The following is a 59,183-nucleotide window of genomic DNA, read 5'->3' on the forward strand; positions in this document are numbered from 1 at the left end:
TTATTGCTTCATTTGGAGAGCTTACTGAACTGAGTTCGCATCATTTTTCATAATTTTTTTCTGAAATAGGAAATTGTAGAAAAATAGATATTAAACTGAGAAAAGCCACCGCGCCGGGAGACGTCATCTGGTGATATTTCCCATTTAAACACTTGTATTTCAGCCGAATTGGTAATTCGGTCGTATCTCTTCCAATAATTGTTCAATTAAAACCAGGGATATCCCAATGCTTAGAACTCTTAGTACTTTTGTTTTAAACATGAAATGTACAAAATTTCAGACCCCTGCAAATTCTCCATTGCAGACTCCCCTCTCCCCCAAAAAATTTCACCTTTATCTCTTTTGCAACTGTGACTGTAGGCTTCACAAAAATTAACGGCTTAATGGGACATTATTGAAATCATTGGTCCTGTATACTGTTCTATATTCGAAATATTCTTTGCGCAGAGCTGATATATTAGTTTGATGAATTTAAATGTTTTTACGCCTTGAATTCTACTGACGACGCACTGTAAGATTTTATTACGCTAAAATTGTTAAAGGAGATCTCGAAATGTTACTATGTACGTTACTTGGGTATTGGAATGTAGAGGTTTTGAAGTTTACGAATGTATTCCTTTGAATCGGCACTTGTGTTCAACTATTTGACAATTTCCACAATAATTGGTTTACATGTACCTCCTGCCTATTATTTTAGATTGAGATGAGTCATACTCTTTTTTTACGTGTTTTCTCTTCAGTTTTTTTATAACATTTGTTCTTTTTTTCATGAGATGAGCAAACTGGAAGTTACTCCCCCTTACCTCCGCAGTGACAGCGCTATAGACTTGTCAAATCCTATCAATCGGTAACAGGTTGAAAGCTGAAGGGTGAAAGTAGTTGGAGTGTGATAAAAAAAAAACCTTTTTTAACTCAGTCTTGCAAAGAAACGAAAATGTCAGCAAGTCTCGGGTGAAGAAGTTGGACGTTTTTGATCACTGAGTCAACACGGTGTCAAGCATAGGTTAATTCTGCCGAGCTAAGAAAAAATTCCGTATGAGCCTCTATACCTTGCCGAATTTCCTCTGACAAATCATTATTTTTCAGAATATTTTTTGAATGTTTTTCTGCCAATTTCTCAGATAATTGTGTCTGTAATTTGATCTTAGGTGTCCGAAGATTTCAAGGGAAAATGTTCATAATGTCCCTCAAAAATAAACATTTTATCGAAGGGAATTTGGCAACTTTCGAATGTTCATACGCCGTTCTTCTTTAGCACGGGAGAATAGGGGTCTATGAAATCTAGTCACTTTGTTAGTTACGCCGAGCTAACTAAATTGTTGTGGTTATAATGACAAATATCCGGTAATAGCATGCGAGAGGATGAAAGGTTTCCGTCAATGGATGGCAGATCAAATTCACACGGCTTAGAGCACACTGCGGTTACTCCCTTGATCGTCCCAATTGGACTGCATTTTGCAATTTGGACCTATAAATTCTGGCTCATCTGAAAAAACACTTATGTGCATAGGGAAACTAATGGCACATACGTTGTTTTTAAACCGGGCCGGAATTTATAGGTCCAAATTGCAAAATGCAGTCCAATTAGTCGTCGTCCCTCTGGCGCAAGAGCGTATCTCAATTCTTAATTTCCACGTGAGCTCCGTTCTCCAAATAACTCTATGCTTTCTAGGGCTCATGTGCAGATAGTGATACGCCCTTACGTCGGAGTACCGACGAGTTGTCTTATCTCATTTGAACTACATTTTGCAATCAGGAACTATTAATTTTTGGCTCATTACAAAAATACCTAAGTGCATATTGAAACCAATGCCACATACATCGTTTGTAGAGTTAGCCCAAAATTGTACTTCCCTATTGCAATATGCAGTCCATTTCACAGAGACTCGATATCCGAGGCCAATGAAAATTTTACCCATCAAATTACGGTACACGGAAAAAAAAGAATTGCTGATTCAGCAATTCAATTGCTAAAAACAGTGAGTGCAATGTTTCAACGCAGATTTTACAACAAAAAAAGTGCTACTTTAACCACCCCTGTGGTTAAATTAGTTTACAATGCGGTTAAAGTATAGCATTAAAAATGCTACTTTAACCACCCTCGTGGTTAAATTAGTTTACAATGTGGTTAAAGTAGCATTTTTTTGTTGTAAAATCTGCGTTGAAACATTGCTCTCACTGTTTTTAGCAATTGAATTGCTGAATCAGCAATTCTTTTTTTTTCCGTGCACATTATTCCGCACATGATGGATCACATGGCTCAATTATCTTATTTTCGGTCGATTTCATGGGCACTCTTTATCCCGCTAACGCAGTGGTGATCAATCGGGGGGCGTGAACGATCAATTATCGATATCTTCCCATTTTTACCATGGTAAAGAATCGATTATTTAAGTGTTCGTTGCGAACACTCAGTTTATCGATCCTCTCTATAGGTTTAAATGGCAGTTGATTCATAAATCGCAAAGCCCGCCACGCATCTGGTGGTGATTCTCGCAAGTTGGCAACACTGTTCTTTATCGATTTGAACCCAATCGATTCTCGAAGATCGAGTTTTTACATACGTTTAAATGGAAAAAGAACAGAGTTACTAACTCGCGAAGATCGCCATCGTTGCCAGCAGGAGGAACCAGCAGAGCATTGGCGGATCCAGCATATTGTCTTTTCTCCATTTAAACTTATGGAAATGTATCGAATCTTGGAGGGACCGGGTGCTTCGATAAAAATCGATTATTTAGCATAGGTTTAAATGGAGGGTTCTTATGTTGAGAAATTACTGGATCCACCTCTGTAGCAGAGCTGAACGACAATGATGGCTAGATCACGAACGTACATTTGGACGTATTTATGCTGAAAGGAACTATGCAGTGGCGTGGCGTGAATAATCGATTATCGATATCTCGCCATTTGAAACTATGGTAAAGAATCGATTACTAAGGTGTTCGCTGCGAACACCCTGATAATCGATATTTTTCATAGGTTTAAATGGCATAACAATCGATATATCGCAATTCACGCCACGCCACTGGAACTATGCGTATGAGATTTGCGTGCGATATAGTTCCTTTTAGCATAAATACGTACATTTATATTAGAAATTGATTGAGCATCGGTTTTGCGCCTTGAATCTAGAATTCTTGACATCTTAAATCGGCCAGAGATTAAGCCAGTGGCGATCGTCGCAAGTTGGCAACGCTGCTCGTCAGTGGCGTGGCGTGCTTTGCGATGTATCGACTGATCTACCATTTAAACCTGTGGTAAAGAATCGATTGTTAGGGTGTTCGCAGCGAACACCCTAATAATCGATTCTTTACCACAGCTCAAATGGGGAAATATCGATAATCGATCATTCACGCCACGCCACTGCTGCTCGTTATGCATTCAAATGCATTATAAAAAATCGAAGACAAGCAAATGTGTCTGCTTCCATCTATATCGATTTTCCAGGCGCGTTGAAATGGGCAAGTGTTGCCAACTCATCAAGATCGCGATTGGGTTCATCATTAAAACCAAAATGAAAATCCAAGTTTGGGAGAATGTCACAGAGTGGAGTGTAACCGATCAATGATTAATGTTGTGAACTGTTCATGGCATTACAATTATTTGTGTATAGTAATTTTAATTTATTTGTCTATTCGTTTGTAAGTGAAAATATTACAACATTTGTAATATTGTTTAATGCACTGTTTTAAGTGCTGTAGATTCGAACGTGGGAATAAATGTAAAGGAAAATGTTATTTTTATTTGGACACATTTCACTTATTTTTATTTTCTCCTGAAATTTTACGGAATTGTTATCTTAGTTAGTTATCGTACAATATCAGCGGCACACGTGTGCACCCACTTTTCCCGCCTTTGTTTAATTATTTTTTTTGCGGAGTGCGCGCAAACCATCCCTTTGTGCACTATTTATCAGGCCCATCGCGAGGGGTGCAATAGTTATGAACTCACTTTGGGGTGCGTAGAGAAAACAGTATACTTTCTTTTCATTTTATTTATTCAATTCTGAAAAGAGTTTTTCTATTTTAAAAAAAAGAAAAAGAAAAAAAAATAAACAAAAAACTAATCACGGCCTCAATCTTAACCATGGTCGTAACTTTTGAATTTCAAAAATTCCCACCCTGGATTCCAAAAGAAATTAGTCTTTAAAGAGAGTACTTTCACACCCACTAGAATCGTCAATCCCCCTCCCTCCCTCCACCCATTGTCTGGAGGAGGGGAAGAAGCTCAAAATTCGCTCTTTGCGACAAAAGCGGATCTAGCAATTTGGCAACACTGGATTTCCTTCACTTAAAACTATAGGTTCAATAATCGATTCTTGTTGGAGTACCTGAACCCCTCAAGAATCGATACATTTCCATAGATTTAGATGGAGAAACAACAATGTTGCCAATTTTGTGGATCCGGCAATGCTTGCAAAGACGATAATTTCCCTTCGCGACGGCCCTGCTTTTTATTTTCGTTCTATGTTTTCTTTACTTCTAAGTTTTTCTTTTTTCAATTGTTAATGAAATGAATGTTACCAATCAGTTTTAAAATAATGAGGGAACTGTTCCGTATGTAACTCACACTCAAGTGTATTATTTTGTTTCCCTTCAGGAAAAATTGCTCAGGCATATTGAACGTCACAAAATTTCATAGATGACATTTGACATAATAATTTTATAGAATAATTTTAATGTTACACGATTATCAAGCTGTGTTCCTTATCGTTCTATTCTGTGTGAAATGTCCAGTTTTGAAAGATGTTCAATCGCAGCTAACTTTCAGACAGATGTCAGTAAAATAAGAATGTCCGAATAAGTATGTCAACAATTTGTGACCGTTTAGAGGTGAAAGGACCTTATTAGTTCGCAACAGCTTGAAATGAATCATTTTTACCACAGCGCGGATGAGGGTTTTACAAATTACTTTTTATATAGTTAATCGTATTAAATATTTGATCAAAACCGTCAAAAAAATTCAAACGAAAACAGAGTTAAAGCAGTGTGATGAAGCAAGCAGTTCCGAGCAAGTACCTCATAGAAAAAGCCCCGTTACTTTTCAATTTTCCATGTTCATGATGCGTTATTTCCGGGTTGTCCCTCATATTGCCAATATAACAGACTAAATCTCTCCTTTATGATTATCTTTTTCCGTTGAAATCTCAAATTTCGGTTCATGGCCCATCTCAACAAAAATCGTTCTACTGGCATGTCCACCTCCTTGGACTAAGATCAGCGGCAAGGCTTGAATGATCGATTATCGATTTTTCCCCATTTGAAGCTACGGTAAAGAATCGATTTTTAAAGTTTACCCTGTTTATCGATCCTTTTCCATTGGTTCAAATAGCAGATCAATCGAGTTATCGCAAAGCACGAGGGTCCTTTTTCTTGTGAACGGTCAAAAATTATAAGCCTACAGCATAAAAAACTGACATCTTTTTACGTCATTTGCAGCGATGTGATGTCAATCTTATTGAGTAGAAATTAAGGAGGAAAGAAGCGATGGTCGAATGTGATGTATAGCGCGTTTAAACATTGACTGACGAATTGAGGTGTTTCTGTTCCGAGACCAAAGTGATATTGTGTAATCAAGCTGGAAAATACTGCTCGAACGTAGTTTGCTTCTGAAGCATCGATGCACCTCCTAAAAATATTCCCATCTATTGCAGACGAGAATCTCATTGAATTTTCCTCTTTGTACGCAGCAACACAAGTATTGCAATGCATAGGCGTTTGGAAAGAATCACCCTCTGCAGCGAAAAACTATTTGAAGCTCTATATACCCTGTACGTGTCGTAGGCAGTCAGCAAGCGCCGGCAATTTGTGAGCGGCACGCGAGTTAACTCATTGGCACAGAACTTCAGATGCACAACCGCGGCTTAGAGCGCCTTCAAATCCGGTTGATACTCTCCGCCTCGCAGGGGAGTTAGTTTAGTTGCCTATCCGAATCAAACTCAACACTAAGGTCACTGATGTCGATCCAAGCACTCCAAATCGTGCTAGCTGGCACCACGCATTCTAGAAGTAATACAAATCTGTTTGAACTCCAGCCATAATAATCAGTCTTCAATCTTGTCTCTTTACTTTTGAATTTTTCAATTTTTTACTCATCGCAAATTGATTGCAATTTGCCGGTGAATGCTAATTGCCTGCGATGTATGATTTCATCGACAGTTTGTAACACCCAACGGAAGAGTGCCCTTAGTCGATCTGAGCAAAAAAAATCTGCAAAGTGATGCCATAGATACTGACAAGTGACGTCTTTAAAATTTGATCGATGCAAGCGATCAATGGGTCCCTCGGTGTCCTGATTTAACTCACTTGAACCATTTGAGTAACCGCACAGTAAAGTCTCATGGTTGGAATTGTTTGCTGAGAATCGATGCACTTATAGAGGGTGCATGGTCCCTCATTTTTCTGAAAAATCCTCGGGTTCGCCACGACCCCTCCACATCTCAGCCTGATGATGAGGTGATCGCATATCCAGTATTTTCTGCCTGCTCAAAGTTGAACTTATTTTTGTTAACATTGTGTTTCATGTGCTTAGTCATCGCCTCACGGCGCACGGTGGATCGAGTCAATAGGAGAGGCCGGACAAAGTGTGCGAACTTTAAGCGTTTATAACTCCGTTTTTTACAAAACTTAGAGGCTCCAAAGCTGGTTGCATTGGTTTTCTCGTGAAATTTTGTCTCAAATGTTTTGAAAACTTTTGTTGGTGAAATTCACCCCTTGAAATTGAAAACGAGACGAAATTAACTCAAAATGTGCGGTTGTAGTGGAAAATTTCATGTCCGACCTCTCTAGTTACCTCGATCCAGTGTGTGGCGCTCGAGTGCTATGTAAATGTTCTCACATACACTCGTCGATAGTGAGGCTGAAAGTACGTGCAAATCGAGTCACGGTGTCGTAAACACCCTGCCTCGTTTCATCTCAATGCAATGCAAGCAACCCACCAAAAATTCAATTTCATATGATATTGTGTACCTCTGATGTGAAATAGTTGCTTGTGAGCGGCGCGGCGGCCGTCCAGCGCATTGGCGCCTACAAACCTAACAGGGATACTTCACGCATTGCGCCATGCGTGAAGTATCCACTTAGGTTTGTAGGTGCCAGTGAGCCCTTCCCGCCGACAGCAATACAGCATGCCGCTCCGCAGTGTGTTCGGCTCAGATATTTTAACTCGCCGAGTCAGCAATTTTCAACTCATGAGTTTGAAATGTTTGCACTCTCTGTATGGATTATTTTCATTTAAATTGATGAGACGTAGCAGGATTCTCTTATGCAAAAACGTTCTCCAAGAAATACGGCGAAAGAATTGGTGGTTTTCTCTCTCGAAAACGAAGGGAAAAAAATTCAAGGCACGACGTCATTGAGAAGCATGTACTTTTGGGCTCGCCATCGAGAAGTCTTAACCCACAATGTGCAGTTTATACCCATATATTATTTGAATTCTCGAGTTTTGTTTCTTTTTTATGCTGGGTTTTCTGAAAAGAAATGGGCACTCCATCACCCCTGCATGTATCTTCTCCGTTCAGGGTGAACCAGAGCCGCAACGAGGGATGAAAGAGGGTCACAACCATCCCCGTCCTGTCACTTAGGAGCAAAGAACCGTGAGGTTGTTTTTAAAATTGTTGTTAGTATGGATGATACTGACACAAGCCAATACCTTAGCAAAAGGAGTACCACTGGAGAAGGTGAGAAATGAAATGGAAAAGGGTATGCTTCCTTATCAAAATTTTACGTGGAACGCGGTGCACACGCTTAAAATTTACAAAATCAACTTGCGATTGAGGATTTTTTGTTTTTTTTTTTGTTTTTTGGGCGAGGATTGAATGAAACTCTGCTCGCTTTAAATCCGAATTCTAACATAATCTAATCGCTCCTTCGACTAAATTCACCGTACTTCACGATGAAATCATTCTCTCAGAGTGTTGGATTTCTCTTTAAGATCGAGATAAGTGCCGTGCATCCTGAGAGGCCGGAGATATTTGCGAGATAATCTCTGTTCATTGTCAAGCATGGAAGTAGGCTCTGTTTGGTTCAGTTGATCTAAGGAAAGTAGTCATTTTCTATGCGGAAAGTTTGACTTTACTGATTCTAATGTAAACTGTTGAGTCAATTTTTCACTCGCCTGGACCTTCGTTGTGAACACTGTTAAAACGTTTGTTATGTTTTACGTGGAATTTGATGAAGAAACATGTTTTAAATTATTCAATTTTTACCTGGGCTATGTGTTTCATTCTACCTTCCTAAGGAATCACGCCATTCATAGTAGTCAAATTACTTCTGATCAAATAGGAATTGCCTAGAAAATTGGTGAATTTTTGCATTACAATTCTCAACGAATTTTCTCCGCAATTTAATTTGAAGATAAAAATATGTATAACTTTCCTGGGAAAAAAAAAATAATTTATTGGAATAAATTTGACTACTTTTAAATCCACGAATGGCGTTCCTCCTTAATGCAGCAGGAGGGTACTCTCTCTTCTCTTACTGTCCTTGTTACGACTCTGGTGCCAACAGAACTGAGAATCGTCCCCTATCACAATCTTCATGTTTCGCCCACTAATTGTTGTTGTTTTTTGTTTCGTTTTTCTTTGGATTTATTCATCGAATTGTTTGTATTCTTTTTGTATTGACGAAAACATTCCTAGGCTGTTATTGTAAATAATCAAATTTACTGTTAGGTACAATTTCCCCGTCCTCAGCCGTCAACCTCCCCCCTAAACCCCCCCAATCATAATTAAATTCCCCTTTGTTTCTCATTTATTTTTGCAACTCCCTACCCCTCATCTCTATGATTTGTTCCGCGCTGAAACCTCGATGTAAATAGTGGCGTGGCGTGCTTTGCGATTTATAGATTGATCTATCATTTAAACCTATGGAAAAGGATCGATAACCACTGTGTTCGCAAGGAACACCTCAATAATCGATTCTTTACCACAGTTTCAAATGGGGAAATATCGATACTCGATCATTGACGCCTCGCCACTGGATGTAAATGCAAATGTAAATGTACTTTAGCCCCGCCCTCTGTGAGCAGCAGTGGCGTGGCGTGCTTTGCGATAAATCGATTGCTCTGCCATTGAAACCTACGGTGAAGGATCGATAAACAGGGTGTTCGCAACGAACACCTTAATAATCGATTCTTTACCATAGCTTCAAATGGGGAAATATCGATAATCCATCATTCACGCCACGCCACTGGTTAGCAGACTCATTTGGAAATATTGTTGAATAGTTTCATTCTGTTTCCTTTGTTTATCGTTTCGTATTACACTTTCAGAAATGAATTTTAATATGGAATAAATATAAGATTTTTTTAAATTACCCTCTTCTTTTTCTCTTCGCATTCCGTTCCCGCTTCGTTCCAAACTGAAAAAGTGCGCTTCGTTCGAAAATAATAAAAACTATAGCACTACCTAAATATATAAAATGGACCGCGTCAGCTGAAAGGAACTAAGCCTCATCAGCTATTGCCATATTCAACTGGGCAATTTAATATTTTACATGAGGACGTTTGTGCGGATTCCCCGGGCAAAATTGAGGGATTCGCTTCGTACTATGCAGAAAATTACCCGAAATTTGCACAAAAACAAGAACAACCGTTTTCTTGTAAAAAATTAATTTACCCAATGAAAGGCAATGGCTAATGTGGCTTGATTCCTTTCTGCTCAACGCGATCCAAATGCAATACATTGAATCGTGGAAAAGAGATTTCAAGCGCATCCCTCCGATTTTTTTTTTTCATTATGCATCAAGGTGACGGGCATAGAGGCGGATCCAGCAATTTGGCAACACCGGATTCCCTCCATTTAAACCTATGCTAAATGATGAATTCTTTTCGGAGGACCTGGCCCCTCCAAGAATCGATATATTTCCATAGGTTTAAATGGAGAAAAGACAATGTCGCCAATTTGTTGGATCCGCCAATGGACAGGCATGAGCCATCCCTTGTTTCAAAAAGCGGAGGAGCGACGTTGAAGAAAATTTTAAGTATCGAGGAAAAAATAAAATCAATCAAAAGAGTGCATTTTGTTATACCACTGCTCTGATTTCGAAAACCTACAGCTTTTCAGTAATCACTGCAAAATTTCAGTTAGCTGACGCATAATCAGCCGCAACAAAATTTTCGTCGATGTATACATCGTTTCTGAGGTGGTCGATTACTTTTTTTGCACTTGGATGCTTATCGAAATACGATACCTAACTGCGATGGGACTTTTTAAGAAGTGTCCCGAAAGAAATTCAGAAGATTATATAGTACAAATTGAAAAATAATCTGAAATAATTGAAATGACATTTTTTAGATCGACGGAGAGACCAGATATCTTATTCGATTATTTTTTAAATGGATCACATCACAAGCCTGACGTCTGTAGTTTTTCTTTACAGCGCGAAGAAAATTCTGTGAAAACTTCAAGGAATGATACTGATTTGCTCTCCATCGAAAAAATTAAATGATAGCTGAGATTTTTTAACACCGCAAACGAGATACGTGGTCTGGCAGTTTCACCGTCGAAATTCTTCAATTGTTCACATGAGAGAAATCAATTTTATTCATCGTTTTTTAGCATTTTCGGCCTCTCTCTGTTTTTTCCAAGTTCTTAACAGCGCAACACACATCATTTAATGTTAACAGTGGCACGGCGTGCTTTGCTATATATCGATTGATCTGCCATTTAAACCCACGGAAAAGGATCGATAAACAGGTTGTTCGCAATGAACACCTTAATAATCGATTCTTTACCACGGATTCAAATGGGGAAATATCGATAACCGATCATTCACGCCACGTTACTGAATGTTAATTACTCAAAAATACTCATTCTAAGCTTGAATTGGAAACAACGAGAGAGTAACATTCTCCATATCGATGGCGAAAGTGCAGAAGTGCGTATCTTGATTTTTGACACTTTTGAGTTGGCTGCATAAACGTGTTGTCGAAAATGTCATCCATCTGCCAGCGAGAGATTATAATTGAAAACATCGGGAAGTCACCTAAAACCGTAGATCATTTTTCGCGTATCTCGAGCTAAAGTGAAGAAATGCGTATCTCGTTTTGGCCCCTTCATTAAATTTGATCCGGCGCGCCCTACACACAACGCGCACTCCTCAGCGTTTTCCGCCAACAACATTTACACCGAAAAAAAGAGGTGCTGTAGTAACATCCTGGATGTTGAAAAATGTGCGACAACTCTTAGATGTTGTCATTACCACTCTGGCTGTTAACGTAACATCCTAGGATGTTACTTTTACATCCTATCATGCTACGTTAACTGCCAGAGAATGGATAAAAATGTCAAAGGTGTAAATAACGGGTAAGATAAAGAGTAAAATATACTTTGGAAGTTAAAACAAAACTTTAAAAGTCGTTAACAATCTTAGAGTCCCTAATGTATTTAACACTGACATTAAAGGTTGATTTGTGTACATTATACATGGGTTCAGACATCCTGGTTTAGATAGCCCCAAAAATTGGGTTTTCTGAAAATCTGACTTTTTTAGGAAAACAATTCTTCAGCCCACGGAAATGCTGTTGCCTCAATTCTGGAAGTAAACAATTGTAGCTGAGGTTATTCTCTACTAAAAAAAATAACAATACATTTGGTATGATTTTATTGGTTGTTGCTGGCTTAGAAAAAAAGTGGCCCACTTAGCCCCTAACTCCCCAACTTTAAGACTAACGCGGATAAAAATGGGAGATTTACCTTGGAATTTTTGAAAAACCACAATTTGTTTCCCCGAAGTAAGGAAACGGTATAATCACATTACATCAGCAAAAAAGAATTGAACGAAAAGAAAATAAAAAAAAGTTTCGATTACAAATCATTTCAATGATTTAGAGGGATTCAATTAATACATGTTAATATTTTTTTTACATTTTTGAACACCTCAAGTTAATAATATTGTTGAAATGAAAATAAAAATAATCTCATCTTCATATATTTCGGGCGCAGAGAAAAGAGAGAAAACGCAAAGATTTAGAACGTAGCACGCTATGCCAAGAGCTGATAAAATCTGTATCTATTCTAGAAACTTTTACAAGTAAAGATAACCCCTACTTTCAACAAACATACTAGTTGGAATCGGGTGAGATAGCGCCCAGGCTCAAAGAGCGACCTATATACACGAAGCTAAAAATAGAAAAGATAAGTAGAAGAATAAGATATAGAGAGCGATTTCAATATTGCATTAATAAACATTGTTTTGCAAAAATCAGTTCTATTTTCGCTTTTCTTAAATCAAACATACATTCAAAATTAAATAACAAATAACAATAAATAATAATTAATAATTAATTAATTAATTTATAATTAATTGTATATTTAATATACAAGATAAACAAGTGATTGATTGATTGATGTAAATGAGCGAACGTATACGAACAAACGAATGAACGATTGATTGATCGATCGAACGAACGAACGAACGAACGAATTAATTAAGTAGATGTTCTAAAACCATAATGTCCATAATGGAGAGGACGCCATTTGTAATAAATTAGCGTCAACTAATTTTTGGGAAATAGGATTTCTTGTCCATTGTTAGGTCCTCCCTTCTTTTCTTTTTTTCTTGGATCATTTCGATTCAGAAATCCATGTATTATGCCTTTTACGTTGGATTGTAACTCATTTTTAATATTTCCTAAAAAAATACACATACCTCTAATATCTGTTGTGAGGGCTTTGGCAAAATTTAGTTCATTTCCAGTAGAAGGTCCAATCTGTGTAAGGAATTCAATAATTTTGTCAGTTGGAAGGGTAAAATTTGAGTATTCCTTTCTGAAATCAGCCAATTTACTCTCTATTTTCTTTTTTTCTTCAGGGCTCAATGGATTTGTTAGCAATATTTTTCCACTCTCGCCAGTGAGCTTCCCTTCTTGTGAAAATGTGGCCACGCCCCAAGACCCAACGTCTCCGCTCTGATTAAATTTCAAACCAATACACACAACTTCTTCCATCGTACCAAAGAAATGTTTCTGCGGGTACTTCACTTTGCACTCGTAAACTGCGTTTTCAGGATTTGCCATCATTTTTGGTTCGAAAATGTACATTTTATTGTTCATGTGAAGTGTGATATCTGCTCGGCCTTTATTTGTTGCATCTTCCATTAAAGGGTTACCCACATTTTTATAGGTGCTAAATTGAGATGCAAGGTACATGGTGAATTGGAACCATGCTTCAAGACCTTTTCTCTGATTCACATTGAGATAGTATGGAATGCTACTATGGAATGAATCCAGTTTGGAAATGAAAGATTCCCAGCGAGATAAATCAAGGTCTTTTACCAACGAGTTTATCCTTTTTTCCATTTTTGTCGGACTATCCCCTGTGCAAGAGTGATAAAAACGCTTAGCATAATCTCGTCTCAGCTCTAGATTAGAGAATTTTAAAGTGAAACTTTGAGTCTCGTTGTTATAGTCACCGACGCTCAGGTAACCGCTGTGAAAAAGCAGAGCTTTTAAGGCTTCAGGCTCTGTCGAATCATCATAATTGATTTTCCCTGTGAGTTCTTCGTGTTTAGCAGTTATTTTCTGTTCTTCATCACATTCATCAGATTCTTCGCTGACCGAGGAACCTAAAAATAACCTTAGAGCCTCCTGTTTGAATGTTTTCAGTCTTTGGATAAGGAATCGACTTGCTCCTCCTGTATCACTGTAACAATGTACATCACCTCCGGAACGCAAATAACCGATGACAGAGATCGGACTAAACAAAGACTCGTTTTTCGCGGTGAATCGAAATCCATAATGCCATATAGACATTTCCTTCAGGATGTTTTGTTTGCTACTCTCTCTTCCTGCGGCAACTTTCTCAATAAAGCCCCCAAAATATTGCGTCAATTCGTCTCTGGTAAAACCCACGATGCCAGAATATTCGGGGTCCATCGTGAGATCAACTGCCGAGTTCGCCCCTGAAAAAAAGTCCGAGAGAGAAAGCCGCGTTATGCCTGTTGTAAAACAGAAGCGTATTTTCGCAACTTCAGTTTTCAGGGTCTTGAAGAAACTCCGTAGTAGTCCTAAAACCTGGTTGGCTAATTCCTCATTCACTGTAAAACTTTCTGTGTAGGGTGAATCATACTCGTCTATTAAAATGACGACCGTTTTATTATCAGACTTTTTGTATAGTGACGTGATCAATCGCGAAAGGGCTGTTACGACGTTCGGCGTACCTAGTTCAATCTCATGCACCATTGCTGCATTTTCCAATGCTCCCAACAGGGTACTATATACTTTATCGAAAGTATGAGTTTCCAAAGCGGAAAAATCAAGTTTAATCACCGGATGTTTAGGCCAATTAGGACCAAGATTTTGTGAATAGATATAGGTACCTTGGAATAGTTGTGCTTCACCTGTAAAGAGTTCCGCCGCAGTGTTAATCAGGAGAGTTTTCCCGAACCGCCGGGGGCGCGCCAGGAACCAAAACACCTGTGTTTCATTTTCGTTGACCATTTTGTGCAAGTACTCCGTCTTGTCGATGTAGCAATTTTTTTTCGACTTCAATACCTGAAGGGTTGCATCGGATGCCGCTGGCAAGGCTCGACATTGATTTTGAATTATCTGTGGTTTGAGTGTCACTGAAGGAGGAGAATCTTTCGAATTCTCTGCTTCACTTGGGGACAAAGTAAACGGCGCGGCAGAATACACAACGCTGATGAACGCCACAAAAACAAATGTAAAACGTTCAAAATCCATTTTAGACCGAAAAGTTGTAGGTACTTTAAAATTTAATAGCTTTGTATTTCGAAAAGGTGTTCGAGCGATATAATGGCTGCACTGCACAGAATATGACTGAATAAATCTGAAGTAACTAAAGCTACGTGCTGGTGACGAGCCCCGGCTTGGCGTGATCTAATTTTAAGTGATGACTCAGAACTGTTCGCGGCGTGGACGCCCACACACGCGCATACACACCCTCGTACAAATACACAGCCTCGCATTGATTCGTCTGTAACGATAAACAATATGGGACGCGATTGCTACGGCGCCTTGATACAACTATACAACCTCGACGGATGTCCGTATTGCGTTCAAAAAATTGAAGGCGTTTTGACTTCCTACGCTTACCATACTACCTGTAGTTGGTTCGATCGACAAACGCGTTGGTCGGCGGTGACGGGGACTTGATGCAACTATTTAAGCTTGTTGGATGTCCGTATCGCACCGACTGAAGTGCGAAACCACGTATCTCCATTGCGGTGTTTCAAAATTTCCGTTCTTAATTCATCTCTTCCATGAGAAACAATCCAAATTTACGACTTTAATTTTTGAACCAAATCTTCTGCCGTCGATTACGAAAAATATTGGAGAATTTAAGTTTTATGTTGACCAGCTTCTCGAAAGAAAAATAAAATTTCTAAGGAAGTCTGCAACGTCGCAAATGGAGAAACGTCGTCTCTCATTTTGCCCAAAAATATGTATGTATAAAATTGAATGCATAATGACTGGCCTCTCTCAACTCATATTTGTCTGTAATGATAAACAATATGGGACGTGATTGCTGCGGCGCCTTGATACAACTATACATAACCTCGACGGATGTCCGTATTGCGTTCAAAAAATTGAAGGCGTTTTGACTTCCTACGCTTACCATACTACCTGTAGTTGATTCGATCGACAAACGCGTTGGTCGGCGGTGACGGGGACTTGATGCAACTATTTAAGCTTGTTGGATGTCCGTATCGCACCGACTGAAGTGCGAAACCACGTATCTCCATTGCGGTGTTTCAAAATTTCCGTTCCTAATTCATCTCTTCCATGAGAAACAATCCAAATTTACGACTTTAAGTTTTGAACCAAATCTTCTGCTATCGAATACGAAAAATCATGGAGAATGTATAATACAATATCTAACTGCAATGGGACTTTTTAAGAAGTGTCCCGAAAGAGATTCAGACTTTAAAGTTTAAGTCGAAAGATAATCGAAAATTGAAATGACTTTATTTAGATAGACGGAGAAACCACGTATCTCGGTTTGCAGCGTCGCAGACTTCCTCTCATACTTTACTTTTTAAATAGATCACATCTTAACGTTGATTCTCAAAGACGTCCGTGATTTTTCCTCTCAGTGCGAAGAAAATTCTGTGAAAACTTCAAGGAATGATACTGATTTGCTCTCTATAAAAAAAAATAAGATGATAGCTTGTTGAGCTTTTTAAACACCGCAAACGAGATACGTGGTCTAGTAAATTTTATTAAAATAACTTTCTAGGATGAGAGAATAGTTTTCTCTCCCGAGATTGAAATTTTCTCTCCTGAGAAAGAAATTTCCTTTCCCGAGAGAATAGTTTTCTCTCCACAGCGAAAAATTTTCCCTCTCTAGTGAAAAATTTTCCGTTCCGAGTGGATAGTTTTCTCTCCCGAAAGGATAGTTTTCCCTCCCGAGAGGATGGTTTTCTCTCCCGAGAGAAAAATTTTCCTTCCCGAGAGAAAGATTTTCCCTCCCGAGAGAAAACTATCCTCTCGGGAGAGCAAACCATCCTCTCGGGAGGGAAAATTTTTCGCTGGGGAGAGAAAACAATTCTCTCGGGAAAGGAAATTTCTTTCTCAGGAGAAATTTCATTCTCTGGAGAGAAAACTATTCTCTCACCCTAGAAAGTTACTTCAATGTCAACATCACATACACACACGACACGCCGCACATTTTTCAAACTTTTTTCAATACTTTTTCTTTCGGCGTGTCTACTTTTTTACCCTGCGTTTAAGTCGTCACATATGCACGTTCAAGTTATTGTACACAGGGAAACTAGCAGTACATCTGTTGTTTCTAAACTGAGTCAGAAAATGTAGTTCCGAATAGCAAAATATTGATGTTCAAATGTAGTATGATAAAGTACATTTATACTTGGAGTCGTGTAGGCGTCGCAGGTCCCAACTTTTACTTCACCCCCTCACTAACTCAGAGGCCTTGTAACACAGGTGACAAGAGATTCCCGGCAAATCATTACTTTCCAGCTAGTTTATCAAAAACAAAGTATAAGGGGGAAATAAGTTCTGCGCAATGACAAAGTTAAAGAGCTGCAGTAAATTAACTGTACTAAGGTAGCATAATAAATTGCTTTGTATTTAAAGCTTGAATAAAGGAAAAAACGAGAAACCAACTTTTTTTTATCTAAAATAGTAAAAATTAATATTTAAGTGAAAAATCTTACCCTAAATCAACGGACGAGAAGACCCTTTCGAATTTTACAAACCAAGCCAACTCAATTGATTTTGAGGCGATGATCTGTCATCGCCTCAACTTTGAGAGCTTTTCCTGGAGGTTAACCTCCGTTTCAAATAAGAAAATCCTTGTAGCTCCAACGCGGTCCTTGCAAAATTTTATGTAGTATAATATATGTATACTACAGATCACAAATCCCCATGATTGCTGAGCTATAAGCTTACAGTTGAGATTTTACACCTGCATGAGTCATCGACAAGTGAATCAGAGAATGGAGATGTTGCATGTGTGAGGGATTTGCGATTTGACCATTCATTCTTATGTAGAAGTTCGCGAAAAACACGATGGTGCCACTGGTTTTCTCTGAAATCATCTCCCAAGCTCAAAAAAAGCTCTCAAAGTGAGGCCAAAATGAAGGGGATATCCCACCCTACCCTGAGAGTCCACGTCTACATCAAGACAAACTTTCCATGCAAAGATAGGGATCAAATACATTGACAGGCTGCCACCTTATTTGGGGACTCTTGAACTGAAATCACGGCAACCTTGTCAATGTATTTGCTCCCTATCTTTGCATGGAGAGTTTGTTTTGATGTAGAGGAGGACTCTCAGGGTAGGGTGGGATATCCCCTCCATTTTAGCCTCAACTTGAGAGCTTTTTTTGAGCTTGGGAGTTGATTTCAGAGAAAACCAGTGGCGCCATCGTGTTTCTCGCGAACTTTTACATAAGAAACAACAGTCAAATCGCAAATCCCTCACACATGCAACATCTCCATTGGCTTCCTCGAGTAACTTTCACACCATAGATAAGAAGGCAGTGTAGAATCTCTAGAATATACCGTCTCTGCTTGAACCCTCAAAAAAATAAATGTGTGATACTTGTTTTCCATTTTTCCGCCCACACTTTGGCACACGGAAGAAAATTGAATGTTGCTTTAGCATTTATAATGTCAAAATATATGTAACAAGTATAAATGCTGATTTTACAATAGAAAACATGCTAGGTTATCACCTACGGTTAAATGAACAAATTCAATGTTGAGTTATAGCATTTTTTTTAAAGTAAAATCAGCTTTTGATACTTTTCGCATATTTTTTTAACAGTATAATTGCCGAATCAACATTCAATTTTTTTCCGTGCACATATACCGTTAGAAACTTAGAGCCATCTGTATACCAGGGGCGGACTGGCCATGAGGGTGGGGAGGCGATCGCCCCCTAACAATTTGCCGCGGAGGTCCCGAAGGGGCCCCCGCGGGTCATCGTTTTTTCCCCGAATGTTGCAATTTTCTTATCCTTTTCAATCACTAAAAGGCCATAATTTCCTTGAAAATTTGTATTTAATAAGAGACATGGAAGGTCGCCACAAGCATTTGTGATGAAGGGACCCCCGATGAATCCTGAGAATGGGTTATTTTGAAGTTCAAGTACTGTAGAATCCAACTCCAATAATGCCTACGTGTTCAAAAAGTGTGAAATTTTCAAAATTTACCAGGGGAGGGCCCCCGGACCTTCTTAGAGGGGCCCCTGAACGACAGGGGGGGCCCTTACATTTAGGTCTCTTCCTAACTTTTCGACTACCAGTCCGCCTCTGTGTGCCGCTACTGCAGTTTTGACCGTTGAGGCGTAGTTTAAGGGCGCTGAAGCCAGGATTGTATTTCGCAAAAAGATAATTGTTGCAGAATAATTAAAAATTAAAGAGCAGGAGTAATTTAACTAAATAATAAAGGGAACTCAAATCTACAATATGATGCAAAAAAATTTGGAAAATCTCGTCTTGAAAATACAGAAGATTCGAAAACGCCTTCGATTGAAGCGTGATACCTCACGCATTCCGGAGAGTTCAAATAGTTGTATCCCTGCGCCTTAGCAAGGCGATGGAAGTTTTATATTGAAGTAGCGTCCGCGCGTTGTTTTTCGGTTTTCCTGTGCCGCTACTGTAGTTTAAACGGTTGAGGCCGTGTATAAGGGCGCTAAAGCCAGGATTGTATTTCGCAAAAAGAAAATGTTGCCAGAACAATAGATCGTATTCGATACATCAAACGGGTGAGATTGTATCGATATCGATTGGTTCAAAACATAAACATAGCCTCAAAAATAAATTCAGAAATCTGAAAGAACGGGTCTTTTGTAACAGATTTTTTATTCTTTAGAGTACCAAATGCCAATTTTAAGGGAAATGGTCGGGAAATTTCTCATTTTCAGCTTTTCCAACTTAAATCCTTACAGTTTGGTTTGAGGTTATGTTCAATTGTTTTGAACCAAACGATACATCGAACCCGTATCGAATACGGTCTATTAAAAATTAAAGAGCAGCAGTAGTTTAACTAAATAATAAAAGGAACTCAAATCTACAATATGATGCAAAACAATTTGGAAAATCTCGTCTTGAAAATACAGAAGATTCGAAAACGCCTTCAATTGAAGCGTGATACCTCATGCGTTCCGGAGAGTTCAAATAGTTGTATCCCTGCGCCTTAGCGCAAGGCGATGGAAGCTAAATATTGAATTAGCGTCCACGCGTTGTTTTTAGGTTTTCCTGTGCCGCTTCTGTAGTTTAAACCGTTAAGGACGGAGTTTAAGGGCGCTAAAGCCGGGATTGCACTTCGCAAAAAGGTAATTTTTGCAGAATATTTAAAAATTAAGAAGCAGGAAGAATTGGATTACATTTTGCAACGAGGAACCACTATTTCCGGCTCATTTTAGAAACAACATATATGCCATTGGTTTCCTCATTCAGATGAGTGCTTTTACGGACCCAACTGACCACCAACCTGCCTACCCTGAGGGGTGGCGCCCTTGGAATCTAAGGAGTCCAACCCCCAGGTTATGCCCCCCTTAGCGTTCAAGGAACCCGGCCCCCAGGGGCTGCTCCCCTTAGCATCCAAGGAGTCCAACCCCCGGTTGTTATCCCCCTTTGCAACCAAGGAGCCCAACCTAACGGGGAGTCTTGGGTGGGGGTGTAGAATGTATGTCTCTGCTCAATATTTTTCATCAGGTAAAGAGCATGGACCATGGAATCAACAGGTAATCATTATATAAGTGAGGAAAAATGTCTGAATGTGAGGATTTAAACCCGTGTTAATGTTTTAATAATCGTTGGTGACTTAATGATCGGGTAATTCCCCCCCCCCCCCCCCCAATTCAATCCTACGATACGAATGCCTCATGAGCGAACATTTAAAAATACCGCCTGTAGTAGAGGGATAATTGTTGCCACCCGTAAGTAGCCGCATGCGAAAATTCCCACGCAGGTAGCAGTGTTGCTAGTGTTCGGGGTAGCACTGTACCTAGATGTAACCTCAATTTGTGAAGTCTGATATTTACATCAAGAATTTCACGAATTATCAATTTATTTTGCACTACTTTAAGTTAATCGTGCTATTATTACACATATTTTAAGTGTACAAGTCACTATAGTGCTCTAAGAGTCGAAACCGAATTCGATTCTCTATAACTTAATAGTAAGTGTCATGTGTGTGTCTCAGAGTCCATCTCATGTGCTGAAGTTTTAGTCGATCAATTTTTCCTCAGCCCTTAAAGTTATGTATTTTACCTTCGGTATTGATCATCTTTAATCTACCCTGTGCTCATGGAGTAAATTAGTTCGTAATTAGGTAAGTAAACATATGCCCTCATTACAACTGCAGGCTGAAGTTCAGGTTTCATATTTCGCCGCAGTCAGCGATCTAGCAAAATAGTTTAGAGAATATGTACCTCCTGAAGTAGCACGGATTGATTCAATGTAGTGAAGATTTGGTAATCTCACCGATTACACTACCCCATCATTAAATATGCCTCTTGCTTAAGACCTTGTCTTTGACAGCCATCTAAGTGTCGTTTTCCCAGGATCTTGCTGGTAAAACCCGTTGATAGAGAGCACATGGCTATCTCTTAAGGTAATGGTAAAGATAAGTCTGTATTGAAACTTTAAGTATCTTTACAGGTAGGATTGTCGTTTCAAGCACAGGTTTGAAGAACCAAACTTATTTATATTGTTCATTGTTTGTTACCTCTAGAGACGTGCAGTACTCAATTTAGTTATTTTCTCTTGATCATCAATGTTTTTCAAATTAAATTGCAACTTTCATAGACAGCATTAGTTGTGCGCACATGTTAGGTGAACACTCATTATTTAAAATTAGTCAAGTTGCAAAAGATTGATTTTGCGTTACTTCTGGAAACTGCTGCGGAACGTACAACGAATGCCATTATACGAATGTCATACATACTGCTCTATTTTTCTTGGTATATAGCCTACTCTGTAAGATGAGTTTGATGCTTGGATCAAAGTTCACTCTTGATTAATCTATGGGCAATTAAAGGATATCTGCCCTTCCTTTCGATTGAAATTCTCCTTTACCTTACTCTCATTTCCTAATGTTTATCAGCGTTTGTGGTGTGGTGTTTGGTATACACACCACTCCACATATTCAGTGGTGGTGGGTGGTTATTTCTCTACCATTCAATATGTGGCTCCCGTTTGAATCCTCCGGTTTGACATAAATAGGTGAGGTAAGTGGCAGCTTGAGCCACTCAAGGGATCAGAGAGCATTCTGCGGTTTGATTAGTGAAATTGATAGACAAGTCTGTAGGCAAAGAGGGCAAAAAGAGAATAAAGCAATGCTATTGCTGGAAGCGGGTAATTGTAATGAATAAATTAGGAAAGTAATAGACTAACTAATGGCAATTGAAGAGGGACCCTACAGTTCGTCAATCATTTTCCTCCTTAGTATGTAACAAATACCCACTTCAGCCAGTAGTATTGCTCTATTTGCCTTTTATCTTCTTTGTCAATCATGCTGTCTGTAAATTTCAATAATCCTTCCGCAGGTAACATGCGAATGAGATTCAAGAAATTAGCCCCCCCTACTTACCATTGCACGTATGCATTTATTGATTTTTATGTCCAGGATGCAGAATGTTTGTCATAGATAATGATGGAATGACAAATTAGGGATGGACGAATATCGAATTCGAATGCGATTATTCAAATCTTTGAAACTTTTCGAATGCAATTATTGCAATTATTTGAGAATTCGAATCTTGCGATGGCGAATACTTCGGAAGCGAATATTCAAATATTTTCAATTATTGCTTCGATGTATTAATTAATAACGAGATTGACGATAGGGATGGACGGCTATCAAATTCGAATGCGATTATTCGAATGTGATTATTCGAATTTGTGATTTTGAATACTTCGGAAGCGAATATTCGAATGTGATGCGATTATCTCGGTGCCGATAATTCGAATATGGAATATTTGATTATCTAAATATTTGACCATCCCTATGACAAATTTTTTCTTCGCTCCCTCTAGTGTATGAATGATGTGTCGTATTTATTTATGCTCTTCTTTATTTTAGATTGAAGCTATTATGAGCTATCCAAGCAGAGGGTCGAGCCATGGGAACTCCTCTCACAGGGGAAGGGGCCGAGGTCTGATGTTCCAAAGGGTCCAAACAACACCTCATTATGACCTGCCAAATCCGAATGCTGTTCGCACTCCTGCCTCACCCTTACTGGCTGAGTATGATAATCCACAGCATTTAGCGTGGGTGTCTATGCTCGAAGAAGCGTGGAACTTGTGTAAGTTTGCCATCATCAAAACATTTACATTCTGGAAAGAGTAATTCAATGGCCAAAGTGCAAAACCACATAACGACGGTGTAAGTCGGCAATCACTCGGTTTGCGACGTCGTAGACTTCCTGTCATACTTTATTTTTGAACAAAAAACTACCGAACCGCAATGCTTTAAAACTGCCATGATTTTTCTTCTCTGTGTGAAGAAAATTCTGCAAAACCTTCAAGGAATGATGTCAATTTGTTCTCCTTTAAAAAGATAACATAGAGGCGGAGATTTGCAGACACCGCAAACGAGTTATGTGATTGCCGACTTACACCGTCGATATCTTCATTGCAGTATATCAAAATTTCTGCTCCGATTTTATTTTCTCGAAGAAATACAAGATTATTTCATACCTTAAAACTTTTACAGAATTTTCTACAAGTAGAGAAGAATAATAGAGAGAATTTTCAAAATATTTTGTTCACTAGTTTTCCAATGAGGAAATGAAGTATAACAGAAGGTCTACTATGTTGCAAATGGAAATACATGGTTAAGCCTTTTGGATATTGATTTGAATCCCAAGCATGCCTGAGAGACAGATTTTAGCAGTGGCATTTTTGTGAGGGGTGTACTTCATTTTCAACTGTCAAATCTATATTTTGCCACAGATTCTCCTCCCTGAAAATTTCCCGATCATTTTTTATTTTATATTAAGTATGCAAACACGGTGATCCCTAGCGTGCGGATTTATCCGTGCGGCCCTATACCAACACAGACTGCATACGGACAAAAACCTTATGTGAAAACGCTGCCCTATTTTAAAATATCTGTATGCGTGATGTCACAGAATGATGCAGCAGCCAGTAGCAGCTTGGAGAGCTGCAGAGCGTACGGATCTCATACATGGAGCACCTGGGAACACTAGCTGAGCATATCTGTAAATGTATTTAACTCATGAACTGTTTCAATTGAGCTTATTCATTGCAGAGGAACCCTGTTACTAAGCTACGTCTTAGTCCACCCGCATTTCTTTTTCTTTTCCCATCTCTTTTGAATTTCCTGCCACACACTGTAATGGGAAATTTGAATGAAGTCAAGAATACAATTACTTATATTTAGGCGCAACTGTAGGAAACTGTTTTACCACAGCGAGTATATTCAGCTGAAGAAAGTTGTCCGTGCATTCGCAACCCAGTGTTTCACTGCAAGGGTGAAATTTCTAAATTTCCCTCTATCTTGTTGAAAATACACAAGAAAATATATCCGTGTCATTTTCCTGGCTCATGTGGCTCAAAATGACTGCATCAAATTTTTAGTTCTGTTGGACTTTATCCAATTGATGTTCAAGTTATGATGTTTTTTCTTGGTTATGCCTGAAAATCTTTCCACTAAGCAGAATGTTAGACCATGTAACTAATTTTATTTCCTAATTAAACAATCACCTTAGACATGGTGATGAGCTGAAGAATTTCTATCATTTGTTCCAGGGAAAAAAGATGTCAAATTTCAAGAGAGGCTATATTCTTACTACGAGTCAGTCCCAAATCCTTACATGGGAGCATTGTATGTCATGTTGAAAGCCAAGGATTTTCGTTTAGGGAAAATTGATTCGCTTGCATATACTGGTAAGTCTGTATCCCTCTATATTCACCCTATTGAGCCATCAGATTACATAAGGTTTAAGTACAGCCATGTTGAATTGTTGGGTTTATAAGCATCTCAACCGTAGGATATTTTTGCCCTAACTTTGGTCGAAAATTGAAACAGCTTAGAATAATGTCATGTATGGTCAAATCGACTCTTGATCATCTACCCTGTGAGAACTTGTCCTTATTTGAGGTGTTTTTTCACAAGGTTCTTTTTACCATAAATACGTCCAATGGACCATGTTCTTCTAGATAATCACCAGGATTTTCCAAAAACAGACATCCCCTAAACAAGACTCAAAATCTCCCAGAAAATTGGAAAGTTCATCAAGAAGCTCATAATAAAAATAAACACTACCGTCCCTAAAATATTTTTGGTTTCAAATTTGTTGTCCATGTCGACTAATCGCTGAAAAATTTATGGAATGAGAAGAATCAAAGTTTTTGGTTTGGTTCCCAAGAAAAAATCTAGTTACCCCCAAAAAATTGGAAAAAGTGGTGTCCCCTATAATGTTTCATCAATTAATAAATAAATTCTAGACACCATGTTCTAATTTGTTTTCTTTTTATTTGATTTATTTGAAGCATAAGTGTACATACATGATGGCAATACATTTTAATGTGCATTAAAAAGTAAGAAGACCAAAAAGTATGCACTGTTTTATTTTTCTCCAGAATTCATTTTCAACTTTCATGAATTAATTTTCCTCTCTTGTTTTTTTCTTCGTCCATTCAGCAATCGAAGACTTTGGAAAGTGGATTCAACCGAGGCGGCAGCATTACTCAGCATGTCTTACGCCAGATCTGATGCAGTTCGCTTTCGCAGAAGTCTGCAAACAAAGAAATACTTCGTTGATCAAAATGGTCTGTGATATTTATGAGTGTTCGACGATTAAGGAAAAATTCTCGCAAGACATCGAAGTAATGTTGAAGAAAAAAGATTATAAGGAGGTAATATTCTGAATTATCAAACTTCTCTCCATTTGGCAACTTCTCTGAAATAAAAATCAATTTTTCTACATAAATGTCATGTATGTGCTCTAAAACTTGAGGCTTTTTTAGGGTCAGTTAGGTAGCCACACATTTATTCAGTAAGATGAGTATACAGTCAGAAGTCTTAAAAAGAGGTCCCAAGGCTGAGAAACTCAAATTTCTGAAAATTGTGAGCAATAACTCATTCCTAGGAAATCAACCTTTGCTGGTCTAGTCAACAGACATCCTGTTATCTCTGTCATGCTGAGGGAGTACGACGTATGAGCCTCAAGACATAGCCTTTTTCTCTGATAAAATACGAATTTTCAGGGGAGCTTTAGACTATATATATTAGCTATATATTTTCTTCCAATTTTTCTGAGAAATTCATGAAAAATTTAATCTAAAGTATCTGAAAATTTCAATGAAAAATATTCATGACTTTTGTTACAGTTAAATATTTTATTAGGAAAGATTTGACGCTGTTTGAAGGCTCTTACAGCTTTCTTCCTAAGCACCACAGATTTGAGCTTGCGAGAAAAGGCACTCTGTCTACGTGACCTTACATTTGCAAATTTACTGTATCAATTTTTTTTTTTTTTTTTTTTTTTTTTTTTTATCTTAACCAAAGATAAGAATCGTTTTTCTCCTTATTCTGTCAGAAAAATAATGTGAACTTTGGAGCTTTGAAGAGCTAAATAATTGCTTTGCCTGTTTAGCATTGTACAATTTGACAGTGAAACTGCAAAAATGCATATTTTGTTCGCGGTTTTGAAAATCCTCACCCCTAATTTTTAAAAAGAGAACAGACCAACATTATGGCTCGAAATTTCCGCAGAATTTTCTAGACGTGGAGAAGAAAAACCTCTGAAGTTTTAAAACAATGATTTCTCATGATTATACAGATCATACATATATCAATATGAATATGGTCCATACAGAAAGTAAAGAATGACAGAAAGTCTGTAGTGCTGCAAATCGAAATATGCATTTCACCATCGAATTGCTGTATGAGAGAAGTGGACTTGACTTATTTTTATCATCGACCGTTTCCAATATTAATGTTTCACCCTTTTACAGGCTTGCCTTTGTGCCACCTTCCTTGGGCTCAACTCGAGATTCTCTGTAGAAGACTTCTTGATTCCTCTTTTATTTCAAGACAAGATCAATATTGCCGAAACATTCTTGAAGGATGATCCTGTCCATCAAAAAGAAGTGATCGCGTATCTTGACAGGGTGATAGGCGCATACAGTGTCAGGACAGAAGTAGATTCAATTATTAGGTACGGATTGGCTCCTTTTTTATTTTTTTTTTCTGGATGCTTATTCATCACATTTTCCTATCATCATTTAGAGACAGCGAATGGTCCACCTGATAAGGTACAAATTTAAGCATTCTGATACATGTTGCTTAGCCAGAATATCACGCAGAACACGATTCTCGCATCAAAAATTACTGAAATCAACTTACAACTTCGATATTAACGTTTTACTTTTACATTGGTTGCGGGAAATTTGATGTTATGCTGGTATGGACATGTGCAAAGAATGTCGGAGGAGAGGTTGCCCAAATAAGTTTTGGATTGGGTACCACCTGGGAAAAGGTGACAGGGTCTTCCTGTAAAGGGGTGGCGGCAGGGCGTTGACGAAGAGATGTTGCGGTGTCAGTTGCCCGATAACCTCTGGGAAGATAGGCATATGTGGCGTTTGGGTATCGCAGAACGCCAGAGTGTGTTGTAGGAGCGAATATATATACACATACACACTGGAAATTTGAATTGCCCGGTCACAAGAAACACAATACTCTACGTGAGTCAAATCGTGCATACATTTGAATGGTTCGCTGTTCAAAATGCGCATTTCCATTTCACTCAAGAAAAAGGTCTCTTAACACCACAATCGGAATTTCTTCATGATGAATCAGTTGTTTTCAACAAGGAACATGTCCCGTTTTAGATGAACTCTAATTTGAATGCATTTTTATCTGCTTCAGAGCTCTTTCTTAAATGGGTTTGTTGCCTTTTATAAACATTTGATTCCAATACTGAAGCAATTTTTTGAGTGAACGACACATCAATGGAACACATCAGAATATGTTTTTCAGTTTTCTCCTGTGTTCACTTAGCTTCAGCTCTTCTTTCATGTTTTTCCAGAAAAACATTGATGATGCAACCATGAGAATAAAATCTTCAGATTGCAGCATTGCTAATCTCTTTTTTTATTTTACGGTTATGAAGGCTGATGACCTTTAAGATGATTTATTTCTGTGCTTTTCTCTGCATTACAAACGGGTTGTAAAAAATCAGTGCCCCCAACCATCCAAATGTAAATCTTGATGTTTGAGGGTTCCTAAAAAGGTATCAACCCCCTATCAGCGTGTATGCAACATTGGTTTCCTGGATCTATATTTTTCAATTATTTAAAAGTACCTTACAGCTTTCACTAAAGAAACCAAAAAATTTTTGGATTACGTCAATGCCCAAAATTGTCTGGTGATATTCCATAAAGTAATACAAGAGTAAAATTTTGAAAATATCATGAGTTGTTTGTACTATTAAGAATGCACCAATTATTTATTTACCAAATCAATTTTTAGTTCCTAATCTCAAATTAAGTGAATATAATATTCTATGATGAACTCTAAGAATGAAACATCCTTGCAGAATTTTTTCCTATACTCTCAAAAGCTCTTGGGTCGTTAAGTTGGGAAAAGGCGCATGTCGACCCATGATTCTTTATCGTCACTCAATATGTTGTAGGAAAGCAAGTTAAAGGTTTGTAATAAATGAACTATTTTACTACAAAGCACATACGATGTCTTCCTTACGATTTCTCAGTGAAGTTCAAATCAATAGCTGAATAAGAAAAAGAAATGAAATTCAAAGAAAGAAAAAATGTACTTATTAGATGTACTAAACTTAGAACTTAAAACTGTGACCAGAGAAATTTTCCCTTTGATTGCCTCCCTGGCAGATCCTCATAACTTCTTTCTTAACATTAAACCCTTTTTCATGCTTGTTTTTAGTCGTTTGGACATACCGCATTGCAAGATGGAGAAGTTGTATTACAAACCACTTAGTAAGTTGATCACTCGTTTTGTGAAGCAGTTCAAGATGAGTATGGAGGAAATCTGTCCGAATCTGGCCCGTAAGAAGAAACGAGGCGTACTTTTCTTCCTCATCAATAAACGTTACATAGAAACCCCCGACCAAAACCAAAATCTCAGTAAGTGTGTTTAAAAAATTCAAGCAAATTCACCGTGTCACTCAAAAGAGTTCCGGAAATATTTGCATATAGGACAGAAAGACATAAATGATTTAAATTGTTAGTGTTACACATTGTTGTTGAATTAGTTATCCTGGGATTCATACAACAAGCAACTGGCCAATTTGGTAATGATAACACCTAAACAGTGTTCCATTTTCAATAAAATACTGGAGAGTCAGCTTAAAACTATCAGCACTCATCAACTTTTTTTTAAAAAAAAGAATAAATTAACAAGCGTCAAATGTTCTCAGCTGACTCTCCAGTATTTTTTTTAACTAAATTCTGTTCGTTTTTGGTACAATATTTTAATTGGTGTTCTAACTTCAGGGTAAAACTTTAGGATTCATTTTGACCGGCAAGCCTGACTTTTAGGAACTTCCACAATTTTGTATGGACCAAAATGATTTTTGCTTTTGTTTCATTCCTATCTTGAACTGCACCTGCGCTGAGAAAGCTGAAAAATCACTATTGCTAGAAGTTGTAGCAGGTTATGTCTCATTTTTAAGGCGCCAGGTTTGGCCAAAACTGGTGCAGTTTACGTAAGGTGCCTGGTGAAGAAGGAACACAGCCTGTCAGAGCAGCCATTTTATGCGAGTTATATGGATTGATTCAGACAAAAGCTGCAAAAAAGTACCTACGAAGTACATAATTTTTCTCCTAGAGACAGTACTCAACTTGTTCAATGATCAGGTTAAAGTATCTAAAAGTTACGCTAACTCTTGTAAAGAGCCCTAGTTGACACCTTAGATTCAAAATAAGTGACCCATAAGGTTAGTTTTGTGGCTATAGTTGTGAATGCTTTTTACTAAAAATAAAAACATGAACTCAATTGAGAAGAAAGTTTAATGTGCTGTAATTAATACGAAATCTTGTGGTTTTTTCATAACTCATCTCTATTTTACAGCAGTCTTTCCCTGGCTTAAGTTGTTGGTATTTCACTGTGTTTTTTTGCGGATTAAGTTGTTCTCTATTCTTTCACTAGTAATTATCCGATCAAGAACTAAGTTCATTATTTAATTTCAGGCACTGATAGTTGGCGAGAAATGGTTTTAGAAGGAGTTCACGGTGATGCCGAAATGCAACTTGAATTAGTTCGGGAATTAGATATCCACCAAGATTATGACGAAGCTGTTTATTGGGCTCAAAAATTCAACATGCCAGTTGGACAGCTGCCACCAAATACTCAAGATGTGTACAAACAGAAGCAAAGTTGTGATAGGTAATTCATATTTCACCCTCTTCACCTATCACTCTATCGGGCGGAACATTACATACCGCTTTGATTTACCTTATTACTTTTTTCATCCTGGACATCGATGTCCAAGTTGCAAATCTTGTATCTATATTGCAGTGTCTCATAATTGGATTGCATTTTGCAAAAAGGAACCAAAAGCGTTGCCATGTTGCTAAGATTGTGCGACTTCACCCTTTGCAATAAAATTACTGTAATCATGCAAAAATATGAAATTTACATGGTAATTTTGGTCTTAAATTTACAGTTTTTAACGTGTGAAATAGAAAATGTTTATAGATGACCATTGACCAGGTTTTTCTTCCAAGACAAGAGAAGTTGCACAATCTCAGCAACATTGCAATGCTCTTGGTTCCTTTTTGCAAAATGCATTCCAATTATCGCTCCCATTTTATTTTAAGAAAACAAGCCAAGTTTGTAGCCTGAAATTTACATGGAATTTTCTGCTTACTGAGAAGAATTATCTGAGAAGTTTTTAAGAAATTACTTTGACTAGTTTTGCAAAGAAATTCTGAATTGTGCCTGCATATTGACTGATTCATTTTCCCCCTGAAAATTTACCATAAAGACTTTTTCTTCATTAAAATTTGTCGCTAATTCTGTAGCTCTTTTACTCTGTCAACTGGAAATTAAGTGGAATCCAAGAAATCCACTGACTAAGTAATAAATATTCACTTTGTCCTGGTTTGAGTCTTATGTGTAAAGTTTTTTTTTTTTTTTTTTTTTTTTTTTTAATTTTCAACATTGAATCAGTTTTGCAATAACACCAATATATAGTTTGTTTTCATTTTGTTTAAATATTTATTCTTCCATAATCTTTATTTGCTGTTCAAAAAGGAGAGCGTGGAAATTCCGGAACATCCCAGTTTTACTTTGTTAATTTCCACCCTTTTGCATGAATCAAGTCCTTTTTCATCCTAACTCGTTTTAACCGAATCTAACCTTGATCGAATTTACAGTAGTTCTAGCGATGCAGACAGTAATCAACAAAGTACAAATCAAGCAAATAAAGAGGTGCAAGGAAATGCTGACTACCACAAACTAAAGATCCCAGTAGAAAATATCATCATGGTCAGTGACGCGGCGAGTTTTGCCAGAGTTCTTGAGACTGGTTTCAACGACGTGACACTGGTCGGTTTGGACTCGGAGTGGAAACCGCTGTTCTGCTCAGGACCTTCCACGATCGCGCTTCTTCAAATCGCTACCTCCACTCATGTCTACATTTTCGATACCTTTAGTCTTCAGCCAGTCAACGATTTCAAGGATCTTTGGAATCAGCTAGGCGCCAAGTTATTCGCGAATCAAAATATCATTAAGTTAGGTAGGTCCCAGTACTGGTTTAATTGGTCAGTACTGTAAATAATTGAGGTATTCTTTGCAGAAACGTCTGAAGCTTTGCAGTGTTGCTCAAATTGCGCCACTGTGGTCATAATTTGTGGTAATATAAATAAATATATGCTGGAAATGTTAATGGAAAAAAGAGTAGCAATGCGCAAGATATGTTATGTTGGTGACAACATTTCAGTCAGACCTTCAAATTGTTTTGTTGCAAACAATGCACCAAACTTCACGAACTGCGCATCACGACAAAGTGTATCGTTTCTATGAAAAATGGCTCAATTTGATTCATGCAATAATTAGCTAAAGGCATGAAATTCGCTTTATATTGATGCATTTCTTTTTGATTGTTTTTTTTTTCACCCTGTTCCTAGCTTTACCATTTATTCCAACTAAAATTAATAACTTTGGATACTTCAGACTAGTCTTGAAACCCATTCAATGATGCTTCAACTTGAAGTATTCCAGCATCCAAATTACACTCTTGTCAACCAAGAGCAGAGCCTTGTTACCTACCCAAAAATAAGTAGTTGAAGAAGGAATGATAACAAGAAAAGAAGCAAACATCATTCTTTCTATACAAAAGCATTTTCTGGTAACAGAGTCTTTAAACAATTTTATATTTGCTGTTTCTCATTGAGTTTATGGTCGAGATTACTGAAATTTTGGCTCATAATACTTGGAAGCAATACCTGAAAACAGGTAACAAATTGTTAAAAATCTCTCACATCTTCAGAAATAAGGCATTTGGAACTTTCAAATGTGTTCCTCTCCAAGTTAGGATTCCGTGCATGCTTTTTTACTGTAAAATTCCTGGATTCTTTGTTTAAATTTTATCCATGTTAATGGTCAGTTTTGCTGGTCACCGAATCGTATTTTGATGCTATATTCTTGCAGGTCAAGTAAAAATAATAATATCCGTTCAAACAGCAACTTTCTAAGTTGAATATTAACCAAGATATGGCGCCTTGAAAAACTCGATTTATGACATCCTTCACGGTAGTACATACCATGTTATGCACTACCGCGGTGGGTGACGTCAAAAACCCGACTCTTCAAAGGAAGATATCTTGGTTAATATTTAACGTAGAAAGTTGTTGTTTGGACAGATATTTTTATTTGTAGCTAATCTACAAGAATGGAGCATCAAAACACGATTCTGTTACCAGCACAACTGGCCCATTGTTTTTTACTGAGAAAATTTAATAGTAAATTGACAGAAGCATTGTCCTTTCTTTTATAGGTTTTGGTCTATCGACTGACCTGAAAGCTATCAAGGGTCTCCTACCTCTGGGAGATGTGAAACTGTTCGGCTTAGGTTACCTTGATCTCTCCACTCTCTGGCAGAGACTTGCCAAAGAATTCTCAATTCAGTTCCCCTTCAAAGGTGAGTAAACAGACTACAGTGAGTTTCATCAAAAGATTTATTTCCATTTTATGTATCGATTATTGATCTTTTCCCGTTTTTTTAAAAAAAGTTGCAAGCCTACCGACCTGAGACCACCCAAGCCTGGGAATTCAGGATCATGCGGATCATTCAGGATCATCATCAAAAATGATGGATCTGACGAATTCTTTGCATTGAGTTTTAGAGAAAAGTTCAAAGAATTCTCTCGCACAGCTTTACTAAAAAGGTTGGAATTTTCCCTAAAATAGACTTCGCTGGGAGAAATTTTATTTTCCAGCAAATTATTGAATGGTGATTCAAAACCAAGGTCATTTTTGGAGTTGTCAGCCATGAATGTATAGGAGCCGACAAGTATATATTTATAGTGAGTATTTATATTTTTTTTTATTTTTAATCAAACTAAAAAGGCCTAATTTGTTTATTTACTGAATACAGATCTCAGCTTTTTGTCTTGTGCCTAAAAGGGAGATTAATTTTTTTTTTTTTTTTTTTTTTTTTAAAGTCTAAATAAGAAAAATTCTTGGTTTTCTCCAGCCGTTGAACCTGAAAATGAATTTTCCATCACCAACCGAATGTTTGAAAAATCAAATTAGTATAAAAACAGGGTTTTCTAGGGCTATCAAAAAAGCACTCAGTTGGAAAATTCGAATTTTTAAAAATCTTTTCAGTAATAAAAATATTCAAGGCCGTTTTTAGGCCTAGCAGAAAAATATACCCAGGATCAATTTCATTGATGTTAAGCGTGCCAGTAGGGCTCGCTTTTTGAAATCACTCTGTACCATAGTATAGCACACCGATCAACCAATGCTATTCAACGGGCCGTCGTAATATTTTTTTCCTCAGACCCTTTTTTTGTCTATGAACTGTTATACTGTAAAGCCCTGTTGGTTCTTACTAAAAAACCGAATGAACTGCTACTTGGAAACCCTTGAGAACATTTTTCTGTCAAAACTGTATTATTTCATTCGACAGAAACCTCATATAAGCTTTTCTAAGCTTGGAGGACTTAACTCTAGTAGCTTCTTTCCCGCCAAAACTTTTTAGCCAATAAGTGTCTTGCGCTGTAAGTGCAATCTGTGATGAGCTTCGTGACTCATTATACCATGTGCTAATCGTGGCCCACTGCAGTTATCTCCCGATATAGCTTTGGGTGTCTGGTATCAAGCAAGGCAATTGAAGATGGGAAGCGAGGGTCGCCTCGCCGCCGTCGAATCTTATACTTCACGCCCGATTAACCATTCACCGTGACGCCAGGATCCACCAAATTTTCACAAAAATTGTTTTCCATCCATTCAGTGAGTGTTTCCTTACTCTCCGTTGAAATACAAATAAAAAGAGACCTCATTTGTAAAAATCTGCCGAATAGGAGACAAATTACAGTTCAAAATCCAAAGAGATTAACTTAAGGAGATTTCGATGCACTGCAGTTGGGCCCAAATTGCGGTCGTGCGTAAATGCCGCATATCAGCTCAAAATCAAGATAATTGGACGGTATCTTTAAAATTAATTTACATTCAAGGTTTATGAATCAATATTTTCTCTCAAATTTAGCAAAAAGTGCCAATTCATACAAATAGCAAAGACGTGAAACTGGTAGGTATGTGTCCAACATTTCAATTATTCGGCACGCTTTTCCAACATATTCATGTTGGATTTCTCTTCTTTTTTTATTATATTTACATTGAATAAAGTGATGCATTCTGTCGTCCGATCGAAGGAACTATGCTGTAAGAAACAGCAGGACAAATTCTAATGTATGCTGTAGGTGATTTCTCATGTTTTTCCAGCCGCTGTATTTAAAAATGACCTTGATTTTCACCCATCAATCACTATTTTCTCAGAAAATTGCTGCAAGTCAAAATATTTTGCTATTCATCCTAAACTCAGCATCAAAAAATATGATGGGATTATTTAAGTTTTCTCTAACATGAGACATGGCTTAAAATTTGCAGGATTTTCTTGCCTCTCACTGACTCCCAGGTCGTTTTTTTTTTCAATGGAGGGCTTGAAAATTGAAATTGTCGTGAATTCCAGCAATTTTAGATCCTAAACATCGCAGATTAGACTTTTAAATGGACCGCGTTAAACAGAAAGGAACCAAGCCACATCAGCTATTGCCAAATTTAACAGGGGAATTCGATTTTTTACGAGAGACCGTTTGTGCGGATTCCTTTGAAAATTTGAAGGAATTTACTAGGCATTAAAGAGAAAATTCATAGAAATTTGCACAAAAATCCGAACAACTGTTTTCATGTAAGAAATTAAATTGCCTGATTAAATTTGGCAATAGCTGATGTGGCTTGGTTCCTTTCTTTTTAACGCAGTCCAAATTTCTTTTTTTCAAAACAAAATTTCCTTAACTAGAGAATAGAAACTTCAATAACTCCAGTCTGGTCTGGCCTGGTGTTTTTTGGTTCCAACATATTCATGGAATCCTACTCAACCCTTGATAACTTGAGGTCCCCTTTTTTGTAGATGATCCCAAACATTACATTTGCATTTTGCTAATTGCAAATAATGCATATCTCAATTGACCATTTTAAAGTCTTTAATCATTTTTATTTTTTTTTCAGGGAAAACTTATGAAAATTTTTACTCACAATTGTTTTATAATTACGTTGGAATAAGTGAAGAAGATTCACAAAAAACTTCAATGGAAACTGTTGATTAGTTTTCCTTACGAAAAAGTATAAAACATGAGCGACACCTACAATGTCCCAATCTGAGTTGTGCATTTTTAAACTTTAGTTGTCAGTTAACAATAAAGGAAATCACAAGTATTTTTTGTTATTCTATTTTTCATAATTTCTGTGATCAAAATTTCAAGGACGGAAGTCCAAAAGGTTTTAGACTCTTTATTGGAAAATATTGACTTCTAATCTCATAATTTTCCTCATTATTATCATGTATTTTTTACCCTTTATCTAGATGATGATGCCGGATCTGGTCTTTCAAAGTTAGTTGCTCTCACGCTTGGAAAATCTCTGTGCAAAGGGGACCAGTTCTCAAATTGGGAGAACAGGCCACTGAGACAAGCTCAAATTGAATATGCGGGTAAGCTTTTATTCAATTTTTAACTTTTTTAGCACAGACGCACTTTAAAATACTCCCTTTGGATTATTTTCTGTGATCTACGACCTGTTTAGCGGTGCAAATTAGCTGAAATCAGTAACTTTAGATACTTCTCAATAGATTTTAAACTCCGTATTAAACAGATTTTAAACTCAGTATTAAAGTGATACTGGAAATTGAAGCACTTAGCAAACAAAGTACTCTCTTTCGTCCATACTTTTGATTTGTACGAAGTTGCATTTTGAAAAAGTAATGAGTTGGAAGTCTTTTTGAATTCAGCTAGTCAAAAATTTTTGTCGTTTCCGAGTATCCAAAGTCGAGAAAAAATATTTTGAACGAGGAAGCAATTGCTAAACTTTGTCCTTAAGCCTTAACATTAAGTCTTTTGGAGGAGTAAAACTCGGAGCTTTTTTCTTTCCGCTCATACTTGATGGGACTTACGTTTCTATAAAAAAATTTCCAGTTTACATCTAGTTAAGAAATTTTTGATGAAAGAGATGAAAGCAATTTATGCTAATTTTACATCAAGTGTTTGATTTTTGCAGCTTTAGATGCTTACTGCCTTATAGAAGTTTACAAGGTGCTGGAAAAAGTCTGTGATGAGCAAAATATACCATTTGCTACTCTATGTCAAGAAATCATGTCCAATTATGTCTCGAAAAAAATGCCCAAGAAGAAAGGAGCCTTGTCAAAAGTAAGAATTTAGTTCTGATTAAAAGCTATTTGAAGTTTTAATCCATGTTCCGAACTATCAGATTACTATACAGGCCCAAAAATTAACTGAAACTAGGGGCTTATGGAGCTGCTTCGCAGCCCCTTATTTTTCCTGTACACTTTTCACTTTCACATGTTTTTTTTTTTTTTTTATTTATTTTCATTTAATTTTCTGTTTTGTCTTTGAATCGGGTCTAATTATTTCTTTGAGAGAATAAATATAACAAATGTTTTCAAAAATTGTAATTTTATTTAGTAAACTTTAAACTAAAATTTTGTTTTAATCTTCATACAAAATTATTTTTTAGGTTTTACATTTGTTTTCAAACTAATTTTAAAGAAGATCTTTTTTTATTTTTTAAATACTTTGCTTTTTTTTCGATTAAATTGTTGATTCTTCTTTTGCCATTTCTGTCCTGCTTTTCTTCCTATATTTCCTACAACTTTGCTCTTCTTCTTTCCTCCTTTTGTCTTTTCTTTTTTTGCTTCTTCTTTTTCTTCTTCAGTAGCTGTTCCTTCTGGCATCCGTTTGCTGCTCCGGTAACTGCGTTAAGTGTTGCCGGGTGGGACGGACTGAGAAACTGAACAAAGTACGTTACGTAACGGTAAATAGTAAATAAACTTACCTATATATGGATCCTTGAACTTTAAAGCAATAAGGTCCATCACCCGGAATATCAATTCGATTTGCAGAGAAAGAGGCAAAAGCAACAGCACTATTATAATTTCTGATATGCTTTATGAAATTTGGAGAATATAAAAATAATGATTTCAAATCGGTATTTGTCCGAATACTCGGTAAAGAAATTAAGCCATTTTGGCAGCAGTTATTAAAATGACCATTGGACATTTCACCCTGAAAATGGCGAGCATCACAATGATGACAAATTATATTCATTGAACCGACTGAAAATTTGGTAACAAAATTTTCATCAAAGTTCTGATCATCAATTTTATACTTCCGAAATGAAGAAATGAAACTTTGATTTTCTATACTAATAACAGAGTTAAGTTCTTGCTTCACTAAACGAACATGCGAAGAATTCTGGAAAACGCGACCACGTTTTGGAGGACGACCGCCTCGGTCATTGAAAATTTCACTCATAACAACTGTTAAATTTAAAATTAAAATTAGTAAAAATTATTATTATTTTAACAAAATCATAACTGAAAAGTTCAATTTTTAAATTAAAAAAAATAAATCAGAAGAAAAAGGATGAAATGAAAATGGAAATTAATAATAAACATATTTATACACATTGAAAAGAAACAGCGTGAAAAGTTCTGATCGGAAATGAGAAAAAAAACTTGGAGGTTATTGACTTAATGAGGAAAAATTGGCAATAGGAAAAAGATGGAACCAATCATGAAAAACCGTAAAAAAAAAAAAAAAAAAACGCGGGAAAAGAAAAATGTAAGTTGATGGCAGTTGAGTGTTGGAAGTAACCTCACTTAATGATGATTGTTGAATGAAAACAGCTGATAAAAAGACAGCAAACAGTAAAGTAAGATGCGTAGCAACAAAACTTTTCCGAAAAACAAAAAACAAAAAACCCCCACTTCCCCTCATCCAATTTATGAGTTTTTAGGGATTTAAAAATCGGGGACGAACCCCAGAAAATAATTTATAGTTTTCCCGAAGCATTGAGAACAACACCTTTCAAATGAACCAACGCCCCTCGCAATTAGTACAGTGGTTGATTCACAATTTCATTCTATTTTTCAAATTAAATATTAAGATGTTGGCTGATTATTATTTTAAGATATTAAAGAGTTTTTTTCCATTTCCATTGAAAACTCAGATTCCAATGTTTTCACTGGTCATGTTCAATATCGTTCTGAAAAATGTGCTTCAGTTTACAAAGGTTGTGTTTATGTGATGAATATTAATGAAAAATATAACATTTGCTCTTATTGACTAAACTTTTGGCTTTTTTTCACCTACAGATTTTTTATGCATGAATTTAGTTAAGTTTTGAGGTGTTTTTAATTAATTTTCCGTTATTTGCAGCCAAAAGTCTTGTCGATGGCTCCTTCACCAATCAAAGCTCCTGTTTCCGTCCACGACCTCAAATTCGTCGTTGATACAATGATCTGCGGTTTAGGGTACCAGCTCCGTAAGTGTGGCATCGATGCAGTCATGCTCCAGAAAGGAGATGCCCACCACAAAGCCTTGGAAATTGCCACCAAAGAAAAGCGCATGGTCTTGACGCGAGGTCAAGTCTACGAAAAGGTAAAACTCCATGAACTTCCCGCTAAGTGTCTCCAGTTAAGCTATTACGAATTTAATAGACGCAAAGGGGTGCCTTTGAGTGGTTTTAAAATGGCATTTTATCGCTCTAACATTTTAATTCTCTAGAATATTGCAAAAATGTAGTGTTTCTCTAGTGAATCTGGTGCAACAGTGTGAAAAATTTTACATTTTCAGATGTTTTCTCGTTGGGTGCAGATATAATCCTTTCTTAGAAAGTAATGAACAGATGGAAAAGAAAGTGAAGCTGTTGCATCACTCATCTATTTGAAGAAAAACGTTTGAAAAGCAAAGTATAGCGCATTATACTTTTGTATAGTTTTCAATTTTATTTTTCAATTAAAATAAAATAAAAACAAGCGGGAAAGTTCTAATACTGTCGTATTAGAAAAGCGCTCAGGTGTTAGTAAATGTATTTAGTGAAGAAAGGAAGTATAAACTCCGTCGACTTGGCTGTGAAATGGAAATAAAACATCAGCTGATAGCAAACAAAGGTTACCAAGGAAACCGTAAACGCGTTTTTTCGTTTCCCGAAAATGATAGTCACCGTTGAGCTCATCAGGCGCGTTTTTTTTAGGCTTCATTTAAGTTCAACGATCAATTTCGATAAGAATTACTCTACCGCTAAGAAATTTTCTTATAGACAAACGATCGAAACTACCTGCGCATTACGTTAGAAGCATAAAATACAGTTTTCACAGCTTTATTTATTTTAAAAATGGACCCCCCCAAAAAGCCTACACATCGATGAGCTGGTGCGCCATTTAAACGAATCAGCACCAGTATACTAGTACTCTAGAGGCAAGTCGAAATCAAAAAGCGCTGCCTATCGGCTGAGCGCTTAATTAGAAAAATATAAAAGGTACAGCAGATAAGTTCAAGTGCAATTGAAAAAAATTTTATAATATTTTAAAAGCCCTAAAAATAAAATGTAAAAAAACTGTAAAAGTTCTAAAATCTGAAAAAAAATTTAGAAGTCTTAACTCATGAAATTTTTGTGCAAAGCAACAAAACAGTTAACTCAAAATGTTGCTTTATCCGACATTTTTTTCCGGCTCTAAGGCTATTTAAGTCCTTGAGATTTCACTGGACATTAATAACCACGCTTCAAAATCTCTGCTTTTATTTTATTTTCTTGAAGAAAGAGAAACAAACTTTTTGTTTCTTATTTCTACAGGAGACTTCTTTTGTGATGAAAAATAGTAACAGTTGGAAGGGATAATGTTTCTTACTGTTTCTTAAAAAGATAAAATGTGACAAGAAATCTTCAATGTCGCTATTTGAGATACATTCATTATGACTTTTCGTGTATTTTCTTGTGTATTTTTTTTTACACTTCTAATATCCCACAAGGGATAATCTTGCGCTTTATCGTCCCTAGAGTCCCATCCCCTGTCGCCCCTAATGGCCAGGAATTGAACCTGGGCCCTCTAAACAGGAGAAGGAAAGCATGTATGAAGGACGCAGAGCAAGGGAATCATGGAGCATGTATGGAAAATTTGATTTACTATTTCTCATGCAAACCATACAAACTTATATTTTTTACTCACGAGTCAATTTCAGAAGTTTTTGATTTGTTTAAAGTGTTAACTTAAAAGTAAACCTGTGCTGTAGTGCTTGAACTTTGTATTTATCAGAACTTTTCTTACAGTCTAATTATTTTCTCGCTGTTTTAGTTGTATGGGTGCTTAAAACCAGGACATTGCTACAGAGTTGACGCAGATAATATTGAAGATCAACTACAAGAAGTATTAGATTATTATAAAATTGACGTCAAAGAAGAAGATATTTTCTCCAGATGTCAGGTATGTGTCTGCATTTTCACTTTCCTAATGTTGTGTTTAGGACTGTAGTTGTAAAATTTGGGTACATGTGGTTTCAAATTGAGTATAAATCCCAAAATCGTATCCCAAACAGGGTTGCCACAGTCAGGGAAAACCGGGAAATGTCAGGGAAAATGACGGAAAATACAAAAATGCAAGGGAAAATTTCTTAAATCACCTTCATTTGCTTTCTACAATGAGTTTGAGATTTCAAACAACAAATTTTGCCTGAAATCTATTTTCAATTATACCTTCCTAGCCGTTTGCCGTATCTTCAATTGGACGTATTTCTGTCAAACGGAACTATGTGCATTATGACGTGAGCCCTGTTATGCATATATTCTTATGGGTCTCAGGGCTCATGGCTTAATGCACATTGTTCTGTTTGGTAGAAATACGTCCAATTGTCAGGGAATTTCACCAAAATGTGGGGAATTTCACCAAAATGTGTTGTATCAGGGAAATGTCAGGGAATTTCATTTTCTAAATTGTATGGCAACTCTGCAAGTTTCATCGGTACTAATCATATTGATAGAGAAGAAAATTTGAAGACAATGTACTTTTCAGCAAATAATTTCTTTGCTGGCAGCAGAATTATCAACGGACATCAGTCCATTTGATAATTCGATTTAACTGTGACAAAAAGTCAAAAATTTCCTGAATCACATAGCTTTTAGCATTATAATTTCTTTATTTAATATCATACATTTTCGCAGAACCAATGGACCACTAGACAAGGTACGAATTTCAGCATTCTGATACATGTTTCTTAACTAGAATTTCACGTAGAACACGATGCGCACAACGAAAATTACCGAAATCAACTCCTTACGAAGATATTTGATGATTCTTGATGCGTGAATTCAAACCACCCGCTCATTTAAACTCAATGCTCTACGTGATGCACATCGCGCGCTAAACGTTATCATGACAGTCTCTGCGATGTAAAAATCTGGCAACCTCAGTCTTGACACTGTGGCTCAGCTGTAGCAAATTGCTTATAGTTTGAACAACACATGGTAGGAAATAAACATTACTCGATTGGGAAGCTTGTTGAAACCGTTGTAGTGCGCGATTTGACTAACGTAGAGCTTTGAGTTTCTTATGAGCGGGCAGTTCAAATTCCTCGTAACCAGTGTGAAATAAAAACGTTAATATCTTCGTTTGGGGTTTGTTCCATTAGTTTTCGTTGCGCGAATCGTGCTCTACGTGAAATTCTGGTTAAGAATCATGCATCAGAATGCTTAAATTTGTACCTTGTCTAGTGGTCTATTTTCCAAAAACGAAAGAAACAGAAAGAAATTGGCAAAGAAGAAACTGCATAATTAGCGAATCAAGTATGTACGAGGAGGGACTCAAAAAAACCGGAATTTTGCTGTAACTTTGCAACGATGGAAAATAATCGGGTTCCACCGCTAGGAGGTGTAACTAGGAGCTATGAAGAGTCACTATGCCAAACTTTAACATCGTGGCACATTTTGTTTAATTTTGGCGGGACTTGGTTTAAGGGGTTGTTTTTCGCTTTAAAAATGGTTCTGTATAGCCCGAAACCCCTATAAGGCTACAACCCATCATCGCCATCGGATAGAACCGATGCAAATAATGAATAAAATTGCATTTTTGTGAACAAGGTTGGGTATAGATCGTTTAATTAATTAGCAAATATCACTTGAATGTAATACAGAAATATTCCAAACATTGCTGTGAAAAATTTGGGCCTAAAACGCGTTGTTGCCGAATTGATCCCCCATTTAGCGTTCTAGCCGGTGACTGCCGCTGGGCGTCCAGCCTGATTTCGAGCAATAAATCACACTCTAAAACGAAGAAAAACATGTATCTACTTATATCGTCAGTGAAACATGTTCCCTGTAAGATTTACTCCAAAAATTGACCGAGTTAGCCATGCATTGCCCGTAAAAATCACCCAGCGTCAAAAACGACGAACTCGAGTTTTTGATGAGACTTATCCTCCAGAAGCAGCACTTCAAAAGGTTACCATAGAAAGTCGTGTTTTTATCGAGTAAGAGAAAAAAACTTGAGCGCAAAGTGTTGTTACTGAAATTGACCCATCTTCAAAAACGACGAACTCGCCAGACAACCCCCTAAACCAAGTCCCGCCAAAATTAAACAAAATGTGCCACGACGTTGAAATTTGGCATAGTGACTCTTCATAGCTCCTAGTTACACCTCCTAGCGGTAGAACCCGAATATTTTCCATCGTTGCCAAGTTACAGCAAAATTCCGGTTTTTTTGGGTCCCTCCTCTTTAAATTACAATTGAAGGTTGGATAATTTTGTTCGCATCACTATGCATGCTTGTGTGAGTGATTTTTCTAGAGAACAGATTATTGAACTAGCTAACAGAGTTTTAAATAAAGAGTCTTGTAGGTTTCCAATTTTTTGACACACATTATGTATATTTTTAATTTATCATCATTATAATTGGACGTATTTCTATCAAACAGAACTATGTGCATTACGACGTGAGCCCTGTTATGCATATATTCTTATGGGTCTCAGGGCTCATGTCTGAATGCACATAGTTCCGTTTGGCAGAAATACGTCCAATTCGGGAAATCTTAGTCCAGTTCTACGTTTTTTTAGGTCTTTCCTCTAGACTTTCCATAACTGAATTTTTTCATCTTTTAGGATGATCTGTCCTTTTCAGAGTGCCAAATCCACGACAAGTGGAAAAATATTTTAGAAACAGAAACGAACAAGGAAGGATTTGAGATGATGATGTAACGGTCGACATCCTGAGGACGAAGTCCTTGAATCTTGTTTTTGAAATTTTAGAGTTTTTTACTTTTTGTTAAAATTACATGTGTTTGAATAATTCAACTTGAGTTTTCTCATAAGTGTCATTTTTGTCTCATGTGGTCACTCAAAAAAATTACCCAACTGCATAAAGATTGTGGTGGGAAAGTAATGTAATGATTAAAACTCAGAGATTCATGTTATTTTGGCGAAGGGAGACTCAGGATAATGACTTAATTCAATCTATCAAGCCTGTAGATACTCTGTTTAAAATTAGTTAAGTTAACTGTGCGCTCATTTCTCGTCGATGGTGTCTTTCCAGTTGTGCAATGAAAATGAATTCTCGATATTCTCAAGTGCGGACGTCAGACGGATCTTAATCTGGACACCGCAGCCGGTGAAACAACTCCATACCTACGACGACTATCCAGAAGACGATTTTGATAGTCATTTGGAGTATGTTGGCTACTCAGATGAGGAGTGTAGTGACGATGATTTTGTGCCAGGCCCATCGCATTATACGCCTACATCGTTTGCGCCTTCGGAGGAAGGTTTCAACAATGATATGAAAGCAGAAGTAAGATTCCTCCTTTCTAGTATTAATACAAAGGCACTTGGTCGTAGAAAAACCTACTCGGAATGGAAAATTTGTCTTTAAAAGGAAATTTTTCTGAATTTGCTGCAGTGAATGCATATAGATCAATGTGTGCTTAGCGAATCTTCTTTGTGCAGAACCATAAACTTTTCTCGTGTTTTAAATGATAAATATTTTCAAAAAGAAGAAGGAAATATTGAATAATATGTCAAAATTGACACCTTGCACTGACTTTCAGGTATTCTAAGGCTCTGACCTTCTATGGAACCCTGATCAAGGATCAAAAGCTTGATGCATTTCAAAAGTAATGGAAAGTTTTTAAATTCCAATCAGAAATTGTGCTAATGTTGCACTGCAGTCTTTGGCGTTTTTTTAGTTTTCAAACAATTGCCGGATATGAAGTAGGGTCCTCAACCAATGCCTTTAATATGCCAAATTAAATGAAATGATTTAATTGAAATCCATTTGGAACATAAGAAAAAAATATCGATAGCTGGAGTCGATGAAAATTCATTTCCATGACAACATTTCAACATTTTCTCTTACGAATTTTTTTATAAATTATTTTAATTAGTGAAGGAAATTCGCAATTTTTTTTTAAAAGAAAAAAGCTGTCAGTCAGTTTTCCTCTAAAAAAATAAAATAAAATCAGAGCTTTGCAATGTTGTAGTTGGAGATTTGTATTCTTCAATTTCAGCCGTAGATATGCAAATCAAAGTGTAGCTTGTTCATTAATGAATGCCTAACCGCAGCATCAATCAAATGCGTTTGCTATTATTTGGAATATCGACCATTACATTTAAAGGAATGCCTATTTTGATCGTAACGTTAATAAATTTCTGATTATGTCAAATTGTCCCAAAAAAAAACTAATCAAAATCTTTTCTCGCAATTTTGTGTGATTAATTTAGAAATTGGGGAAGAAAACATTAGGGCTGTGCTAGCCTGGTTTTTTGGGTTCAAGCCGAGTTCCAGCTTTTCAGAACTTTGAAAATGACCCTCGAGACGAGTTCAGTGCGAGTAATTTTAAGTTTTAACACGTGATTTTACCGTAAAAAAATGATGGCAAAACTAAAAGTGGTAACAGTATGATTAAAATATTTGGAATTTGGACTCTTTGGGCGTCTCTGGCTCAAAAAAAGCTTGAAATACTCAAAAAAACTTGTATCATTAGCAATCGAGCAAGTTTGAGCTCTGGCTTGGCCTTAACCTAACTTTCAAGCCAAATCAAGTATTCTATACTTGGCTCGACTCGACTCGAAATTGGAGTACTCGCACAGTCCTTTGAAAGTACTCAGATAATTTCAATAGAAACTGTTGCTTTGCTCACTGCTAAAAAAATAAAACATAAAGCAGAGACTACGTCACAGTCTGAGGTACGCATTTTTCAACTTTTTAGCCATTGACATAATTTTCTATTAATGAAACACAGAGAGTTCCAAAAGTCTTGTTTTCTAAATAATATGTACTATCCAATGTTTCTTCGTTTCCTAATTTTTATGCAAACTCAACACAGGTATATAGATACAAGGTACATAGTTAATTTAATAAGTAACTATGATGTTTTTAAATAAATTTTAATTTTTTGCTCGAAGGAAAAAAGTGAAAAAGCCAACAATCTAAGTACTGATTTTTAAACGATGTTTTATTTTTTATTTGCAGGCTCAGAAAATCCCACCGGAGATTTTGAACAAAATCGACAAATTTTACTGCTGCAAACTCTGTTACAAATTCTACTGGGACGGATCTCACCTGGAGCGTACACTTAATCACTTCTCAAGACTCAAACTCTCCTCTGATATCAGCTAAATAGGATCACCGAACAAGTGACGTCGGATCGACTGTGAAATTTGTTTTAATCGAGCACTCTATCAAATCTGCTCAGAGTTCTTTTATCTGGGATAAATTATTTTATGCTTTTTATTTTGTTTTTATCTAAGGGTTAGGCAGGTTCTACTTCATTAAACACTTAAAAAATAATAGCTCCAAGATTTTGCCGCTACAAGTTGAGGCGCTAGGTGCGACAAGGGCACTTCTCGGTTGTGGTGTTTCAAAATCTCCATTGCTAATTTATGTCTTTAAATAGAATCTAATGAGTGATTTTCCCATGATTTTTCCCGTCTAAATATCGTAGAATTTTTGAGAATATTCAATAAAATTTCAATGAGGTGCATGCATTCACTTTCCTCGCCATGACTAGAACATTAGCAGAGATTCTGAAGAGAGCTCTTTTTGCATCTAGCGCAGCAATCATCTGGCTTACCGATGAGGAAGTATTAATTTCTTTGTTTACCAAATTAGAATCGGATTTGTTCATGGCCACTGTGATTTTTTTTACATTTATTTCAATATTTTATTGAATGTCCTGTAATCAGGGACTAGATAAGTTCATGTATTTTTATCGCCAGTAGAGGATCCTTCATCGCACTCGTTCAGAAGTAATACTCTCAATTGTAAATTTTCACTCACTCCAGGTTTCTTGAATGATCGCATTATGGAAATTTTGTTTTCTGGTAGTGAACAAATATCAAGGTAGCTTTAAATTTTGTCGAAATACTGGTTTCTGATTTAATGTTTAATGGAAAAATGCCATCACGCTTGGAAGTACTTATCTATGGTGAAAGTTGATAAATACTGTGTCTCATTTTGCGATATTTCAAATTTCGTCCTGTGTTTAAAAAATTTGGAGGAAATTAGTTAAAACATTTTGTATGATTTCTATTCATTTTTTTTTCTCTTACAGAGGATATCCTGTGAAAATTTATGAAAATAATGTTCTTTTGTTTTGTACTTTACTATTAAAAAAAAAAAAAATCATCAAACGTTTTTGAAATGTCGCAACCAGGATGCAGGCTTTCTGACTTTTCATCGTCAATGTTCAGGCTGTTCACATATTTTTGAAAATTCTCTCCCAAAAGTACTAATACATTAAAGCCATGAGTATGGAATGCTTTGTTAGATCCCATTGATCCAAGAGTGGATTTTTGTATTTGGATCCCTTTTACTGTTATTGAGATTTTTGGAAAGGAAACTACCAGAAGCAAAACCATTTTGACCACAAACCCATCGGACATTAGGATCTCTAATTTGGTCAAACTGCCATTTCATTAGTCAATAATTTGGTAAAACTCTGAGGACTGCGCCAAGAAATCGGATGACAGCCTTTGTGGATAATACAAGATATACTTAAACCAAATAAAATGGCAGAATTTTGTCAGAGGAATTCTTTTTTCATTTGATCAGAATCGCTGTAGGTATGTCTTGTAATATTTTTTGCACAGGAAAGTCCTATTTTTATCCTTGACTTTAGCGATTTTCCCTTGTGAAAATGGTTCCATTGATTAAATAATTGTTTCCCTCTTTTGGCAAAAGTACACTTTCCAATTGGACCCATGTGATTTGTGACCGCTACTGGGAAAGAAAATTAAGTGTTCCACGACATATCATTCAACTTCAGTGAAGTTAAGTTGAAGAAGCAGCATGTGTTCCTTTGATAGAAAATTTTTTTATAGCTCAAGTCCCTTTTTTCATAGACCATCACATACCAGAAATGTCAGTTTGACCCCAATGAGCTGATCATGAATGGAAGCCTCATGTCACTTGTTTTTCCTCTCGAAATTTTCAAGTAGAAAACAATTCACAAAACAATTTGTTCCAAAATAACCTCTATTATTTATGCGTAACATCAGTCAAATGGCAAAACAGTCATGTTGAAAGCTCATGTTAATATTTCGCTCAGGCGTTCATGTAGAAGTTTGCCATTGTGTGAATCGTTTTCTAGATGAAACCATTTTGAGAAGAAATAATGTGCTTTCATTGATACCTTGTGTAAAGGCCCAGTTGACCCTCCCTCAGTTTTATACCAAAACCAGTATTTTTTTTAAAGTTTCGTCATATCTTGATGCTTGTTTTTATCACTTAAGGATGCACCGTAGGGCTAAAATTGTAAAGTCCTCAAGCCAAGCCATAAATGTTGCATGAGGAATTTTTTTTTTTTCATTTGTTACTTACCTCTTTATTATTGATTAATGTTTATCTTAATTTGAAGCCTTTCTTTTTTTAATTTATTTATTTAATTATTCGTTTTAAGATTTGTTCAAACCACTGTGATGATTATATTTTTGGCAAGCATAGTCATCTCAGGGACTTACGTTTCCTGAGTGATAGTATTTTCAGTTTGGCACAGGGGTCATTCAAATCCCCAGAGAGTATTTATATTGTTTTGAGTCCCAGCTTCAGATTTTGTTGAGCTATTTGAACTTTTATAGAGCGTTCTCAATAAAATAAAACTGCCACAGTGGATCTTCAATGTATGTTGAAGCGCTAGGTTCTAACAGAATGAACTTTCCTTTGTGGTTGAAAATAACAACTCTGAATTGCTTGTTTTGATAAGTGCCCAACTCTGAAAATAAAATAAAAAATCCAGATAGAGAAAATGGATTTTGCTGGAAATTTTCGGTGAATGGAAAATGTTCAGCACTTGTTATCAGCTGCAAAGAAGAGCCCTGCAGCCAAAAATATGAAACTTTTTGGTCCTTCAGTGTTGCAAAGTAAGCGCTCTAAATTGTTGGAGTTTAATACTTTTTGAAAACAGAACTTGCTCCGATGTTTTCAATATAAAATGAAAAAAATGTACGTGGGGGAATGAAAGATATGTGTGGCCCTAAGTACCATTTTTCCTCTGTCAAGCAGAATTTTTATTCTCTCTGAGATGGGCAGTTCTGGATGCAATACATTTGGGTGTATTCAGGACATTTCATCCTTGTAGATTCTTCATATTTTAAAGTTAACTTGGGATATTTTACAGTAAAATTTAATATCATTAGCTAATGGACAGTCTTGAGAGCGCAGATCAATGATGTAACCAGAAAAACATGCTCCCAATTTTGGATTTCCGGCTTCTATTTTAGCTTCCCTTTCATTTTAATTATCAGTTTAGTTCCATCCTAGGACCTTCAATAAGATGGAGATAGAGTTTCTTTCGTAATAATAATAATAAAAAAACCAACTCGAAGCTTGCATATTGTTTCTGAATTGTGTTTAAGTAAATTTCCTGTTATATCAAGCCAAAAAAATTGTAAATGCAAATGAACAGTTTCAATGGAAAATAAATACATCAAAGTGTATCTTGACCCTCGACTTAGTATAAACATAATTTTCTAAATTTGACGGAAGGTTTACCAATAATCTTATCTGATAAGTGACGATTTATATAATGAATCACTAGACAAGGTACAAATTTTACCATTTTGGGTACATCTGTCCTCTTCAAAATTTCATGTAAAACACAATGTTGCGCAACAAAAATAGCTGATACTAACTCAAAACCAAAATAATAACGTTTTTATTTGCATCAGTCACGAAAAATTTGAATTTCCTTCTCACTAGAAAAACGAGATTTTACTTGGATCAAATCGCGCATGACAACGATTTTGGCAATTTTCTCATTTCAGCATTGTTCTTTCCCTACTCTGTATTGTTCGAAGTGTAAATAACTTGCTCTAGCAGAGCTTTAGCGTCAAGTTAGAGGTTTTCGTATTTTTATATCCCAGAGACTGTCACGGTAACATTTAGTGTGAAATTTAACTCAAGGAGACCTTTGTTTTTTTAATGAGCGGAAAGTTTGAATTTATGCATAAAAAAACGTTAATATCTTGGTTAGGAGTGACTTTCAGTAATTTTCCATGTACATATAGTGTTTTACGTGAAATTTTAATGAAAAAAAAATTTTTATAGTACTAATGCTTCAATTCTAACCTTGTTTAGTGGTCTATTGGAGTGGAGTATTTAGTACCTATACCAGTTTCTGAAAATCAAAGCACTTTCTGTAATTTGTAATGATGTATTATTCTTTTTCCTCGTTACTAATAAAAATTACATACCTGCGTATAAAGAGTCTTTCTAATTTTTTCAATCTACATTTTTCTACTACTTTTCAGAAAAATATAATCATTGCCTGAATTTGTGTCACTGCACCTTCTATACAATTTTCTTTCCTTCCAAAGTTTTGCGATTTAAGTACCAGAGAAGTTAGAACAATTAAGTACTAGAGAAGCAAAGATCAGGAGGAGGTCATTTCATCTTCGGTAGATATTAAAATTCACTTCCACTGATACTAAGGTCTAAGATCAAAGATCCTAATACTGTAAGATCATAGAACCTTTAGCACCATTAATTTTCACTACCAGTTAAGTACGATTAAGTACCACGAAAGCAAAGATCAGGAGGAGGTCATTTAATCTTCAGTAGGTAGATCTTGAAATTCACTTCCACCGATATGAAGGTCTAAAAGATCTAAAATACTAATACTCTAAGATGTAAGAACCTTCTGCATCATTCATTTTCACCTGTTGAAAGAGTGCGTTTTTCGTCGGTAGCGCGGTCCAGCGGACTTGTGGAGCTTTTCCGACCAGAAAATCGGACACAGCGGGTTATTTCCAAGCGGACTAGCTTGGTTTTGGCTCGCGGTCCCGACTCTCGACGAGGCTTCCTGAGCCGAGAAAGGGTCAAAAACGAGTGTTTCTGACCACTTTTTGAGTGTTTCTCGGCAGCGTTTTCCGCGGATAACTCGATTTTGACGCTAATAATTTAGTCCACGTAACCCCTGTCGATTTTTCTCGATTTTGGACTGAGAAAAAAATTTCGAGATTTCAGTCGCATCCTACGTAGTTGGAGGCGTAGAATCGATTCCGCACGGTCCCGACTCTCGGCGAGGCTTCCTGAGCCGAGAAACAGTCAAAAACTGGTCAAAAACGAGCTTTTCTGACCACTTTTTGCCTGTTTCTCTGGAGCGTTTTCAGCGGATAGCTCGAAGCAAGGGACTTGCGGAGCTATTCCGACTGGAAAATCGCACTCAGCGGGTCAATTCCAAGCGAGCTTACTTGGTTCCGACCCGATCGGCGAACTATCGATTTTGACGCTAAAAATTTAGTCCATGTAACCCCTGTCGATTTTTCTCGATTTTGGACTGAGAAAAAAATTTCGAGATTTCAGTCGCATCCTACGTAGTTGGAGGCGTAGAATCGATTCCGCACGGTCCCGACTCTCGGCGAGGCTTCCTGAGCCGAGAAACAGTCAAAGGTCAGACTTCGAACTTCGCGCGGGCGATCGCGAGCTCCGAGGAAAACGTCAGCGTAAAGGAGCTTGTTTCTGACCGACTGTTTTTGCCTCTTTCTCATGGAGCGTTTTCAGAGGATAACTAGAAGCAAGGGACTCGCGGAGCTTTTCCGACTGGAAAATCGCACTCAGCGGGTCACTTGCAAGCGGACTAGCTTGGTCTCGGCTCGATCGGCGAACTTTCGATTTTGACCCGAAAAATGTAGACCATGTTATCCCTGTCGATTTTTCATCGATTTCGGACTGTTAAAAAAATTTCGAGATTTGAGTCGGATCTATCGTAGTTGGAGGCATAGAATCGATTCGGCACAATCCCGAAAATCGGCAAGGCATCCTGAGCCGAGAAACAGTCAGAAACTGGTAAGAAAGGAGCTTTTCTGACCACTTTTCGCCTCTTTCTATGGAGCGTTTTCAGAGGATAACTCGAAGCGAGGGACTCCCGGACCTTCCCGGACTCGAAAATCGCACTCAGCGGGTCTTGGCTAGTGCTATTTTCGAAATACGCGCTTTGAAATTTTCATAGTAAATGCAACTTTTCTACTGATCTTGATCCACTTTTTATTTATTTGTACATTGAATCGGTGTTGATCGGTTCACGTTTTTATTTTTTGTTCGAATCAAGTCGATCGAATACATGCCCTCTCTTTACACGCACACTTCCTTTCATACTCTTTTTTTTAACCGAAAAATTCGCCTTCTGCTGCGTCTGCGGCAATTGTTGTTACGAGTATGCGGTGCGTGCTGGTTTCAGGTAGTTACATACTCGACTCTTTGAAGGCGTTTTGTGTGCGAGAGCAATTCGCCAGTTCTCCAACAGGGTGCGCCACTTGCGCACATAAAACGCCTTCAGAGAGTCGAGTATGTAATGACCTGAAACCAGCACGCACAACATATTCGTAACAACAATTGCTGCAGACGCAGCTGAAGGCGAATTGCTCTCGCACATAAAACGCCTTCAGAGATTCGTGTATGTAATGACCTGAAACCAGCACGCACAACATATTCGTAACAACAATTGCCGCAGACGCAGCTGAAGACGAATTTTTCAGTTAAAAAAAAAAGGGTATGAAAGGAAGTGTGCGTGTAACGAGAGGGTATGTATGATCGACATGAATCGAACGAAAAATGAAAACGTTAACCGATCAACACCGATTCAATGTACAAATAAATAAAAAATCGGATCAAAATCAGTGGAAAAGTTGCATTTACTATGAAAATCTCAAATTGCGTATTTCGAAAAAAGGATCAGTCAAGATTTTGATTTTTCGCAATTTTACGTGTACACGTACCATAGACTCGCCCCCTGCAAACCATTTTTGGATACATTTTTGTCGCTTTTTTTTAATCTTTTAGATAAAAAATCTCGGCAGATTTGAATTTTCAGCAAAAAAAAGGACGATAGCCCCTGCGCATGAGTCTAAAGAATCATTCTAAACCCAAAAATCGGCAAAATTAAGAGAAATGAAAGCAAAATACATACATACATTCCAGTCGCTTTACAGCGCGCTCGGGCGCTCTGCGACACCTAATCGCCATCCTTGCCTATCGATCCAGAGGTCATCTGGTAGATGGCATCTTGTGATTTCATCTTGAATGCCACCAATCCACGATTTTGCTGGGCGTCCCCTACGCCTTCTCCCAGGAGGAACCCAATCTAGCACCTTCTTAGGCAACCTATCATCCGCCATTCGTTGAACATGACCATACCAGACAAGCTGTTTGGTCATAATTTCATGCACGATGTTCTGCTCGGCGTTCATGATCTCACGGACTCTTTCGTTCCTTACGTGATCTCTCCTCGAGATTCCGGCTGATCTTCGCCAGAAATCCATCTCAGTTGCCTTAAGAATCTTTTTGGTACGCTCTTTCATGGGCCACACTTCACTGCCGTAGGTCAGAATGCTTTTGATTATGGTGTTATAAATCATTCTCTTTTTTTCTTTAGAGATACTTTGATCCCAAAGAATCCTATTTAACATAGCAATAGCTTTCCTTCCCTGCAGGTTTCGATCTTTTATGGCTTGGTCCATCTTTCCATCCTGGGATACTCGAACTCCTAAATATTTGTAATGCTCGCAGCTTTTAATACACTGTCCATCTTCCAGCTCTATGTCTTGCTGATCCCCTCCAATCGTCAACTTTTCCGTTTTCTTGACACTGACCTCTAGGCCCCACCTTCGATATTCTAGCACTAATTTCCGAGTCATATATTCAGCGTCATCCGCATCCTGCGCGATCACCACCTGGTCATCAGCAAAACATAGAGTATACAATGTGTCCGTATCATTTAGGGGAACGCCCATGCCAGAGCACTTCTTTTTCCACTCTTTTAAAACATGTTCTAGAAAGATCTTAAATAATGTAGGTGACAGACAACATCCTTGTTTTAAACCTTTAGAAACATAAAAACCACCAGATAACCTCCCTTGACATTTAATTCTAGTAAAACTTCCACAGTAATATTTCTTAATCGCATTCACAAGTCCATCACTAAAATTCGATTTTTTCAGGGCTTCCCAGAGTTTCACTAGTGGAACGCTATCATACGCTTTCTGAAGATCAACGAAAACTAGATGGAGCTCCTGTCCTACGGCCATTTTTTTCTCAACCAGTTGTGTGATACAGAATAAATGGTCGACAGTTGACCTACCGGCCCTGAATCCTGCTTGCTCCTCCGCTTCATATGGAGCCCACTCTTCTTCGATTTTAGCTTTTAAAATTTTCCCGTAAATTTTACTAACTGTCCCTACGACAGAGAGCCCCCTGTAGTTTTCGCAGTCATCCTTCTTTCCTTTTTTGTGCTTAGCTGAAATCCAGGATTCTTTCCACTCCTTCGGTACTTCCTCGCCCTTAATGCAACGATCAAACAAGTCCCTTAGAAGCTGAAATACCTTTCCCGTTCCGCATTTCATCAACTGTGATGGTATATCTCCAGCTCCTGGAGCTTTAACATTCTTTAATTCCTTGATTGCCTTCACAACTTCCTCGAGTTTAACCTCAAGGGACTGTGAATGAAAGCAAAATAGTGTTTGGAAAAAAACCTCATATTCGATACAGAAATCGGTCAAGGGTCAATTCCAAGCGAGCTTACTTGGTTCCGACCCTATCGGCGAACTATCGATTTTGACGCTAAAAATTTAGTCCATGTAACCCCTGTCGATTTTTTTCGATTTTGGACTGAGAAAAAAATTTCGAGATTTCAGTCGCATCTTACGTAGTTGGAGGCGTAGAATCGATTCCGCACGGTCCCGACTCTCGGCGAGGCTTCCTGAGCCGAGAAACAGTAAAAAACTGGTCAGAAACGAGCTTTTCTGACCACTTTTTGACTCTTTCTCTGGAGCGTTTTCAGCGGCTAGCTCGAAGCAAGGGACTTGCGGAGCTATTCCGACTGGAAAATCGCACTCGGCGGGTCAATTCCAAGCGAGATTACTTGGTTCCGACCCGATCGGCGAACTATCGATTTTGACGCTAAAAATTTAGTCCATGTAACCCCTGTCGATTTTTTTCGATTTTGGACTGAGAAAAAAATTTCGAGATTTCAGTCGCATCTTACGTAGTTGGAGGCGTAGAATCGATTCCGCACGGTCCCGACTCTCGGCGAGGCTTCCTGAGCCGAGAAACAGTAAAAAACTGGTAAAAAAGGAGCTTTTCTGACCACTTTTTTCCTCTTTCTATGGAGCGTGCAGACGCAGCTGAACGCGAATTGCTCTCGCACATAAAACGCCTTCAGAGATTCGTGTACGGTTCACGTTTTTATTTTTTGTTCGAATCAAGTCGATCGAATACATGCCCTCTCTTTACACGCACACTTCCTTTCATACTCTTTTTTTTAACCAAAAAATTCGCCTTCTTCTGCGTCTGCGGCAATTGTTGTTACGAGTATGCGGTGCGTGCTGGTTTCAGGTAGTTACATACTCGACTCTTTGAAGGCGTTTTGTGTGCGTGAGCAATTTGCCAGTTCTCCAACAGGGTACGCTACTTGCGAACATAAAACGCCTTCAGAGAGTCGAGTATGTAATGACCTGAAACCAGCACGCACAACATATTCGTAACAACAATTGCTGCAGACGCAGCTGAAGGCGAATTGCTCTCGCACATAAAACGCCTTCAGAGATTCGTGTATGTAATGACATGAAACCAGCACGCAAAACATATTCGTAACAACAATTGCCGCAGACGCAGCTGGAGACGAATTTTTCAGTTAAAAAAAAGGGTATGAAAGGAAGTGTGCGTGTAACGAGAGGGTATGTAAGATCGACATGAATCGAACGAAAAATGAAAACGTTAACCGATCAACACCGATTCAATGTACACATAAATAAAAAATCGGAACAAAATCAGTGGAAAAGTTGCATTTACTATGAAAATCTCAAATTGCGTATTTCGAAAAAAAGATCAGTCAAGATTTTGATTTTTCGAATTTTACGTGTACCCGTACCATAGACGCGCCCCCTGCAAACCATTTTTGGATACATTTTTGTCGCTTTTTTTTAATCTTTTAGATAAAAAATCTCGGCAGATTTTAAATTTTCAGCAAAAAAAAGGACGATAGCCCCTGCGCATGAGTCTTAAGAATCATTCTGAAAACAAAAATCGGCAAAATAAAGAGAAATGAAAACAGAATAGTGTTTGGAAAAAAACGTCACATTCCATACAGAAAGCGGCCAAGGGTCAATTCCAAGCGAGCTTACTTGGTTCCGACCCTATTGGCGAAATTTCATCTTTGACCCGAAAAATCCAGTCCATGTTATCCGTGTCGACTTTTCTCGATTTGGGACGGAGAAAAATATTCGAGATTTCACTTGCATCCTACGATGCTGGAAGCGTAGAAACGATTCAGCACGGTCCCGACTCTCGGCGTTTTGTGTGCGAGAGCAATTTACCAGTTCTCCAACAGGGTACGCTACTTGCGAACATAAAACGCCCGATCGGCGTACTATCGATTTTGACGCTAAAAATTTAGTCCATGTAACCCCTGTCGATTTTTTTCGATTTTGGACTGAGAAAAAAATTTCGAGATTTCAGTCGCATCACACGTAGTTGGAGGCGTAGAATCGATTCCGCACGGTCCCGACTCTCGGCGAGGCTTCCTGAGCCGAGAAACAGTAAAAAACCGGTCAGAAACGAGCTTTTCTGACCACTTTTTGACTCTTTCTCTGGAGCGTTTTCAGCGGCTAGCTCAAAGCAAGGGACTTGCGGAGCTATTCCGACCGGAAAATCGCACTCGGCGGGTCAATTCCAAGCGAGATTACTTGGTTCCGACCCGATCGGCGAACTATCGATTTTGATGCTAAAAATTTAGTCCATGTAACACCTATCGATTTTTTTCGATTTCGGACTGAGAAAAAAATTTCGAGATTTCAGTCGCATCTTACGTAGTTGGAGGCGTAGTAATCGATTCCGCACGGTCCCGACTCTCGGCGAGGCTTCCTGAGCCGAGAAACAGTAAAAAACTGGTCAAATACGAGCTTTTCTGACCACTTTTTGACTCTTTCTCTGGAGCGTTTTCAGCGGCTAGCTCGAAGCAAGGGACTTGCGGAGCTATTCCGACCGGAAAATCGCACTCGGCGGGTCAATTCCAAGCGAGATTACTTGGTTCCGACCCGATCGGCGAACTATCGATTTTGACGCTAAAAATTTAGTCCATGTAACCCCTGTCGATTTTTTTCGATTTTGGACTGAGAAAAAAATTTCGAGATTTCAGTCGCATCCTACGTAGTTGGAGGCGTAGAATCGATTCCGCACGGTCCCGACTCTCGGCGAGGCTTCCTGAGCCGAGAAACAGTAAAAAACTGGTCAGAAACGAGCTTTTCTGACCACTTTTTGACTCTTTCTCTGGAGCGTTTTCAGCGGCTAGCTCGAAGCAAGGGACTTGCGGAGCTATTCCGACTGGAAAATCGCACTCGGCGGGTCAATTCCAAGCGAGATTACTTGGTTCCGACCCGATCGGCGAACTATCGATTTTGACGCTAAAAATTTAGTCCATGTAACCCCTGTCGATTTTTTTCGATTTTGGACTGAGAAAAAAATTTCGAGATTTCAGTCGCATCTTACGTAGTTGGAGGCGTAGAATCGATTCCGCACGGTCCCGACTCTCGGCGAGGCTTCCTGAGCCGAGAAACAGTAAAAAACTGGTAAAAAAGGAGCTTTTCTGACCACTTTTTTCCTCTTTCTATGGAGCGTGCAGACGCAGCTGAACGCGAATTGCTCTCGCACATAAAACGCCTTCAGAGATTCGTGTACGGTTCACGTTTTTATTTTTTGTTCGAATCAAGTCGATCGAATACATGCCCTCTCTTTACACGCACACTTCCTTTCATACTCTTTTTTTTAACCAAAAAATTCGCCTTCTTCTGCGTCTGCGGCAATTGTTGTTACGAGTATGCGGTGCGTGCTGGTTTCAGGTAGTTACATACTCGACTCTTTGAAGGCGTTTTGTGTGCGAGAGCAATTTGCCAGTTCTCCAACAGGGTACGCTACTTGCGAACATAAAACGCCTTCAGAGAGTCGAGTATGTAATGACCTGAAACCAGCACGCACAACATATTCGTAACAACAATTGCTGCAGACGCAGCTGAAGGCGAATTGCTCTCGCACATAAAACGCCTTCAGAGATTCGTGTATGTAATGACATGAAACCAGCACGCAAAACATATTCGTAACAACAATTGCCGCAGACGCAGCTGGAGACGAATTTTTCAGTTAAAAAAAAAAGGGTATGAAAGGAAGTGTGCGTGTAACGAGAGGGTATGTAAGATCGACATGAATCGAACGAAAAATGAAAACGTTAACCGATCAACACCGATTCAATGTACACATAAATAAAAAATCGGAACAAAATCAGTGGAAAAGTTGCATTTACTATGAAAATCTCAAATTGCGTATTTCGAAAAAAAGATCAGTCAAGATTTTGATTTTTCGAATTTTACGTGTACCCGTACCATAGACGCGCCCCCTGCAAACCATTTTTGGATACATTTTTGTCGCTTTTTTTTAATCTTTTAGATAAAAAATCTCGGCAGATTTTAAATTTTCAGCAAAAAAAAGGACGATAGCCCCTGCGCATGAGTCTTAAGAATCATTCTGAAAACAAAAATCGGCAAAATAAAGAGAAATGAAAACAGAATAGTGTTTGGAAAAAAACGTCACATTCCATACAGAAAGCGGCCAAGGGTCAATTCCAAGCGAGCTTACTTGGTTCCGACCCTATTGGCGAAATTTCATCTTTGACCCGAAAAATCCAGTCCATGTTATCCGTGTCGACTTTTCTCGATTTGGGACGGAGAAAAATATTCGAGATTTCACTTGCATCCTACGATGCTGGAAGCGTAGAAACGATTCAGCACGGTCCCGACTCTCGGCGTTTTGTGTGCGAGAGCAATTTACCAGTTCTCCAACAGGGTACGCTACTTGTGAACATAAAACGCCCGATCGGCGTACTATCGATTTTGACGCTAAAAATTTAGTCCATGTAACCCCTGTCGATTTTTTCGATTTGGGACTGAGAAAAAAATTTCGAGATTTCAGTCGCATCACACGTAGTTGGAGGCGTAGAATCGATTCCGCACGGTCCCGACTCTCGGCGAGGCTTCCTGAGCCAGAGAAACAGTAAAAAACTGGTCAAAAACGAGCTTTTCTGACCACTTTTTGACTCTTTCTCTGGAGCGTTTTCAGCGGCTAGCTCGAAGCAAGGGACTTGCGGAGCTATTCCGACTGGAAAATCGCACTCGGCGGGTCAATTCCAAGCGAGATTACTTGGTTCCGACCCGATCGGCGAACTATCGATTTTGACGCTAAAAATTTAGTCCATGTAACCCCTGTCGATTTTTTCGATTTGGGACTGAGAAAAAAATTTCGAGATTTCAGTCGCATCCTACGTAGTTGGAGGCGTAGAATCGATTCCGCACGGTCCCGACTCTCGGCGAGGCTTCCTGAGCCGAGAAACAGTAAAAAACTGGTCAAAAACGAGCTTTTCTGACCACTTTTTGACTCTTTCTCTGGAGCGTTTTCAGCGGCTAGCTCGAAGCAAGGGACTTGCGGAGCTATTCCGACTCGGAAAATCGCACTCGGCGGGTCAATTCCAAGCGAGATTACTTGGTTCCGACCCGATCGGCGAACTATCGATTTTGACGGTAAAAATTTAGTCCATGTTATCCCTGTCAATTTTTTTCGATTTTGGACTGAGAAAAAAATTTCGAGATTTCAGTCGCATCCTACGTAGTTGGAGGCGCAGAATCGATTCCGCACGGTC

At 37.8% G+C, this 59,183-nt stretch overlaps 1 protein-coding gene across 3 annotated transcripts; it reads left to right on the top strand.

Moving 5' to 3' along the window:
- Positions 1–20,428: 20,428 nt before the first annotated feature.
- Nbr (exonuclease mut-7 homolog) lies at positions 20,429–49,709 on the top strand. 3 transcript variants are annotated; one of them, XM_019056554.2, is made up of 15 exons: positions 20,429–20,766; positions 22,519–22,741; positions 24,210–24,347; positions 25,105–25,319; positions 26,421–26,623; positions 28,366–28,565; positions 29,631–29,826; positions 30,819–31,180; positions 32,441–32,584; positions 35,534–35,659; positions 36,223–36,371; positions 38,403–38,624; positions 40,319–40,447; positions 43,544–43,798; positions 45,479–49,709. In XM_019056554.2, exons 2-15 carry the CDS (start codon positions 22,531–22,533, stop codon positions 45,623–45,625), a joined length of 2,697 nt encoding a protein of 898 aa, XP_018912099.2. In that variant the 5' UTR covers positions 20,429–20,766; positions 22,519–22,530; the 3' UTR covers positions 45,626–49,709. The 3 variants fall into 3 exon arrangements, with proteins under 3 accessions (XP_018912099.2, XP_072161645.1, XP_072161644.1); XM_072305544.1 differs by having other exon boundaries at positions 30,822–31,180; XM_072305543.1 differs by lacking the exon at positions 20,429–20,766 and adding an exon at positions 20,859–21,008.
- The last annotated feature ends 9,474 nt before the right edge of the window (positions 49,710–59,183 follow it).

Source organism: Bemisia tabaci, chromosome 10, assembly GCF_918797505.1.
Source record: "Bemisia tabaci chromosome 10, PGI_BMITA_v3".
NCBI lineage: Eukaryota > Metazoa > Arthropoda > Insecta > Hemiptera > Aleyrodidae > Bemisia > Bemisia tabaci.

Coding starts and splice junctions, on each gene's coding strand:
- Nbr (XM_019056554.2), top strand. CDS start 22,531: ATGAGCTATCCAAGCAGAGGGTCGAGCCATGGGAACTCCTCTCACAGG. Junction 28,566..29,630: donor CGACCAAAACCAAAATCTCA/GTAAGTGTGTTT, acceptor ATTTAATTTCAG/GCACTGATAGTTGGCGAGAA. Junction 40,448..43,543: donor ATATTTTCTCCAGATGTCAG/GTATGTGTCTGC, acceptor GTGTCTTTCCAG/TTGTGCAATGAAAATGAATT.